This window comes from Aulonocara stuartgranti (genome assembly GCF_965226115.1).
Source record: "Aulonocara stuartgranti genome assembly, chromosome: 2".
Classification (NCBI taxonomy): Eukaryota; Metazoa; Chordata; class Actinopteri; order Cichliformes; family Cichlidae; genus Aulonocara; species Aulonocara stuartgranti.
The window spans coordinates 14,507,698-14,579,786 of record NC_138940.1 but is presented as its reverse complement, the minus strand read 5'-3'; the positions used below and the strand labels follow the sequence as shown (position 1 = coordinate 14,579,786).

General features: G+C 42.6%; 1 long non-coding RNA gene across 1 annotated transcript; it reads left to right on the top strand.

Moving 5' to 3' along the window:
- The first annotated feature begins 21,318 nt into the window (after positions 1-21,318).
- LOC309717630 lies at positions 21,319-41,895 on the top strand. The gene is made up of 3 exons (XR_014279766.1): positions 21,319-21,424; positions 40,867-41,150; positions 41,523-41,895. It is a non-coding gene; the product is annotated as an uncharacterized lncRNA (long non-coding RNA).
- The last annotated feature ends 30,194 nt before the right edge of the window (positions 41,896-72,089 follow it).

Genomic DNA, 72,089 nt, shown 5'->3' with positions numbered 1-72,089 from the left:
CTGATGACTAGTATTTCCTAAGGTGATTTGGTAGAAAAGCAGAGCCTGTCTAACAGCACTTGAAGATCAAATACAAAAATCTCTGTCAGAACCTTCCAAAAAGTGATGAAATCATGATGAAATGACGCAGGAAGGCAGTGGAAGTGATTAAACAGCCACAGACCCTAGGCGAGTTCTGCAGTATAGGCTGAGCCTCCCATGACAGAGAATAACATGAGCAGAACTCGGCTTCTTATTTAAAACAGCAGGCTAAGTATTGCCCATAAATGTCTTATTCCAATGCATACATTAAGAGTTCCCATGGAAGTCTAATATTCATGTTTAATGGAGCTTTGTCCTAGCACCAGGCTAGGGCTATCAGTTTATTGCAGCCATAAATCTGCTTGGCCTCTGACAGGTGACACTATTCTGTAACTCTGACCTGACTAACCTTTTACGAAGCCATCAACTGTTAGCAGAGTTTGCAGCTTGACCAGAACTTTTATCTGAATTGCATACATACAGTATTTATTTATTCTTAACATAGTTTCTGTAAAGCATTTAACACAGCCTTCAACCTATTTTTAAAGGCTCTTTCTTAAAGATGGATAGATAGAAGATAGATTAGGTTAAGTTTTCTACTGAACTGTAAGATCAGTTAACCCACTATTAGCTCAAACTTCCACTGCAAATGGCTGGAAGTTTGGGTTTCTGTTTTCCAGGTGGATGAATTGCATGCTGCTCTTCCTCTCCACCTGTGGAGTGGAGAACCTCCATCGCACATTTGGGCATCATCTACTCATCTGAGGGATGTGTATTTAGTCTTGGCTGTGACTCCACCAGGTAATCACATCATACTTGATGGTAAAGTGCCTCTCCTCATTTTTTCTGTCTCTCATACTTCCATGGATTCCACTCCACATCTGCAATCACCTCTGATATAATTATATCTGGCCTGTGAACTTTGAGTTTGACATGTCTGCTCTAAAGCTAACTTGATGGTTACTAATTCCCAGTTCCCCCCATTATAGTTCCTTTCAGCTAGAGTTCATAAAATATAAGCTGAGGTTAGATGCCCGTTAGGTGTAGAGCAATCTGACTGTAGTTTTACTCATTTCTAAATTACTGCTCAAAATTAGCAAAGCCAAGAAAGCACTGCAGCTGGTTTCTTGTGGACAGTGTGTAGGCCAGTCTAAGATGGCTTTGACTTTCTCTGGGTCAGTCTTCAGAGAAGAGACAGAGGCGCCAAAGGTTTCTTGAGAGAGAAACCGAAAAGGTTACATACTTTTTACATACAAACTTTGAATTACTTCCCATAGGATGTTTGTCAACATCCCTGGAGAAAATTATAATGTTGTCTAGATAGACAAACACAAAAAAGATTCAAAAAATGGCTGAAACACTGCTGGGGCGTTTGTGAGGCCAAGAGGCATGACCAGGTATTCAAAGTTGCCAAGGGGGTGTTGAAGGCTCTTTTCCATTCATCCCTCTCTCTAATACAAAAGTGATATGTTTTACGGAGGTGAGGTTTAGCTTAACCTCCTAAGACCCGAACTCTTCCACGGCATGCATTTTTAATTTCTCTTTGATATTTGGGCTGGTTGGGACCCAATGAATGTAAAAACAAAGAATTACCAGATTTTTTTTTACCAGATTTTTTGTTTCTGAGAAAAATGAGAGTGACATAAGAGGATATTCGTTTAAAATTTCAATAGAACAATAGCAGTATAATGTCCTCGTAAGTGGATATCAGGCCCTTGTAGAGCAAAATTTAGTATTTTGGTCTAAATAACCCAAAATGTGAAGTCCACATATGTGGACGCCAGGTCCTAGGAGGTTAATACAGGGGTTCAAAGGCAGAAGAGGACATTTATTATTCACAGTGATTGTGTTGACACCCCTGAAATCAATACATGGGTGGGGTGTTTTGTCTTTTTTGTCAACAAAACAGAACCCAACACCTACTGGTGATGAGGAGGGATGGTTGATGTCAGTGTCAAGGGACTCGTTTATATACTTTGCCATTTATTGGCGCTCAGGACCAAAGAGATTGTAAAGGTGGCTGGCGTCAAGAGGCTCTCCTGGGAGAAGATTGCAGTTCCACTTACAGTAACAGAGCTCAGAGCAAACTTTAGGTCCACTGCTTCACTTCTGAGTCCAGTTCAGATGGAACAGGTGAGGATTTACTATACTGTACTATTTTAAAGCAAGTAATAAATGGGGCGGGGTATTGATTTTGGTTTCTACAGGGAGTGCAGAATTATTAGGCAAGTTGTATTTTTGAGGAATAATTTTATTATTGAACATCAACCATGTTCGCAATGAATCCAAAAAACTCATTATTATCAAAGCTGAATGTTTTTGGAAGTAGTTTTTAGTTTGTTTTTAGTTTTAGCTATTTTAGGGGGATATCTGTGTGTAGGTGACTATTACTGTGCATAATTATTAGGCAACTTAACAAAAAACAAATATATACCCATTTCAATTATTTATTTTTACCAGTGACACCAATATAACATCTCCACATTCACAAATATACATTTCTGACATTCAAAAACAAAACAAAAACAAATCAGCGACCAATATAGCCACCTTTCTTTGCAAGGACACTCAAAAGCCTGCCATCCATGGATTCTGTCAGTGTTTTGATCTGTTCACCATCAACATTGCGTGCAGCAGCAACCACAGCCTCCCAGACACTGTTCAGAGAGGTGTACTGTTTTCCCTCCTTGTAAATCTCACATTTGATGATGGACCACAGGTTCTCAATGGGGTTCAGATCAGGTGAACAAGGTGGCCATGTCGTTAGTTTTTCTTCTTTTATACCCTTTCTTGCCAGCCACGCTGTGGAGTACTTGGACGCGTGTGATGGAGCATTGTCCTGCATGAAAATCATGTTTTTCTTGAAGGATGCAGACTTCTTCCTGTACCACTGCTTGAAGAAGGTGTCTTCCAGAAACTGGCAGTAGGACTGGGACTTGATCTTGACTCCATCCTCAACCCGAAAAGGCCACACAAGCTCATCTTTGATGATACCAGTCCAAACCAGTACTCCGCCTCCGCCTTGCTGAGTCGGACTGGAGCTCTCTGCCCTTTACCAATCCAGCCACGGGCCCATCCATCTGGCCCATCAAGACTCACTCTCATTTCATCAGTCCATAAAACCTTAGAAAAACCAGTCTTGAGATATTTCTTGGCCCAGTCTTGACGTTTCAGCTTGTGTGTCTTGTTCAGTGGTGGTCGTCTTTCAGCCTTTCTTACCTTGTCCATGTCTCTGAGTATTGCACACCTTGTGCTTTTGGCCAAACTGGTGGCAAGTGGCATCTTGGCAGCTGCACGCTTGACTTTTCTCAGTTCATGGGCAGTTATTTTGCACCTTGGTTTTTCCACACGCTTCTTGCGACCCTGTTGACTATTTTGAATGAAACGCTTGATTGTTCGATGATCACGCTTCAGAAGCTTTGCAATTTTGAGACTGCTGCATCCCTCTGCAAGATATCTCACTATTTTTGACTTTTCTGAGCCTGTCAAGTCCTTCTTTTGACCCATTTTGCCAAAGGAAAGGACGTTCCTAATAATTATGCACACCTGATATAGGGTGTTGATGTCATTAGACCACACCCCTTCTCATTACAGAGATGCACATCACCTAATATGCCTAATTGGTAGTAGGCTTTCGGGCCTATACAGCTTGGAGTAAGACAACATGCATGAAGAGGGTGATGTGGACAAAATACTCATTTGCCTAATAATTCTGCACTCCCTGTAGAACTGAGTCAGGAATTTCAGACACAAAAGACAGTTGAGCTCACAATCCTGGAGTGTAGGACAAAAATGAATCAAGGTGATGTCCACTGTCATACAGAAATTGCAAGACAAGAGCCCATCAAAGTATTCCCCAGTAAGGCAGGTGGCCTTTTTTGGACAGGATGTACTCTGCACCAATTTTGTTGTATTACTGTGGCACCAGTCTGGGTCAGATGGATCTGCAAAACCAACACTTATCAGGAGGTATCTCTGCTGGTAGACGAAAAAAAACAGCTGTAATTTACATTAAAAATATGAGAAAAATAACTTTATTGATAAATGAAAAGGAAATATGGTTTATACACAGAATCTGGTTTATGGAAATAATTAATTAATTATAGTGATATGTATATTTTTTTCTGGTAATGTAATTATTGACCACTTTAGTAAGGTCTCATCTGTTGAAGAGGTAAAACCATTCAGGCCCAGACAGCAGGCTGAAAGTAATTCTTTGCTGTCAGGAGCTGCTTCTCCACTCCCATGGGAAAACAGCAGTGGAGAGAGGAATCTCTGTCAGCCAGGAGGTGGAAATCTGCAGTGCAGAGAGACACAATGATTACCCAGCAACCTAGTCTGGGATTACATCAGCATTTGTGGGCGAGTCCTCAAAGTCCGTATCTCAAACGTGCTCCTTTCTTCTCCTGCCCGGTCCAGACACAGAGTGCATATAAATGTGTGAAAGAGGAGGGAAAAAGTGTCCACCAGTCTATACAGAGATTCTGATCAGCTTGTTGAGGAGAAGAAGCTGAAGGGAAAAACAGAACCTTGATGCCCATTTCAAAGGTCACAGGTCATCACATGATCAAACACACTGAGGAAGAGATACAAAGAAAAATGTGTGAATTAGAACTGAAGTGGAAGCAGAGCTGGATGCTAGTGTTGGGAGCAGTCGTAGCACAGATCACTTGTATGTTCCGTCCACAGCCTTTTGTTTTTAATTTACACATTCACTGAAATTTCAATTCCTTATTTTACCTTAATTCAGTTTACAGAAGTTGCTCAATTCAATTTTCAAATCAATTCAATTTTATTTATATAGCGCCAAATCACAACAACAGTCGCGTCAAGGCGCTTTATATTGTAAGGTAGATCCTACAAGAATACTTACAAAGAAAAAACCCAACAATCATATGACCCCCTATGAGCAAGCACTTTGGCGACAATAACCTTTGTCGCCAAGACCTTTTAACAGGAAGAAACCTCCGGCAGAACCAGGCTCAGGGAGTGGCGGCCATCTGCTGTGACCGGTTGGGGTGAGAGAAGGAAGACAAGATAAAGACATGCTGTGGAAGAGTGACAGAGATTAATAGAAGGTACGATTCAGTGCAGTGCAGTACTTCTGACTGACTGGTGTCATGGCAGGGTGTATGTCAACCAGATGTGGGCCAGGTCTGGCAATCATGCACTATTTATGTTCCTATTTTCCTATTTTAGTTAGAAGACACAAATGCCATGTTGCAATACTATACTGCTATGGTAGCATACGTTTCAAATGCAGGTTTAACAGATTTGTGACTTTACACTTTATCCAAAACCTAGTGAGGGTTTACTCATGTATGTCAACTGGGTGGCTGTAGCACATCATCTACTGATTGCAAGGTTAGTGGTTCGATCCCTGGTTCCACCACTCTGCACCTCCAGAGTCTGAATGCGTATGAATGTAGTTAGGAAGCACTCAGCTTGGAGAAAGTGTGTGACTGGGTGAATATGGCATGTTGTATAGAGCACTTTGAGTAATCTTAGAGAGTAGAAAAGTGCTATATAAGAATCAGTCTGAACAGAGTTTACTGTTGCACTATTATGTTCTGGCACATGTTGTTATTACATGCCTTGATTAAGGTACACATTAGGCTGACATCTGGGGCCAGAGCTGAAACTGTTCTGGGCCAGCACAGGACCACCAGTGTGTCTGCAACTGGCCTTGTGCTGGCCCATGTGTGGGCAACCTCTGGCAAACCCTTTTGGGCCACTAAAGGGCCGTCATTCTTTGCGGTAGGTGGACCATGTGTAAGCACATTGTGTGGGCCAGATCCGGGGCATAGTAATTTTGCTATGTGGGTTCAGGGCTACGTAATCCAGCCCTAACTATATGCTTTAGTAAAAAGGAACGTTTTAAGCCTAATCTTAAAAGTAGAGATAGTAGCTGTGTCCCAAAACATCGGCTGCATCCTTCGGAGGCCGCATTTGAAGGCCGATTACGTCACAGCCAGGCGACGAAGGCTGTCCCAATTCGTCGACTCCTTCAAATGCGGCCGACAAATGCGTCCTTCATTTCCCCGAATTTGAAGGATGGGTTGGGTGTGTCCTTTGTGGCCCACCATATCCCAGAATTCATAGCGCAGCCCAGCCAATTTCAGTTTCCAACAATGGCGGCCCCTACTAAGTTTTAAAATTACTCTTATCAATCTTTCTGGGTCGCAAAATAAACTTTTAACATATTTTCAGACGAGAAAGTAGCTGTATAAACTTCAAACATCTGCTTGGTTTATCAAGACATCGCATATTTGCATAACTGCGCCGACGTTTTCGGAGATGTCTGTTACCCACCCACTCGATAGCTAGCCAAGGGGGGGTGGGGTTCAATGGTCACTCGAGCTGGCGAGAGCAGAGGACTACTGGCTTCATCGTTTTCAGACCCCCGCTGTCTTTTGCTACTCAGGTTAAACATGATATATAAGTCACTTGGATAACTTAAAAATGTAGTTGTTTGGCTTTTTCCTGTGTTTTATTTGTTCCGGAGCAAATCGGCTTGGCTAAGATCAAAGTTATTAGATTATTAGATTAAATAAAACTTTATTAATCCAGCGGGTGGGTTCCTCCAGGATTTTCACACAGCTGAATAAATGTCAAACAGAAGACTGATTAAACAGAAGTGTGAGACAGTCGATAATTTATGGCAGTGTCCTGTTATATTTTAGATGGCAAGGAGCACACGGCTGACTTTATTCAACTCCACCGAGACAGCGGTGACGCAAATCTGAAGGCTAGACTGTCCCATTTCACAGCCTCGCACTTCCGGCCTTCTCAGTCTTCGGAGGACCCGGCATCCGAAGGATGCAGCCTACGTTTTGGGACACAGATAGTGTCTGTCTCCCGAATCCAAACTAGGAGCTGAAAACTGAAGGCTCTCCCTCCCACTCTACTTTTAAATACTCTAGGACAAGCGTATTCAAATGGCGGCCCGCGGGCCAAATGCGGCCCAGAAGCAACCTGCGAGTGGCCCTGCCTGTGGTCCTGGCAGAAACACAGAGAAAACGCAAAAAATTAATTCATTAATTAATTTTTTAAAAAATTACAAAAATTAAAAATTCCTACAGCGTAGTGTAGACTGTGAATGTAACACTCCTAGTAGCCTAGCAATATTTAACCCACAATCCACCGTGATGTAAACATATTAAACAATCATTGTAATATATGATGTGACAACAGCATGTCTTTCTCAGTCCTAAAGCGCAAAATGAAACTGACAATGAAAACTGTCGGTTTAACCCTGCCTGGACTGACAAATGCTTATTCATTTTACCGAGTTTAATAATCTTACAACCGGAGTTGTACTACCATGGTGCATAGCCCAAGAGAGAGCTGCAGCATCTTCCCTTTCTGCTTCTTGGCGAAGAAGAAAAGGCCTTTCACAGATTCTGAAACGGTGAAATACTGCATGCTGGCCGTGGTAGATGCGGTGAAAAGTGATGAATAAATTAAAGTAAGTGTGACATCTGCTATTAAAAACGTACCCCTGTAGGACAGTTCAAATATTCGTAGAGTTGAAATTCTGGTGTCAGACGAGTTTGAAATGCTGTTAGATGACCTGAAGAAAACTGATGTAATGTCTATAGCAGGAGATCACAGACAGAACTGATAATGCACAGTTGTGCGTATATGTCCGTTTTTTGGATGGGAAATTGCTCGGCTTACTACCGTTAGAGGGACACACAGCTGGCGAAATAATGTTTGAGAAGATTTCAGCTCTTTTTGAGGAAAATGGTTTGGATATGAAGCGTGTCTCCATCCATGGCAGGAAAAATGAGTGGTCAGCGAAATATTTATTTTAATTTGAAAGGGAATTATCAAAATGTTTTTTTGTTATTATTATTATTATTATTTCAAATGTGCAAAAAATAGTTTAGTTGTGGCCCCCTTTTTTTAAATGGACCTTTTGGTGTGCATTTGTGAGGTCACCAGATTTACAGGGGAAAAGGAATAAAAAAAATTACTTGTTTTTCAATACAGTTGTGTGGGTTTGAAATTGATCATGATCTGTTGCTTACTGGCTTCAAAAAAAATATCTGGCCCAGATAAATTCCTCGGTTTGAAAATCTGGCCCAACTAACTTTGTAGTTGAATAGCCATGCTCTAGGAACAACAAGTAAGCCTGCAGTGCGAGAGCAAAGTGCTCTAATGGGGTGATATGGTACCATAAGGTCATTAAGATAAGATGGGGCCTGATTAGTCAAGACCTTGTATGTGAGGAGCAGGAGTTTGAATTAGATTTTGGATTTAACAGGGAGCCAATGAAGGGAAGCCAATATATGTGAAATCTGCCACTTTCTAGTCCCTGTCAGTACTCTTGCTGCAGCATTTTGAATTAACTGAAGGCTTTTCAGGGAGTTTTTAGGACATCCTGATAATAATGAATTACAGTTGTCCAGCCTAAAAGTAATAAATGCAATAATGAAATAATGATACAATAAATTATCAACGATCCCTCACATTCTTCACCCCTCATTTCAATGGCTCCCCTCTGGGCGACGCCTCCGTTGCATTTCCTGCTGGACTGAGAGGAGGAGAGCCACCTTTGTCCCCAAAGCAACTCTGCTTTTTAACACCAGCAGATAAGACCATTTCCCACACCAGAAACATAAACTACTCTACACTCTTTTTATACTACCAACAATTTATTATTATTCTGTATATTCTGTGTATTTATTATCTCACTGTTATTGCCTGTTCTTATTGTCCTTATCTTCAATGTTATGCTGATCTATTGTATGTTAATTGCCCCTTGGGGATAAATCAAGTCTTTCTGATTCTGATTCTGAAATAATGATAATGAAGCATACATTAAGCACCATTAATTCTTCTATTCTCAAACATATTTCTGTAATCTCATCTCATGAAAGCATGTTATAAAGAGAATTTAGCTCAGCTATTTGTTTGTACTAATTGAAAATAGATGTAAACAGCCAAAAAAAATCAGACAATTGGGTTAAGTCGTACACTGTGTAGTAAGACGCAAACTAGAAGTTATCAGATAGCTACACAATACTGCTGTCGGTTTTCTCTGATAATTTGCGCTAATCAATCGGCAATCAAACCCAAAGATGCTTTCCTTGAATCCAGGCTCTGAACTCTGTGCTTTAACGTTCACTCTGTTCTTGAAACGTTTCTAGTAAAAATGGAAGACGACAAGCAGAGGATTCCTACTGCCACATACATTTAGCCCAGTAATGATTCAGTTCAAGCTCCTTTCTGTGCACAACTTCACCTCCCTGTGTCTTCTGAATGAAAAGGTCATTAGATATAACCAGACACAGAATTTGTAACATACTCTCTCTAAACAACTGCTGTCAAAGTGCCCTTGAGCAAGCACTAAAGGTCCATCTGCTCTGACAGGTTTGCTGAGTGTAGACAACAGTTGTGCATTCTGTTGTGCATTCAGCCATAAATGTACGATATATGAACATTTTTGTAACTTTTAATAAATAATGCTTACATGCAGACAGAAAGGAGATTGTGATGGGTAGCGGGTGCAGGACAGTTCTGAGTATGAATTTGAATTTGTACTAAAAGATTACTACTTTTTGTATTATTTCTACTTTCATATTCTGTGTCACCGGAAGGTTGCACCTTATCACTCAGTGAGCAATATCGATGTGGTTTCCTAATGTAAGATCATTTTTTATCTGACTCGTTGTCCTTTAGATAAATTGATCCTGTTTCCACAAAGTGTTTCAGACCTCCATGCTCTGCTTCCTTAGAAATCTTAAGTCAATGAACCAGTGAAAGCCCTTCCCTGCCTGAACAATTGGACACTCTGGTTTCAGAAGAGTTCTCCCATATCCTATATCCATTTACAATTTTTTTTTATATTCCTAAAAGTCTAAATATTATGTCCTCAATAATAATAGTAGAGTAACTAGCAAAACTTTCAACAATTTTCACCTAGTCAGATACACTAATTCTAACTTCCCTACCTTGACTACTCCAATCTTCACCTTTCTACCTGTGTCCCATTTAATTCACACACATGTATTCTGTTTTGCTTCTATTGGCTTATATTCCTTTTTTCTCCAGTGCATGGATCCATTGCTCCATGCTCCCTTCCAATTGCCCCCTACTCTCACTTAAGATCACAGCGTGACCTTATCTGATAGACCTCATCTGTCTATCTGTCCTCACCATTGCAAACAAGGATTGGCTCAGAGTTAAATCTTGATATAATCCGACTCGTGCTTTGAACCCATCTGTCACTCCGACTGCACTGTCTCCCAGTCCTAATCATGTTCTACATCACTGCTCTTGGCACCCTATTGTTGCTTTCTTTAGATCCACAAAGAGACCTTGCATGTACTTCTTGCCTTCTCTGGACTTCTCCATGAACACTCTCAAAGCAAACATCACAGCCGTAGTGCTCTTTTCTACTGTTAACTCATTGTGTCCTCTCTCTAATGTCTTCTTAAAAAAATCTAGCTTCCACAACTCTTTCCCATTTCTTTTGTTGTATGGCTAATTCACCAACTTTCCACCATCAGTCCTCCCCTCTATGTTCCTCAAAGAACTTCTTCTCACTTCTTGGCATATTCTCTTCATTTATTAGAACATTTTCTCCATCTCTATCCTTCATCAACCTGCTGCACATACTTTCAATCTCAAAATCTCTGCTTACCCAGTAAATACAAGTCCTTTTGTCTTAGTGTCCTACTTCACATACAAGTCCTCGCTGTATATCTAACATACAGTGGGGCAAAAAAGTATTTAGTCAGCCACCGATTGTGCAAGTTCCCCCACCTAAAATGATGACAGAGGTCAGTAATTTGCACCAGAGGTACACTTCAACTGTGAGAGACAGAATGTGAAAAAAAAATCCATGAATCCACATGGTAGGATTTGTAAAGAATTTATTCGTAAATTAGGGTGGAAAATAAGTATTTGGTCAATAACAAAAATACAACTCAATACTTTGTAACATAACCTTTGTTGGCAATAACAGAGGTCAAACGTTTACTATAGGTCTTTACCAGGTTTGCACACACAGTAGCTGGTATCTTGGCCCATTCCTCCATGCAGATCTTCTCGAGAGCAGTGATGTTTTGGGGCTGTCGCCGAGCAACACGGACTTTCAACTCCCGCCACAGATTTTCTATGGGGTTGAGGTCTGGAGACTGGCTAGGCCACTCCAGGACTTTCAAATGCTTCTTACGGAGCCACTCCTTTGTTGCCCGGGCGGTGTGTTTTGGATCATTGTCATGTTGGAAGACCCAGCCTCGTTTCATCTTCAAAGTTCTCACTGATGGAAGGAGGTTTTGGCTCAAAATCTCCCGATACATGGCCCCATTCATTCTGTCCTTAACACAGATCAGTCGTCCTGTCCCCTTGGCAGAAAAACAGCCCCATAGCATGATGTTTCCACCCCCATGCTTCACAGTAGGTATGGTGTTCTTGGGATGCAACTCAGTATTCTTCTTCCTCCAAACACGACGAGTTGAGTTTATACCAAAAAGTTCTACTTTGGTTTCATCTGACCACATGACATTCTCCCAATCCTCTGCTGTATCATCCATGTGCTCTCTGGCAAACTTCAGACGGGCCTGGACATGCACTGGCTTCAGCAGCGGAACACGTCTGGCATTGCGGGACTTGATTCCCTGCCATTGTAGTGTGTTACTGATGGTGACCTCTGTTACTTTGGTCCCAGCTCTCTGCAGGTCATTCACCAGGTCCCCCCGTGTGGTTCTGGGATCTTTGCTCACCGTTCTCATGATCATTTTGACCACACGGGATGAGATCTTGCGTGGAGCCCCAGATCGAGGGAGATTATCAGTGGTCTTGTATGTCTTCCATTTTCTGATGATTGCTCCCACTGTTGATTTTTTCACACCAAGCTGCTTGCCTATTGTAGATTCACTCTTCCCAGTCTGGTGCAGGTCTACAATACTTTTCCTGGTGTCCTTTGAAAGCTCTTTGGTCTTGGCCATGGCGGAGTTTGGAGTCTGACTGTTTGAGGCTGTGGACAGGTGTCTTTTATACAGATGATGAGTTCAAACAGGTGCCATTCATACAGGTAACGAGTGGGGGACAGAAAAGCTTCTTACAGAAGACGTTACAGGTCTGTGAGAGCCAGAGATTTTCCTTTTTTGAGGTGACCAAATACTTATTTTCCACCCTAATTTACGAATAAATTCCTTACAAATCCTACCATGTGAATTCATGGATTTTTTTCTCACATTCTGTCTCTCACAGTTGAAGTGTACCTCTGGTGCAAATTACTGACCTCTGTCATCATTTTAAGTGGGGGAACTTTCACAATCGGTGGCTGACTAAATACTTTTTTGCCCCACTGTACCAATATTCTCGTCTTTCTGCATCTCCCGAACTATCCCACCTATTCTTTGCAAGCCTCTTCCTTTCAATACTTTCCTGTACTTCCTAATTCCACTTTCAAGTTTCCTTGTCCTTTCTCCTCTGTCCTCTGAGGATACACCAAACACCTTCTTTGTAGTTTTCCTTTGTACTACAGCTGCACCTTTCTAGTTATCTGATAACTCTTCCCTACCAACCAGCACCTGTCTCAACTCCTCCCTAAATTCTGAGCAGTTTTTTAATCTTCCCACCATTTAATCCTTCTTAATAGCTCTACCTTGAGTGTGTCTTCTTCTTGATCTCAAAGCTCATCCTATGGACTACCATCTGATGGTGCCTAGCTAAATTGTCCCATGAAGAAGTTGCAGTCTCCTGTGTCTTTCAAACTGCACCATCTGAATAAGATAAAGTCACCACTGTGCACCTTTAATTTAGATCATCTTATGTTCTTCCCTCTTTTTCAAATATATGTTTACCACAACTATTTCTAGCATCTTTTTTTGTGAAAAATTTATTTTCTGTTTGTTTGTGACACTGCACTATCTTGTGCTGTTGTTGTGAGATCGAATGAGCCATCACTGAAATGAACCAGCTTACTGTATCTGTGGATATAACAGTTTATTTGATAGATCACCCATTACTACTCCATCCAACTTTTTCCTCCACATTAATTTGCTCTGCTTTAAATCTTCTGACGTTATTCACCAGCACCAGCAATATGGCAAACTAACAGCTGTTGTCAATCATGCACTGATACACCTTGTCAGCTTCTGCCAAACAACACACGCACCAAAATAGGCAGTTGAGAAGAAAAGGAGGGTTTCTTTTATTTTGGCATATGAGTAAACTGTATTTACTTTGAGCAAATAAAGACTTTATTAGGTATTCTACCTACATAAAATAAAAAGAATTAAGTCAGTATTTCTTTTGCTGTATAAAAGCTGAAGGCATATGATGACAATGAGGCTACCCAAACTCACCACAAAACACTAAAACACTTCTTCATGCCTGGAGGAAACTGCTAGGTGGGAAGAGTCTTTCAGAGCATCTTAGCATCAAAACATGTCATGCACAGCTGGAGACTTAGTGCTTCAGCTTTACATGTTATGACAATGACACACACACACACGCACACCATTGATTTCTGAAAACCCACTAAGACATTGTATATATCTATGCATGACTGAGTACACGACCATCCGTACTAATATTATTATGCAACAGAATGCGACAGATTTTTTTTTTTTTACATCTTGAGGGAGTCCTGGCTTGAATTTGGGGCTATTTTCTATTCTCCTTTCTTATTTGTTGCTTATATATAACATATTAACATCTACTACAGCAGTTATGCTTAAAGGTAAAAACTATGATAAATGTACTGATTTGTTAGCATATAAAAAAGCCACATTATGTTGTAACAAACAGTTTGTAAGCTGTTGGGGGTCTTCTAAAAACCTGGGACCGAACTGGGGTCTGTCTGTTGATAAAAAACTGACTTTTGTGAAAGGACTGTCAAAAATAACTTCTTTCCAAATATTATGACAGTTTTATCTTCAAAACTGCACTTGGGTCATCAGCAAAATGCCACACATTTGCAGGTTTCTTTATTTATCAGAAAGAGTTCTGGACAAATGTATTTTCTAAAACTGTCAGCTGCTTCCATCCACTCTGCTTTGCTTTTAGCTGGAATACCCTGCATTACCCACAGTCTAGGACATGAGAAGTTCAACCATTCTGTGTTGGAACTACAGTCATTCAAATTAGATGACTGTAATGTAGTTAAATGGTCACAGTAAATTCTGGAAAGCCACTGTTTTTAGTTTTTAGTAAAAAGGTCATGGCTTGAAAAGAATGCAGAGAAACTTTTTTAAGGTTTTTAAAAATGCTTCACCTCTCATCCAAGAGGTGCCTTCAGTTCTAAAACCTATTTGTGTCCTATTTCACTGCAGGGCAAGCTGCATGTGGCGAATAAAGCCTTGATTGATTGATTGGTTGATTGATTGAAGGACATGCAGTCACAGCTATGTATCAAAATGTTTCTATGAATGTGCCTTAAATTGCTGCTGAAGAATAAAATATCTGCTGTCAGGAAATGCTAATGGTAACCTAAAAATTAAATATTATGCTGCTGTGATCAGACAGGTCGTCTTCATATGCAGTGTTACTTTAGAAAATGTGGCAACAGCCGTGTACTGTGTTCCATTTCTGCCAGCTTTGCCCAGCCTTCTGTCAAACATCTTTGTGTGTTTCCAAACCTGATGCAACTGTAAACATGCAGCTTTGCATTTGTGATCTGTTGTACTATGAGAATTTTCAGATGTGTGAATGGATGTGAGAGAAAAGTGTGAGAGTGTGCTTGGTGGCCTTTGGTGGTCTGTGCTTGCTCAGCTCTCTTTACTCCCAGGCGAGGTGAAGCTGCAGTCAGCAAGGTCTACTCACCCTGAGGACAGTGAAGAGCCCAGTGAGAGATTCAACTAACACCACTGCAGCAAGAGAGGGGGATTTGTGGAAGAGAGCCACACAATCCTACGCACATAGATGCCTGTACTCACACACTCAGGGTCACTGGTTGTAACAATGTTGCACTAATGTAATCGGTAGAAAATGGGCTTCCAGCAGGCTTAGTGTCACATTTACTCCCAAAACATGAGCAAAATAAAATATCTCTAAACAAATTTAAATTAAGTCAAATGTGTTGTCTGTCTCTGGTATTAATATTATTTAGCATTAATAAAAATTTAGCTGTAAATGAATTTCAGTATATTTCACTTTATGTTACTTTTTGTTTTGTTTGTGAAACTCATTAAGCTAACAAAACACAAGAAATGGCAGATGGCTGCACTGGCTCATTTGAAGTGAAGTGGCAGAAAATGGATGAAAGGAAAGATGGATGGCATCTCAGTATACATTGTTCTCTGAAAAACTGTTGTTAATATATGTCATTATATAGTTGCAGTTATTTGTGTCTCATGTAGGATATTCTGTCTGCGGCATTGATGGTGCCTGTCTAAAAATGTGTATTTGGGTATTTTGCCTCGTGTCATTTTGAAGTAATGTCAATTGGACATAGTTTGATATTGCTGGTGGACAAATTGTCATCGCTTAGTGAAGGCTTTTTGTGTTTGTGACCTTGTTTGTTAAAGCATGGTTAAAGCTTGTAATAATCAGGCCAGTGGGAGTAGCTTTATTTTGAAGTGGATTTTTTAATATTCAGGTTAATGCTGCAATGCTGGACCTGTGTCACTATTGAACTGTGTAGCTATGAGCCATTAGCCATTAGTTTCACTTCTGTTAGCCTTTTGTGGAAATGTATTGTTAGCGTGCACAATGGTTAATAAATAAAGTTGTGTATAAATTTGTTTTTAATTTCAGTAACTTGTCCTGTTCATTTCTGGGTTAATCCTTTTGAAGAGAATATTGGAGAATTGGAGACTATCCCCTAAAAGAGCCAATCAACAGTCAAAATGGGAAATATTAGCCACTCGTGCTATATTGGCACATATTGACATTTAATAAGCTGCACAGTTTAGTTTCATCAATGTGTCATGGCAGGCATCTCTGTATTTACTATCAAAGCACAGCTATAAAACACTGTTCTTTGATTGCTTTTTTGGTGTGGGTGTAACCCCTATAGACATGGTTACTAGTATTTTCTTGTTTTTTACCTTGTATTATTATTTCCGACACCCCTTGAACACACTTTGATTTTCCGTAGTTCAGTGAATGCAACAGAAGCACGTTGCTGCATTAAGCTAGGCAAAATGGAGCAAGACACCCGAGAGCAATTAACAAGCTACACAAGGCCTTTATGTGTTTTACTCTCGACCAAAACCAGGCAGAGCGTGCATTTGTTTCTTGGGAATTCCGACTGGTTTTTTGTGATCCTGGATCTGAAGTGGTTCTGGATATGGATGGCGAGCCAGACCCTGTGAAACTCTTGGCGAATCCAAAAGCAGTGTGGCCAGCTGTTCTGGATGCAGGAGTAGAGCTACAGTCTGAATTACTTTGAATCGCAGGATTTCAGATAAGCAAGAGCAAAAACTGCTTACTTCATACGGATTGTTTCTCTGGGAAACTATTGAACTCCCGATATCCTGCTCATCAGGAGTCAGGTCTAAAGAGACTACTTATTTTATTTTGTTGTTATTTTCAAAAGAGCGCTCTTCTCTGTTGATCTTCTGTTAATTTTCTATGCTGTTTACATTGAGTTTGTCAGGGCTCTGTGTGCAGACGGATGGAGAGGAGGATCCAAATGCGAGACTCTGAGACTCTGGAATTGAATTGAGACTGAATTGAAACTCAAAAACCTCAGCTTTATTGCTGCTACGAAAACAAAATATGAAGTGAACATGGAATATGGAGAACCGAAACACACAGGCATAATCTGATGGTACGACGCAACACTGACACAGAGAAACACAGGACTTAAATACACAGACGGCAGTAATCAAGGGATGAGAGATAGGAGGGGAACACACCTGTGAGAAAATCTATGGAACGCCAGGACTGCCATAATGAATTAATTAAATACACCATTAAATAATTAATTAAATGTGTCAATAATTAATTAAAATTGGAATTAATTAATTAAATAAATAGTTATGACACATTTAATTAATTAATTATTGACACATTTAATTAACTCATTCACTGCCAGCCATTTTCAAATCAGGTAACTCCCCACTGCCAGGGTTTTTGAGCATTTTTACTCATTTTTGAAGAGCCACAGAAAACTGTGTGTTATGATCATATAAACGCTGAACCTACCAAAATGAAGAACAGACTCTCTTCTTTCATCCAGAAAAAAAGCTTGTTTCTACCATTTTCCATTCTTTAGTAATCAGCTGTAGAAGAGAGGTGGGTTCCACCAAAAATGCCTGTTTTGACCAAAAAAAGGGAGAAAACGAGCTTTTTGTGAAAAATACATTTCAAGCAGAAAAGTGCCTTTGACACTAATATTTCTTGCTTTGTGACGAGGTTGTATTCTAGCCCCTCCCATTGAAAAACGTAATTGACGTCTATAGACGTCAATGGCAGTCAACGTAAGTTTTTCAATTGACGTCTATAGACGTCAATGGCAGTGAATGAGTTAATTATTTATGTATTTCACATTTTAATTAATTATTGACACATTTAATTAATTAATTATTGAAACATTTAATTAATTATTTATGTATTTCATATTTTAATTAATTATTGACACATTTAATTAATTATTGACACATTTAATTAATTATTTAATGATATATTTATTTATTTCATTTTGGCAGTCCTGGCGCCTGGCTCTCATCATGAAATAATTTTATCTGTCAGCCTCACCCATCAAACTCAGGGGGCGGGGTTAACGCTGCCCATGCAGCTTCTCTAACATTTGATTGGTTGCCGTGCAAAGTAAGTCAAAACAGGTCGATCCTAGATAATCGATTGCTTGTGTAGACTTGGGGCAGCCAGGTATCCCAGAATGCAGATCAAATCACAGGCAGGCAGGTGTAGTTTTAAAATACCCCGTTTTTCTGTCACCAGCTACACTTTTAACAGTGTTTTAGCCGCAAATGTCGCGACGTATGTCTGGTCAGGTTGTCAACATAGAACATGTTTGCAAAAGTGCTCAGATGTTTTCAGAGATTTCACTAGCTCTGCTAACAATTAGCATGCAGAGCGCACCGAGGGGGTTACGTTAACCGGTTTGTTTACATATTCCACTCTCCGTGTTCCACATGTTGCATTCGCAGATTCTCATTTTCACCGAACGATCGTCTCTTTCTGCCTGGTCTTGTGTCTCTGTGCTTCTGTAACATAAAGAACGAGCTGACATTTTTCTCACGAAACCAGCGATCAGTTCAACAGACCCTCAATTTACCTGCATGCATCCTCCTCCTCATCTGTCAGCTGTTTAACACCATAATTGAGAGTATTTTCTCTTCTTATGTCAACACTCTCTCTCTCTCTCTTTTTTTTTTTTTTTTTTTTTGCTTTTTCGGTCATGTTATGTTTACCTGTCAAAGGCTTGTTACAAACTATGAAACACATTGTGCAGACTTCTCGATGTTAGAAGAAAACTAATACTGCTCATGAAGGAGACTAAAGGCAGGAAGGTGTCCTTTAAAACTAAACATGTTAATATGTCAGGGTTCCTGGGTCGGTGACCCAGTATTTTCAGTTCACGTTCACTGTTTATCTTCTGCCTGTTCCACTTCCTGTTTTATTGTGTTAGCCTTGGTTCATGTGCATTATGTTCCGTCCTCTTCCCGTTTATCATTAGTTCATTATGTTCAGCCGTGTACTCACCAGGTTCTAATCTCTCATCACTCAGCCTGTGTATTTATGTCCCTCAGTTCAACCAGTCCAATGTCGTGTCATTGATGTTATTGTGATGTTGTCTCTCCGTCTGTATGTTCAGTTAGTCAGTCAGTGCTTCAGTCAGTCGTCCAGCCAGCCATTTTCTCCCTTTGTTCTGTTCATCCACTCCTTATAATAAATCGTCACCTACCTGCGAGTCCTGCGTTTGGGTTCCTTCTTCCTCGCCTCCACCCAGCCGCTGACAGAATGACATGACCCGTGCCACGAAGACACGTTTGGAACCCAGCGGACTCGGACCTCTACGAGCGGCAGGAGGTAGCGCTCTCCTTGTGGGCGGAAAAGCTCAAGGAGAGACAGCGGCTCTTCGCGGAGCGAGAGCACGTCTTCGAGGGCACTCGCTTGGCTCTGGGCGGGCCTCGGAGACGCCGCGTTCCCCCACCTGCTGCCTCACCTGTACCGGAGCATTTGCCGTGGAGAGTGGACGTTCCACGCCGCGCTTCGGCCACTCCCTCTCTCGCCACTCCGCTCCTCGCTCCCACACCCGCCGCCTCATCCGCCGGACCTCCACCATCGCCGCGGCACAACGGCTACGCCTCCCACCTCGGCTCAACGGAGGCTACCGCGCCAGAGGCTCTGCTGTTTTCCCCGGCCGCTTCCGCTTCCCAGAGAAAGCGGCGCACACGCCGCCATAGAACGGACTACTTTCAGCCACTCCCGATGGTGAGCTCCAGTGACTGTTTTTCGCACTCACCATCTGATTATTCACTTAAAACGCACAATAAACCCATCTCTCATTCATGGGATGTTTCCCTCCTGGAGGATTCTGTGGACTGGGAAGATTTGTTCTGCTCTGCTCCCCCAAAGACTGTAAATAGTGGTGGCAGAAAAATCAGAACAATCTCCAATAAACCTGCCAGTAACACACACACCGTCACTATTTCCACACCCAGTATTCAGCCATTTCCCACCAGCACAGGGGCCCAGTCTACGCCCACACCAGTGCCAGCTCCCAGGAGGAGGGCAGCTGCGACCCGGTCTACCTCCACACCTGCTTCTGTTTCTCAGGTGGGGGTGACTGGTGTCCAGCCACCTTCCGTGCCCGTCCCAGCGCCCAGGTTGAGGGCAACCAGAACCCAGCTTGACCTCCCTGGAGGCTTGGAGGAGCTAACCGGTCCACCTGCTACTTCACCACTTCATCCACCTCCTGACCCAGCCTTTCACGCCCTCGCACTATCCCTAGTTAGATTAGCTGAACTGTCCCCTGCCCAGGCACCAGCCTTACGAGCCCAAGCCGTAATTTTATCTCCGTCACTAGCTCAATCTGTAGCTCAGCCAGCAGCCACGCCTGCCTCTGTTCCTCCCTTAGCATCTCCACTCCAGTCAGTTCCCTCACCTGCTGTTCAGCTTTCCCTCCAGTCAGTTCCCTCACCTGCTGTTCAGCTTTCCCTCCAGTCAGTTCCCTCACCTGCTGTCCAGTCTCCTCCTGTCCTCCAGTCACCTCCTGTAGCTCAGTCCCCTCCTGTCCTCCAGTCACCTCCTGTAGCTCAGTCCCCTCCTGTCCTCCAGTCACCTCCTGTAGCTCAGTCCCCTGTCCAGTCAGTCCAGTCGCCCCCTGTTTCCCAGTCGCCGGTCTACCATCCTGTTCAGTTCCCGGACCTGCAGCCACAGCACCCAGAGCCAGCTGTGAGCCTTCCTGCTTCTCAGCCAGGGGTTTCCGCACCCGCTGGCCCGGCCGCTCCTCAGCCAGGGGTTTCCGCACCCGCTGGCCCTGCCTGTCTCCAGCCAGAGGCCTCCGCGCCTGCTTCGCCTGATCAGGCCTCTGCCTCAGCTGCATCCACGCCCGGTCCGGCCTCTGCATCAGCTGCACCCACGCCCGGTCCGGCCTCTGCATCAGCTGCACCCACGCCCGGTCCGGCCTCTGCATCGCCTTCAACGTCGCCCGGTCTGGCGTCGGCCTCTGCTTCTGCTCCGCCTGGTCCGGCTCCAGAGTCTTCGTCCTCGTCTGGCCCAGCCTCAGAGTCTTGGTCCTCGTCTGGCCCAGCCTCAGAGTCTTCGTCCTCGTCTGGCCCAGCCTCAGAGTCTGCGTCCTCGTCTGGCCCAGCCTCAGAGTCTTCGGCTTTTGTTTCGCCTGCTGCAGCTCCAGCCTGTGCTTCGCCTGGTCCGGCCCCGTCGTCGCCTGGTCCTGCCTCGTCTGGTCCTGTGCCCACCAGGCCATGGCCAGCACGCCTAACACTGGAGAGCCGCCGCTGCCTTCCGCGCGGTCGGCCCCCTGAACTACTCCGTCGTCTCCTTCGCCGCCGCCGTTGCCTTCCGCACGGCCGGCCCCCGGACCGCCTTCGCCTGAGTGGCCGCCGTTGCCTTCCGCACGGCCGGCCCCCGGACCGCCTTCGCCTGAGTGGCCGCCGTTGCCTTCCGCACGGCCGGCCTCCCGAACTGTGTCCACGTCGCTGCCGTTTCCTTCCACGCGGTCGGCCCCTGGACCAGTGCTGTCGCCGTTGCCGTCCGCACGGTCGGCCCCCTGAACTGTCTCGTCTCGGCCACGGGCCGCGTGGACGCCCACCTGCACTGTCTCGTCTCGGCCACGGGCCACGGGGGCGCCCACCTGAACTGTCTCGGTGTGGACTCCGTCCCTCCGTCCTGGGCCCCCTCCGCCCGCCCTGTTCTGTTTTTTTTTTTTCTTTCTCTTTTGGCCGTCGGGTGCCGGCCTTTGGAGGGGGGGTACTGTCAGGGTTCCTGGGTCGGTGACCCAGTATTTTCAGTTCACGTTCACTGTTTATCTTCTGCCTGTTCCACTTCCTGTTTTATTGTGTTAGCCTTGGTCCATGTGCATTATGTTCCGTCCTCTTCCCGTTTATCATTAGTTCATTATGTTCAGCCGTGTACTCACCAGGTTCTAATCTCTCATCACTCAGCCTGTGTATTTATGTCCCTCAGTTCAACCAGTCCAATGTCGTGTCATTGATGTTATTGTGATGTTGTCTCTCCGTCTGTATGTTCAGTTAGTCAGTCAGTGCTTCAGTCAGTCGTCCAGCCAGCCATTTTCTCCCTTTGTTCTGTTCATCCACTCCTTATAATAAATCGTCACCTACCTGCGAGTCCTGCGTTTGGGTTCCTTCTTCCTCGCCTCCACCCAGCCGCTGACATAATAGGACCTCCCTATTTATATCATAGTTTATGATATAGCACATGTATTTCAGTAATAGCCTGCTGATTTCAGTGTGGTGAACAGTCGCACGGCTCACATAGGCGTTATCTGTGATACTCCTTAACTATAATTTATCCAAGTTAACTTCAGTTAACCATTCAGACAGTTCTTTTGCAATGAAAAACATAAACACCCATGCTGCCGGTAAACTTCCTCAGTGCCAGCTGTTAGCATTATAGCTGCTTATGCAGTAAACATGGTAACCACGGACTCTGAGCGGCTGGATCGCCGGAGGTCAGACAACAATTTTACATGTATGATCTTAAAACAGGACACAGCCACTATACGTGCTGGCCTCATATCAAATGTGAAGGCAGACTGAGTCTATGTTTGACGTTTGTTTATATCTAATCTTCCTTTTCAAACATTTAAACAGCAGCGAGTTTGCAGCTGAGGGAATACAAACTCAAATTGTCGGAACAGGTTTGCTCGTTTCTTGGATTCATTTGGTGATTTATTAAATGTATAACTGTTATTCTAATCTGCTGCTGAGTCTCTTACACTTTTCTTTATGCTGTATATTTTCACGTCTCTGGAATAGTTGGAAGTTAGATAGTCAGCTGGGAAACTTTGTGTTAACTCATGGAGCTGAGGATATCGTAGATATGCTGACCTCGCTGCGTGGTGTACAGAGCGAGGTCAGCATGATTAATATTCACAATAAAAATATTAGCCGAACATCATGGAAGTCTGTATGTGTTTCACAGTGTCGAACAACCTTTGTACAGTTAAAGCCAGCAGTTACTACATGACGGAAACACCAACGTTATCTCTTTTATGCGTTTATACACAGGTCGCGCTGATTACTGAACAAAAACCCAAAGATCAGATGTTAAACAGATTTATTTGCTCTCCTTTATTTGCCTCCTTAAACATGTTTTTAATGTTAGTTATAATTCAGAATTGGTGACTGAAACACGTAGGACACATAAGAACATCAGGAAATAAAACACCGATAAATATAACCTCAGTAAAAGAAGTCAGCGGGGGTTACTACAGCTGTGTACCGGGGCCTGCGCTTTGTCTGTGGGATTGCTTGCGAGGCGAGCGGGTCTATCCCACGCTTTGCCGTGAGACTGGGCAGACATCTCCGAAATCATCGAAGTACTTTTGCAAAGAGGCTGTATCTTGACAAACCGACCAGACACATGAAGATTAAACCACTACATTCTCGGCTAAAAAAATATTAAAACGGTCTTTGGTGACACACAAACAGGGTTTTTCAAAGTTCAGTTCTGTTAGCTTCCACATGCCGGTTGTTGTGTGCTAGAAACAATGGCCACCAGGCCAAAGCAATGGTTTTGACTCGATCAGCGTTAACCCCGCCCCCTGAGTTTGATGGGTGAGGCTGACAGATAAAATTATTTCATGATGAGAGCCAGGCGCCAGGACTGCCAAAATAAAATAAATAAATATATCATTAAATAATTAATTAAATGTGTCAATAATTAATTAAATAAATGTGTCAATAATTAATTAAAATGTGAAATACATAAATAATTAATTAAATGTGTCATAACTATTTATTTAATTAATTAATTCCAATTTTAATTAATTATTGACACATTTAATTAATTATTTAATGGTGTATTTAATTAATTCATTATGGCAGTCCTGGCGTTCCATAGAAATCACAGCTGACGAGACAGGGGAAACGTAAACTGAGCACACTCACATACGACACAGACCTTCACAATAAAACAGGAAACTCAGACACATGGAACCAGACAAGACATTGAACTAAACAGACAGATTCACAAACAGACGGGGTGACACCATAGACAGACAGATACAGACGCAGACCGAATATAACACGTAGAACTCAAACAATAATAATAATCATGATAATAAATTGGAAAATGATAATAATGAACTTAAAGCGCTGGGTCACCGACCCAGGACCATGACAGTACCCCCCCCCTCAAGGGCTGGCTCCAGACAGCCCAACAGAAACACAAAAACTGCCCAAACCCCCCCCCCCCAAAAAAAAAAAAAAAAAAAACAGAAAACGACCCGACCATGGTGGGCGGTGGGGTTCCAGGACGGAGAGACATAGTCCAAAAAGGCCCAGACGGACAAGTTCAGGGGGCCGACTTGGAGGCCGACAGCGCCGGAGGCCAAAACAGTTCAGTTCTGGGGGCCGACCGTGTGAAAGGCAGCGGCAGTGGGGCAGGTCCGGAGGCCGGCCACGCAGTAGGCAGTGGCGTGGAAACAGTTCTGGGGTCCGACCGTGCGGATGGCAACAGCAGCGTGGAAACAGTTCTGGGGGCCGACCGTGCGGACGGCAACAGCGGCGTGGAAACAGTTCTGGGGGCCGACCGTGCGGACGGCAACAGCGGCGTGGAAACAGTTCTGGGGGCCGACCGTGCTCACGACAGCGGTGGCGACAATGCAAGTCCGGAGGCCGGCCACGGTGGCGAAGATGCCCAACATGCGGCCTGGCAGATGACCGACGATGTTGAGGCGGCAGCTGGGGACCAGAAGGCTGCGTGGCCCCCGCAGTACCAGGTGAGAAGGAGGCTGGACCAGACGAGGCAGAAGCAGAGGCTGGACCAGGCGAGGCAGTAGCTGGACCAGGCGAGGCAGTAGCTGGACCAGGCGAAGCCGAAGCAGAGGCCGAACCAGGTGAAGCGGGTGAAGCTGAAGCAGATGCTGGACCGGGCGAAGCTAATGAGGATGCTGAAGCTAGACCAGGTGAAGCTGATGAGGATGCTGAAGCTGGACCAGACGAGGCTGAAGCGGAGGCTGGACCAGGCGAAGTTGAAGTGGATGGGGAGGCTGGACCAGGCGGCGGCGTGGGTGAAGCTGAAGCTGGACCAGGCGAAGCTGAGGCAGAGGCTGGACCAGGCGAAGCTGATGAAGATGATGAGGAGGCTGGACCGGGCGAAGTCGATGAAGCTGATGAGGAGGCTGGACCGGGCGACGGCGTGGGTGAAGCCGAAGCTGGACCAGGCGAGGGTGAAGCCGGAGCTGCAGCTGGTGAGGATGATGAGGCTGCAGCTGGCGAGGATGATGAGTCTTGGGGCTGGACGGGCTCCTCGGGCCCTCCAGCTGACGAGGCAGGAAGCTGGACGGGCTCCTCGGGCCCCCCAGTGAAAACCGTCTCAGAACCAGTAGGCACTGGAGCCCCTGGCACACACAGGACAGAACCAGCAGGTGCGGGGACCTCTGGCGGACCTCTGGCAGAGACAGAACAGAACCAGCAGGTGCGGGGACCTCTGGCAGGCACAGAACGGAACAAGCAGGCGCGCGGGCCTCTGGCAGGGACAGATCGGAACCAGTAGGCGCGCGGGCCTCTGGCAGGAGCAAAACAGAACCAGCAGGCACACGGGCCTCTGGCAGGGATGAAACCTGAGGCCAGATGGGCTCCTCGGGCCCTCCAGCTGGAGCAGATGCACGGCCAGAGGCAATAGGGACCCCTGACCGAGGGTGAAGATGAGTGGCTGATTTAGCAAATGACAAAGCTAATGATTCCTCCACTAACTGCGCTACTGACTGGGCTATGGACTGTAACAAGGTTTGGAGAAAGTCTGAATGTGGTAGAACCTGAGCTATGGACAGCGGGGGTGAAGACTGAACTTGAGATGAAAGTGATGGTGGTGGAGTGACTGGGCTACGGGTGGCTGCTGAGCAGGGGACACTGGACACTGAGCTACGGTCGGCTGCTGAGCAGGGGACACTGGACACTGAGCTGAAGGTGGCTGCTGAGCAGCTGGCTGAGCTGAAGGTGGCTGCTGATCAGCTGACTGAATAAACAGCCCCAGAATGAAGAGTTCCAGACAAAACAGTTCTAACTCCTGGGTCCGAAGGAACATCAGGAGCACAGTCTCTTGAACCAGGAGGAAAATACACGTTCTCAGAACTACTGTAAATGCCGGCAAAGCCACTTTACTTTGCACTTTTATTTTGAAGAGTACCTTAGCACTTCCTCTTTTATTGTGTCAGACTTCCTGTTCTGTTCTCGGTGAGGCGACGCAAACATGTTGCTTCAGAGTGAGTAAAAGCGTTTGTTTTTGAGGGTACTCATGCAAAACTATGTGTTTTATTTATCTGTCACATGCTATAACTTTGAAAGTTTACTCAATGTGGTTGAATTCGTTTTTTATTGTGTATGCATGTCATTTGTTTGTGGTGTGGAAAGACTGGCTAAGAGATGCGCATGGAGGAGGTTGGCTAGCTGATTCAGCATGATTAGCACCCTTGGAAGCAGAAAGAGGTTGGTTAATGATTGCAAACGATTGTTTATGTATTTAAGACACAGAAAGGTTGTTGTTAATTCATTTTATTAAATGCTGTAACATAAATAGTTTAAAAACTATTGATTTATGTCAATATCACTATTTGGGTTAATCAAAATAATTTTCTATAGTAAAATGCGAACATTTCTGCACTTTCTACTTGAATGTTTAATGGTATTTGTTTGTGCATCTTTATAGTTTTCACGGTGTGGTGCTGTGATGTGGAAATGCCGGGTGAGTCAGGCGGCACGATAATAATCCCTAACATTTTGTAGAACGCCTGTGCAGGCGTAAACTGGTTGCTTGCAGGCTCGTAGTAATCCTCCCGGGACCAGCTGGAGCGTTTTCTGTGAGACCGGGACGTCCGCGGGGAGGAAGCAGACGAGTGGGCTGTCAGCGAGGAACGGCAGCACGGAGGCCTTCCAAGCGCTAGCCGGGTCCCGTCAAAACGGCAGCTGCGCTTGCACAGGGAGTCCGCTGGATCCATTACTGGTCGCGTCATTCTGTCAGGGCTCTGTGTGCAGGCGGATGGAGAGGAGGATCCAAATGCGAGACTCTGAGACTCTGGAATTGAATTGAGACTGAATTGAAACTCAAAAACCTCAGCTTTATTGCTGGTACGAAAACAAAACATGAAGTGAACATGGACTATGGAGAACCGAAACACACAGGCATAATCTGATGGTACGACACGACACTGACACAGAGAAACACAGGGCTTAAATACACAGACGGCAGTAATCAAGGGATGAGAGACAGGAGGGGAACACACCTGGGAGAAATCACAGCTGACGAGACAGGGGAAACGTAAAGTGAGCACACTCACATACGACACAGACCTTCACAATAAAACAGGAAACTCAGACACATGGAACCAGACAAGACATTGAACTAAACAGACAGATTCACAAACAGACGGGGTGACACCATAGACAGACAGATACAGACGCAGACCGAATATAACACGTAGAACTCAAACAATAGTAATAATCATGATAATAAATTGGAAAATGATAATAATAAACTTAAAGCGCTGGGTCACCGACCCAGGACCATGACAGGGTATTGCACCACTTTAACAATGTAATAAATCTGCCGGCTGTTCAACACTCAATTCTCTCAAATTTATTTTACTCCTCTCGAATCTAGTCTATAAGTTTAACCCTACTATACTAAGCAGATGTTACATGTGTAAAACATGAATTAAAATAGGACCTGTTTAGTGCTATTGTGGAATGAGCAATTAAACTAATCATAACCACACTCGGGATCATACAGTTAATAAAGACAGTGTTGGGAAGGTTACTTTTAAAATGTATTCCACTACAGAATACATGGCCCAAAATGTAGTTTTTAACGTAATCTATTAAATTTCAATTTAACTTATTCTGAATACATTGGATTACTTAGTATATTGTCATGCTTTTTACAACCACGTGAATGTGCTATTGCTGTGGAATTTATTTCTATTACTAAAGACTTCTCGCCACCAAGCTAACATTCGTAGCTGGCATTAGCTGAGGTTAGTTCATAGACTCCTTTCAGAACTGCACATAATTATTTGCACCTAGCAGGTTGTTAATCCTATCCATCAAATCTAACAGTCTGCAGTCTATGAACTAACCTCAGCTAAAGCCAGCTACCAATGTTAGCTCAGTGGCGAGTAGCCTTCAGTAATAGTAATAAATCACACAGCAATAGTGCATCGAACATACTAAAATGGCACATAAGGTAGCTACCACAATTAAAACAAGGTAGTTGCAGTAGGTAGGCTAACATTAGTTTTTAGAAAATAACTTACTTCCAGATGTTTCTTTAGGTTGGAGGTGGAGTCTTTTGACGCTGAGAGCAGCTTGGTTGCTGGCAAACAGTTTGCATTGCACGGTCAGATTTTGCTCCTCCCTTTCTTCTTTAAATTTCCAAGTAAGAAATGCATTCCTGCCCGTGCACTGCTGGCTCTGTTGTGCTGGCTCCGGGTTCATTGTGTAACTGACGCCACCAACATTAACAGGACGCTTACATTAGAGCCTCTTTTGTGTGATTTGTTTTGGTTTCCGGCAATGGTGGAAATACCAAAATTAAAGAGGAGACAGAGAGGGGATAGCCTAACATATGAAACAGGAAAAGACAGTAATTTTTTTTAAATTATTATTTTCATGATCATCATTACAATTACAATTTATTCCAAAATGTCAGTAACTGTAATGAGATCAAATTAAGTATGATTTATGATAGTAGCCCTACAGATCTCACCTGATTCGTGAACAACAAATTCTGTATATGTTGGTAAATACGGGGCCCCGTTTGTAACGTGAAACATGCTGAAATTAAAGGCAACATTTTTCCACATTTAGCTCAAAACCTTATAAAAACATGTTTTTTCAGAGTCTTTCTTAAAAAAAAATTCAATTCAATTCAATTTTATTTATATAGCGCCAAATCACAACAACAGTTGCCTCAAGGTACAGTAGATCTTACAATAATAGATACAGAGAAAAACCCGACAATCATATGACCCCCTATGAGCAAGCACTTTGGCAACAGTGGGAAGGAAAAACTTCCTTTTAACAGGAAGAAACCTCTGGCAGAACCAGGCTCAGGGAGGGGTGACCATCTGCTGCGACCGGTTGGGGTGAGAGAAGGAAGACTGGATAAAAGACATGCTGTGTAAGAGAGACAGAGATTAATAGAAGATATGATTCATTGCAGATAGGTCTATTAACACATAGTGAGTGAGAAAGGTGACCAGACAGGAAAAGCTCAATGCATCATGGGAATCCCCCGGCAGCCTATGACTGTTGCAGCATAACTAAAGGGGGATTCAGGGTCACCAGCCCTAACTATATGCTTTGGTAAAAAAAGAAAAGTTCTTTACAACATTTAGTAAAATATTTGTAACCTATTTATATTTAAAACACAATTTTAAATATTAAATCTAAATGTTAAATCTACATATTATATTTAAATCTAAATGTTAAATCTAAATATTACAGGAAACAAAATATTTAGCTAATACTTAGCTTGTATGGATCAACGGAAATACCAAAACAAAGGCTTTACGAATCCTGCGGCGCGAAAGTGTGCTGGTGGTCAGGTTGTGTCTGCTCTCCCCTGACTGTCCCTTCTCTGGCCATGCTGGTAAACTGAAGCAGCTCATGGCGGTGAGAAGCTGAAAACATCGGAAGATCCGTTTTGTTGGCCATCCAAAGATTCAGCAGTAGTGCACCCTCAGCAGCTGCAATCTCCACTTCACAATCGTCGCACCCCATGGCCGACAAAACGGATCTTCAGATGTTGAGCTGTACAAGCTAAGCGAATAAATTTGCATGTTAGCTAAATATTTAGTTTCCTGCAACATTTAGATTTAACATTTAACATTTAGATTTAAATATAATATTTAGATTTAACATTTAGATTTAGATTAAATATAATATTTAGATTTAACATTTAACATTTAAATGTAACATTTAAAATTGTGTTTTAAATATAAAAAGTTACAAATATTTTACTAAATGTTTTGAAAAATGACTCAAAAAAACATTTTGGTAAGGTTTGAGCTAAATGTTGAAAAATATTGCCGTTAATTTCAGCATGTTTGTCTTTACAAACGGCACCCCATAGTTAAATGTACTGATTCTAATATAGCGCTTTTCTACTTTCCCGGCGCACTCAAAGCGCTTTATACAACATGCCACATTCACACAAGAACTTTCTACTATACTTTAAGTGTTTTCTAGCTAACATTCACATGGATGCATCTGAGTGTTAGTATGCCCAAGGGTATTTGGCATGTAAATATGGGGGAGCCAAGGGATCGGACCACCAATCCAAGTAAATTTGAAGTAAACTTATGAAGATGTGGCCAAATTTGGTTTTCACATTCCTATGATTTATTAGCTTGTTGCCACTTAAAAATTGCATTCTCATAGATTCTTAACTCGTGGCCTTGAGTTATTAAATTTGTGGCACCGCACAACAAACAAAAAACCTCCCCACTGGGATGGTGCCTAATATGCCAGATTACCAGCCCAGCCCTGGCTACAGTAATGCTGATGCTAAAGAGCCTTTTCCAGCTGCGTTATGACCTTACACTATACCTGTCAATGAAGGTGGAAAACACCAACATTATACAACCCACCAGCCTTTGTATTTCAGAAGAATGGAGTGTGTACCAAACAGCAGGTCATATCTTTTTCCCAGCTGTTTTAATATTAAGCCATGAAGGTTCTGATATAGCTGAGCCTTTTTTGTGCTGTATTTGCTCTGCAGTACTGCTTAAAATGTCCCTCAAATCTGTAGCACTTACAACTAGAGATGGACCGATCCGATATTACGTATTGGTATCGGTCCGATACTGACCTAAATTACTGGATCGGATATCGGAGAAAAATAAAAAATGTAATCCGATCCATTAAATATCACGAAAGCACCTCACAAAACTTGCAACACGCCGTAACTCGCCTCAGAACGTTAGCACGTCGGAGCAGCTGCTGTGGCATGCGGGACCTGTCGGTGGTCTGGATAGCATTTGGAGCTTCGCTAGCAACCCGGCATTTCATCTCCGACAAAGTTATCCCCGAGAGAAGTAAAGCAAGTGTGTAAGTCCATCTCTGAATGTTTGTAAAGCATTCCTACGTTAAGCTTAACAAACGATATATGGAGCGACTGCCTCTTCTTGCTGCTACTTCAATCATGAAACTGCTTAATGATCAGCTGATCAGCTTTTCTGTCGCGAGTCTGTCTCTCTTGTTTGTTTTTGGCCCACTTTGCACCAGAAAGAGGAAACCAGTGGATAAACAACAGCATTCCGTTTAAGCTTGATAAGCTGTTGTTAGAATTTATTTAATATTACTTTCTACAGCAGGATCTTTTTTTACGTAGCTGACCCTGGTAACTGGGCCGATACGGCATTAACAGGGAAAAGGGGAGCACAAAGACACACTTTTCTTTCTTATTTTCATTTAAAATGTCTAGCTTTTAATAAATAATTATCTGACACCCAAAGTTTTAATTTGATGTAAAATGAATAGAAGTCCATTAATATATATAGTAACTATTAAGTCTAATATATATACCCTAGTAAGCTATAGTACTTTTTCCTTTGGGAAGGTACCATCTGTGCAGTCTGCAATTTTGTTGAAGAAAGATGTTGAATTTAATATTTTAATATATTGAAAAATAATTGATTTCTCTGCATTTTTTTTACACTGCATCAAATTAAGGTTGATTACGTCGATTAAGCATCATGAGATGGAGCGTGAGGGGTGGTTCCCTATTTTTTATTTATTTATTTTTGTTGTTGCTGGGAGTTGGAACCCTATTAGTTAGGTTGCTTAATATTTACGCTAAGTACTCTTTAAAATACCAGAATAGGGAGGATGGTGTAGGTTTATTAGATTGATCAGTATTGCTGAACTATGAAATATTTTTTTTGCATACAGGTATAACAGAATAGCTTTAGTGTAGTTGTTTTAAACTTGAGTATGAACTTATACAAAATGCAGCAAGATATTTAAAAAAAACAGTTTTGTTGATTAAAAAACACTATATCGGATTCATATCGGTATCGGCAGATATCCAAATTTATGATATCGGTATCGGTATCGGACATAAAAAAGTGGTATCGTGCCATCTCTACTTACAACATGCACATTTATTATTTAAGACAGAAAAAACATTTTGCTTTCTTCCTCTCCTGTCCTGAAAAACCCTCACTTTCATTCATGCTGTCTGCATTTGATCATCTAATCAATGTCCCGGTGGGAATTTTGCAAGAACATTGCTCTGGGATAATTATTGTTCTTACTTTAAAGTTTCAACTGTCCAAAGATAAAATAGAAGCAGTTGGATTGAGATAGGTGCTCTGTAGTTTGAGCCGTAACAGACAAGCAACCATGATGATGAGATGATTATTGATGCGTGTGATGTTGATGGACTCTGGACCTCTACTGTGAGACACAAGCTATAAGCTAGATGACAGTGGCTGGCTGAGAGTGAAATGGCTATCATCCTGTTAGTAAAGTGATGGCTCACCCATGCCGTCTGACAGAAAGTATTATTTCAGTTCAGTTCAATACAGTTTTATTTATTTAAACACCAATTCACTACAACAGTTGCCTCAAGGTGCTTTATATTGTAAGACCTTACAATATTAGAAAGAAGCCCCAACAATCACACTATGAGCAAGCACTGGCGACAGTGGGAAGGAAAAACTTCCTTTTAACTGGCAGACCATGCTCAGGCAGGGGTGTGACCAGTTGGGGGAGAGGGAATAGGATTATGCAAGAAAGTAATTAAAAAAAGATAAAAAGTGAATAATAGACACCAGAAACCAGCTCCTATGCCAAAGCATATGAGTTTTAGTATACAGGCCTGAATTTAATGATAACGTACAAATACTGAACAGCTCTTTTTCACCAGCTATAATTAAATATTAGACAGAGGCCACATCATTGTCCCAAGACACGATATTCAGCTGGGTGACTGCTGACCAGTGCTGGGACTAACGCATTATTAGGTAACGCGTTACAGTAACTACGTTACTATTGTAGTAACGAGTACGGTAACTAGTTATTATGCCAAAATCAGGAACGCGTTAATCATTACTGGGATTTAGATAGCGTCGTTATTTGTTACTTCGTGTGGCGGCTATCGCAGAGCTTCCACTTAGTTAGTAACATTAGCAAGTGGTGGAGGCCAGCAGGTGGATGAGGGAAAGGGGAGGCAGGAGGAGGAGAGACCTGAAGCGGATGCCGTCCGAGTGTCAGGTGAACTGAACTTCAGGTAAGAAGTTATGACCTGCAGTCTATCTGGGTCAGATATAAACCAAGTTTAGGTGGAGTTTATTATTGTTGTGCTGACTTTTTCGTACTGGGTACTCGCTAGCATAATGTTCAGAAGGTTAATTATTAAAAAACGGAATCGTCTCGTATTCAGAGAAAATATTTCGTATTGAAGTGAAAAGGAACACAGTTTGTCCCGTACTTCAGCTACAATGGAAAAAGACACAAAGCTGGAGTTATTCTGTGTCTTCTTCTCTCATTCTCTCCCCCCCTCTCCTGTTGCTACTTCAATCATGTGTAGAATGTTTAGCTGATTTAGAGTTTAGAAATGTGTTAACATAGAATGTAGAACTATTGTAGAGACACTGATACTGCCCTTAATATAATAAAGGGCTCATTCTGTTGTGAACTTAGGAGTAGATTGTAGGAGACCCCTTCCCCACTGAGTGGAAATTCCCCAGAGGATGTTTGGGTGGGGGTCTCAACATTTGTAACTGGATAACTGTGGTCTGGAAGGGAGATGGGTTTTATGACCTCTAGGGAGTTACCTACACCCACAGTGTTTTAACGGTTACGCACACACATACACACGCACACTCACTCATGTGCACTCACACATACACACAGGTATGTGTACACAGTCACACACGAGCACTCACATAGACACGTGGGAACGCGCACATGTAGGCATTCATGTGCTCGTGCACATAGACACAGACAGAGTTTGCAGCACACCGTAGGGGGTTTTATGATGGAGTCGCTTCTATAAAGCTGGCTGTAACTAACAAAGATGAAGATTTTTTGCAGAGGGACACCAGCCTCGTCTTCCCTTCTAGAAGTGCATGCTTAAATGAAGATGAATAAAGATGAATAAAGGTTTTGTGAAATGACTACTGAGTTCCGGTGGCGTCTCTGGAAGTTTCGACGAATAAAAGAACCGGAGTATCACTGATTTCTCAACACATGAAACTGATCAATGATCAGCTGATCGGCTTTTCTCTCTTGTTTGTTTATCGCCCACTTTGCGCCAGAAAGAAGAAATCAGCGGATGTCGCGTTAAACAAGAGCAACACGTTTAAGCTTGGTCAGCTGTTGTTAGAATTTATTTAATATTAATTTCTAGTATCAACTGATGTTTGCTGGAGCCACAGCTGTAAAAACTGCTGGTCATGATATCGGTTTGGATATGTGGTGAGAGGCAAACATGAAGATGATACCAGGAGATGTCCTCTCTGAATCATCAGAGCTGAACAGGTGATGGAGAAACAGGTTTACCTTTTAGGTGACATGAATGAGTTGAAGGGAAGTTATGAACTGTTTCTGAGAGGCAAATAACACCAGGATCCTTTTCTAAGTAGCTGACAGCTGGTAACTGTGCAGGGGCAGGTCTAGCAAAGTTTTGCCAGGGGGGCAGGTAGGGCATTAACAGGGAAAGGAGGGCACAAAGAAATACAGTGGGGCAAAAAAGTATTTAGTCAGCCACCGATTGTGCAAGTTCCCCCACTTAAAATGATGACAGAGGTCAGTAATTTGCACCAGAGGTACACTTCAACTGTGAGAGACAGAATGTGAAAAAAAATTCCATGAATCCACATGGTAGGATTTGCAAAGAATTTATTCGTAAATTAGGGTGGAAAATAAGTATTTGGTCACCTCAAACAAGGAAAATCTCTGGCTCTCACAGACCTGTAACGTCTTCTGTAAGAAGCTTTTCTGTCCCCCACTCGTTACCTGTATGAATGGCACCTGTTTGAACTCATCATCTGTATAAAAGACACCTGTCCACAGCCTCAAACAGTCAGACTCCAAACTCCGCCATGGCCAAGACCAAAGAGCTTTCGAAGGACACCAGGAAAAGTATTGTAGACCTGCACCAGACTGGGAAGAGTGAATCTACAATAGGCAAGCAGCTTGGTGTGAAAAAATCAACTGTGGGAGCAATCATCAGAAAATGGAAGACATACAAGACCACTGATAATCTCCCTCGATCTGGGGCTCCACGCAAGATCTCATCCCGTGGGGTCAAAATTATCATGAGAACAGTGAGCAAAGATCCCAGAACCACACGGGGGGACCTGGTGAATGACCTGCAGAGAGCTGGGACCAAAGTAACAAAGGTCACCATCAGTAACACACTGCAACGGCAGGGAATCAAATCCCGCAGTGCCAGACGTGTTCCGCTGCTGAAGCCAGTGCATGTCCAGGCCCGTCTGAAGTTTGCCAGAGAGCACATGGATGATACAGCAGAGGATTGGGAGAATGTCATGTGGTCAGATGAAACCAAAGTAGAACTTTTTGGTATAAACTCAACTCGTCGTGTTTGGAGGAAGAAGAATACTGAGTTGCATCCCAAGAACACCATACCTACTGTGAAGCATGGGGGTGGAAACATCATGCTATGGGGCTGTTTTTCTGCCAAGGGGACAGGACGACTGATCCGTGTTAAGGACAGAATGAATGGGGCCATGTATCGTGAGATTTTAAGCCAAAACCTCCTTCTGTTAGATTTGTATTGTTGATTGTTATTTATGCTTAGAAATATTTACTTATATATGCTTAGAGTTTTGTAATTAGTTGTAGATTGGTAGAGGTTTTGATCCTTGATAGTCTTCAAACTTTGTGTGTATTAGACAGCACTCTGGGAGCATGAGATGTCGTACCGTGTCTTATTGTTTTATGGTAGGATTAACGTAGTTGCGTCTGTTCTAGTCTAAGTGCTCTTTGTTTAGATGAACTGCAGGACTTCCTCACCGTGTTTTCTAGGGTGAACCATCTAGGGTGAGGGGGAGGCTACCCTCTTCCTGACCAAGGATGTTTGACCCTTTGATCAGCAGTACACACACACACACACACACACACACACACACACACACACACACACACCCCCACAGGCAAGGTACTCTTTGTGTGTATGTAGACGTCATATGTTAATGAACCTATGCATATTCATGTAACCACAATAAAAGGAGTGCTATGGGGAGCCTGGCTGAGAGTCTGATGGAGGTCAAGTGGTGGGACGACGCTTGGCTCCAGCCAGATCTCCCTCATGCATGAGTAAACATGAAGAACCTTGCCTACTTGTGTCTTGCTTTGCAGTGTAATTATATTGTCTTCAACGTTCCAGCGGATGGGTTCAAGCTACAAACCTATCACCTTCCATCAGTGAGAACTTTGAAGATGAAACGAGGCTGGGTCTTCCAACATGACAATGATCCAAAACACACCGCCCAGGCAACAAAGGAGTTGCTCCGTAAGAAGCATTTGAAAGTCCTGGAGTGGCCTAGCCAGTCTCCAGACCTCAACCCCATAGAAAATCTGTGGCGGGAGTTGAAAGTCCGTGTTGCTCGGCGACAGCCCCAAAACATCACTGATCTCGAGAAGATCTACATGGAGGAATGGGCCAAAATACCAGCTACTGTGTGTGCAAACCTGGTAAAGACCTATAGTAAACGTTTGACCTCTGTTATTGCCAACAAAGGTTATGTTACAAAGTATTGAGTTGTATTTTTGTTATTGACCAAATACTTATTTTCCACCCTGATTTACGAATAAATTCTTTACAAATCCTACCATGTGGATTCATGGATTTTTTTTTCACATTCTGTCTCTCACAGTTGAAGTGTACCTCTGGTGCAAATTACTGTCCTCTGTCATCATTTTAAATTCAAATTTCAAATTCAAATTCAAATTTTATTTGTCACGTACACAGTCATACACAGTACGATATGTAGTGAAATGCTTGGACAACTGCTCGTGACCTAAAGAAAACAAAAAAAGGAAAAGGCTATGAATAAGATAGGAAATAAATATGAAAAATTAAAAAGGGTAAATTTAACTAGGAAGGAATAGAATATAAATTAAGGTTAAAAATGAAATAACTGTACAACACAAATTAGAATGAAGGGTAAATTTAACTGGGAAGAATAAGATAAAGATAAATATATAAATTAAAGTTGAAAATAAAATAACTGTACAACAAAATACACAATACACAATATAGAACTATATAAGAATGTATGAAGAAATCTAAATATAAATAAATATATACACAATAACAGCAGCTGTACAAGTATTAACCGGAAATGAAGAATATAGTTACCAGTGTTGTGCAAAACCAAAGTCCAGAAAGTCCAGTGTGTGTGTAAGAACTGTATGTGTGGGTCAGTACTGTGTGGTGGTGTGATTGAGAGACCGTATCGCCTGCGGGAAGAAGCTCCTCCTCAGTCTCTCTGTGTTGGTCTTCAGGGAGCGGAATCGCTTTCCTGATCTCAACAGAGAGAACAGTCGGTTGTTGGGATGGCTGAGGTCCTTCACGATCTTCCTGGCCTTGGTCCAGCACCGCCTGCTGTAGATTGAGTGCAGGTCAGGGAGCTCGGAGCGGATGGTGCGCTCAGCTGACCGCACAACCCTCTGTAGAGCTCGTCTGTCCTGCATGGTGCTGTTCCCGAACCAGGTTAAGATGTTTCCCGCCAGGATGCTCTCTATGGTGCACGAGTAAAAGTTCCTGAGCACCTTGGAGGGCAGTTGGAAGTCTCTCAAGCGTCTGAGGTGGTAGAGACGCTGTCGGGCCTTTTTCACCACGGTGTTGATGTGACAGGACCATGACAGGTCCTGCGTGATGTGAACTCCGAGGTATTTGAAGCTGTCCACTCTCTCCACTGGGCACTCGTTGATGACGGGGGTCTGGTAGTTCCTCTCCTGCTTAGTGCTGAAGTCCACTATGAGCTCCTTTGTCTTACTGACGTTTAGAAGGAGGTTGTTCCTCTGGCACCAGTTCTCCAGATTCCTAATCTCCTTCAGGTAGGCCGTCTCGTTGTTATCAGAGATCAGGCCCACCACGACGGTGTCGTCAGCAAACTTGATGATGGTGGTGGAGCTGGTAGTGGCCACACAGTCATATGTGTACAAAGAGTACAGCAGGGGGCTCAGAACACACCCCTGGGGGGCTCCAGTGCTGAGAGTGGTGGAGGCTGAGACATGTCCGCCCATCCTTACTGCCTGTGGTCTGCCAGTTAGGAAGTTGGAGATCCACTGACACATAGAACTTGCAGTGGGAGAACTTGCACAATCGGTGGCTGACTAAATACTTTTTTGCCCCACTGTACTTTTCTTTCTTATTCTCATTTAAAATGTCTAGCTTTTAATAAAAAAATTATCTTACAACCAAAGTTTGTATCTGATGTAAAATGTATAGAAATCATACATATACCAACAAGACAGTGTACATCACTGTCACAACAGCGTCTGTTTTCATTCAAAGGCTATTCCTATAATACCTGGTGAGCTAGTCAAAATGCCCAGCCCGATTTTCTGTCACAGTCCAGCCCTGTATGCAGCTCATCTGCAGTCTGGTGTTAACTACATCTTCCTACTCGGAAGGCAGAATTTCCAAGTTCTGAGTACAATCGAAAGCACCACGACTGCAGTTTTTGTGTTGGATGTAGAAAGCGCACATGACGCTGTGACATAGGCTAGAATCATGGCGGCGGTCAACGATGGTCCAGGGGTGGGATTTCTCTTCTGGAAATATGCACATTATTTTTTCCTTTCTATTGGTAGGTGGCACAGTACTGTTTTGACACATGAATACAGTGATGACAGAAACTCAGTAAATGATTATATACCAGTCAGCAACAACATTAAAAACCAACTACCTAATATTGTGCACTTATCCCTTATGTCAGCGGTCCCCAACCCCCGGGCCTCGGACCGGTACCGGTCCGTGAGTCCTTTAGTACCGGGTCGCGAGAGTTGAGGCTCAGGTGTGAAATGTATGATTTTCAGGGTTTTTATTGGTTTTCAGCGTTATTTTGTTATCGTTTTTATCATTAACTCGGTTTTCCTGGGTCTTTTCACGTGTGTTATGAATAAATCTTTTTTTCTGTGAAAATATTGTCGGGCATAAACCGGTCCGTGGCGCAAAAAAGGTTGGAGACCGCTGCCTTATGTGACCATAGGGTTGCCAACTCCCTAAAAAATAAATAAGGGACACCTCGTGGCCAGGGCCGGGCAACCCAGTTGTCTTCACCCTTCCCAGTGTGGTGAATTTTCTAGCTCTTTTTTTGTGTGTGAAATTATTTTTTTTAACCATGTGACTTGAATTTGATTTAAGTAGATGCATATTCTATTCTTTGTGATATGAACACGTGTGAAACAAACGATCATTTAGCCATTTATTTTTAGCTCAAAATGACAACATTAACACTTTACTGTCTCTTTCTTAAACAGAAGCCTGTCATGCTTAACTTTTGAGAATATAAGTAAATCTTTCTTTAAAAGAACTCTGTCCTGCTTAACTTAAAATAATAGAAAACAATAGAAAGAAAAATATTCTTGTAACTGTGCACATTTAGTGCATTTAGTAAAATTGGCTTCAGTTGAGGTATTATTTCAGCTTTTCTAATGCTAATCAGCTGCTCCTGTTTGTAAACCCGCTTGTTCCCATGATTAAGCATCATAACTCATCATCATTATTCATCTATCTATTACTTTTATGTATTAGTCATCAATTTGTTGTAATCATCTATCCTTGCGGTTGTTTATTACACAAAATAAGTTATATTATCACACTTCTGGCCGCATAGCGCTGATATTCACTGCACATGCCCATATTAACTTTTTCCAGCCAGGTGTTTTCCTTTTCCCATTCTTCCCTTTCTCTGAGGGGAACAAACATTTCTGCTCTAACGCTGGGCTTACACTGTGCGGTTTTAGGCCCATTTTGAGCCAATTTTTGAGTCGTGCGACCGTTTTGGTGATCGGCCCGATTTTGGCCTTCATTGTGCATCGTGTAGTATACGTGGGGTAACGAGAAGTGATTAACACCTCGAGCAGCTCCCGATCATCAATCGCTTGTGAGGGTGTCACTGCAGCCGCTCACACTGCTCACGCGCAAACACGTAAACGTCGGTGAAAAAGACCGAATAGCACAGCAGTGCAGCGTGTGCACTATCCACAAGCGATGGAGGCACAACTTGTAGAACTTTGGAAAGCCCATCCAAGCCTTTTCGATGTGGCATCACAAAATCATCACGACCACAACAACCGTGAAAATAGTTGAATTTGCATTGCTGCTCAATCACAGCTGCCTGATCAGTGTTTTTCATTAGCAATTTAGAAAAGTTGATGGTGGTGGTGTGTCTGTGTGAGTGAAAGAGAGAGGGAGAGCGAGCGACAGATTTTCTGCTATAACCTTCATTTTATGGACGCACAGGGTGAGCTCTCAGGTCGCATCAGAGCATCGTGACCTACGAGCTTCTAACCCCTGCAAGTCAATCGTGCAGTTTGAGCAGGAGCTGAATAACGTGACTGAAAAAAAATCGCACAGTGTTTGCTCAGCTTTAGGTGTACTGTCGTCCGAGACTTGCACCGCAGTGTCGGCGTTTGTTACCCTGTTGGCCAGGCTTGTTGTTGTGGTCATCTGTTGTCTTCCGGTATTTTCTCCGTAAGCGACCTTTCCTCGACCAATGAGATGAGCGGTAATCTGAATTGTCATACTCGAATTGTCATAAGTGTGCTGTCAGCTCATTGGTCACAAAGCAGGAGAGGGGCTGGGAATTATGTTTTCAAACAAAGCGTTAATTCCATTAACATTTATAGACTACTTTTGATTCTCACTGTATTACGGGACAAAGTGCGTCCCTTATTAGCTCAATACGGGACGTGTACTTTTGTTTCTAAATACGGGACGATTCCGTTTTTTAAGGGACGGTTGGCAACCCTATGTGACGAAGACAGTTATGTGTGATGGGCCACATTATATAGCAGAGACCATTGCTATGGTTGCGTGTCACTTTGATCTCACTTTGTGAACGTGGCTTGCTTGATGCAACTACAAAAAGTGTATTTACAAGTGACTATGAGAGTATAAAATACATACAACGCTTATGCTGCTACACACATACACTCAAACACAGTTGATCTGGGGCAAGTGTGCTTTGTCTTGGCAGGGGTTCCAAGCGATCCAAACAGGCAGTGGCGTGTCCAGCGGGGTGGCCTGGGGGGGCACAGGCCACCCCCCCAACCAGACTGGCCACCCCAGGTGCCACCCCAAAGGCAAAACAATAAAATTCAATCAAATATCAAATGTCAGATTATGTTTTCACGGTGAAGCTCAGATATCCGAGTGTAAGTGAATGCAGCATCGGCTTCTGCGCTATGCGCATCACGTTAGCAAAGGTAGGAGAGCCAAGCACGAAAGACGGCACTGCAGGAAACAATTTTTCAGTGAAAGAAAATGAGGACAGAATAAATGTCCCGGTAAGTAATATTAAATTTGTTGAGTTTAGTAAACTTTGGTGAAATTAGAATACCAAGGAAAAAATAACACTTAAAGAATTATTGCAGCCGTCGAATATTTCAGACAGTTTGCTACTGAGGGCAGCTAACATAAGAGTTATGCGTTATAAGATATAATCTAAGTCGTAACATTGCTGTATGGAGCTGCAGATTTGGTTGCAGGTTAACATAGCTGGACTGGCCATCGGGCATACCGGGCATATGCCCGGTGACTTATTTTTTATTTATTTTTGTAAGGGCATGAACAATGAGAGGTGGTGGATTGGCCAGATGTAGGTCGATGTGTAAAAATAACTCAGTTGTTTGGTGGTGGCTATGGCGGGGCTTCCACAGAGGCCAGCAGGTGGATGAGGGAAGGGGAGGCAGGAGGAGAGCCCCGAGGTGGCCGCCAGTCCGAGTGTCAGGTGAACTGAACTCCAGGTAAGAAGTTATGACCTGCAGTCTATCTGGGTCAGATATAAACCAAGTTTAGGTGGAGTTTATTTTCGTTGTGCTGACTTTTTACCCTCAGTTGCAATAACTCATACTGCGTTCTAGCCAGCTTGACGGAGTTTACATACAGCTGGGTGGGTGCTATGATGTTACTGATAGTGAACTTTATTTTATTCATAAGGTTAGTTAGTAGAGTTGCCAACGGCTCCTTAAAAAAATGGAATGGTCCCTCAATCAGAGAAAATATTACATGTTTCGTATTGAGCTGAGAAGAGACGCAGTTTGTCCCGGACTTTCGCTATAGTGAAAAAAAGACACAAAGCTGGAGTTATTCTGTCGTTACGCTGCACAGCTGCCTCTTCTTCTCTCATTCTCTCCCCCTGCCTCTCCTGTTGCTACTTCAATCATGAAACTGATCAATGATCAGCTGATCAGCTTTTCTCTCTTGTTTATTTATCGCCCACTTTGTGCCAGAAACAGGAAACCAGCGGATGTCGCGCTAAACAGCAGCAGCACGTTTAAGCTTGATCAGCTGTTGTTAGAATTTATTTAATATTAATTTCTAGTATCAGCTGATGTTTGCTGGAGCCACAGCTGTAAAGCTGCTGGTCATGATATCGGTTTGGATGTGTGATGAGAGGGAAACATGAGCATGAAACCAGGAGATGTCCTTACTGAATCATCAGAGCTGAACAGGTCATGGAGAAACAGGTTTACCTTTTAGGTGACATGAATGAGTTGAAGGGAAGTTATGAACTGTTTCTGAGAGACAAATAACACCAGGATCCTTTTTCTAAGTAGCTGACAGCTGGTAACTGTGCAGGGGTGGATCTAGGAAAGTGTTGCCAGGGGGCCAGGTAGGGCATTAACAGGGAGAGGTGGGGCACAAAGAAATACTTTTCTTTCTTATTCTCATTTAAAATATCTAGCTTTTATTAAATAATTATCTAAATCTTACAACCAAAGTTTTTATCTGACGTAAAATGTATAGAAATCATATATATACCAACAAGACAGTGTACATCACTGTCACAACAGCATTTGTTTTCATTCAAAGGCTTTATGGCTTTAATACCTGGTGGGCCGGTCTGTAGTCAAAATGCCCGATTTTCTGTCCCAGTCCAGCCCTGCAGGTTAATACTGGCAGTGTCACCATGCCAGCTGACTGTATTTCATCATCAGCCAGTGTTGTTCTTTATCAATATTACCAAAGTTTACCATAAGGCAGCAGAGAAAGTATTTACTTGCTTTCAGGTTTGTCAGGGGTTGACATTAGTTCAAACACAGATAAGAGAAATGAGACAACTGCAGACCGACTCAGAGAGTAATTAGAAGACGTGCACACGGGTGTGAATGTCTCTGAGAAGACACACACACTGAGCGCAGGCTTGGTTCTTTATTTATAGTGAAAGTAAGTTACATAGTACTTCCTCTTTTAACTGTAAAGGGAGAGGTCAGGCATTATCTCAGCTTATCTGACCTTCCACACATACTGAAAATAACAATGCAGAAGTATATCATGCTTATCTGACATCACACACTAAGGTAAGGAATGCATTATGTTCTCTTTAACAATAAGCTTGGTTATGTGAAAATATATGAACACACAAAATATAAGGCATACTTGGTTAGAATATAAGGCACACTTGATTATATTGTATTATAGAGATTTGGTTATAATGTATAATGTAGAAAATCTCTAACAAGGTTTTATTCAAATGTTAGTCTTTTCAGTTGTTTCCCCACTTTTTTCCTGTTTCAAAATCAAACACCAGTTTGTGAGAAGATTATCTTCTTTTTTTAATAGGCAGATAAAGTTTTACATTGGAACTGGCTAATTTGTCAATTGTTTGTTACAAATGTTCGTATTTTAATATTCAAAAATGTTTTTGCCCAAAACATATGTGCACTACATGTCAGTAAAAATACTATGCAAATATTGCTGTCCTTGAATGCTGAGTAAACATTGACAAAGCACTGATTGTATCTCTGGTACTTTACCAACGCAGTATCTAAAAACTTTGCACCGTAGTGGTTAAAATCTCATTCTAATAAGAGTTAAAAGCGCATTCGGTTATTAGGTTTATAGGGTTATTGAATTATGGTTAACGGTTGGTAAAAAAGTTTTTAAAACATTATCTGCCAATTACATCTGCCACCCTTCTCCAAATCTGTGCCCCTACCTGGCCCCCCCAACAAAAATTTTCTAGACACGCCACTGCAAACAGGTACTAAAATGTGACATCATGAGACTGCATGCGACTGATTGGCTGGTCAGTGGCGTCACTCAATGAGTCATGAGAGCTTCTTGTTCACGAAAATGAAAATGGTGTCCTGCCTTAATTCCTGAGATTCTGTTCTGCTGGGTTGGGCCATTGGAATCACGAAAGAGCATAAATGAATTCTGTATATTTACAAATCCTGTTTGCTTCCCTTAATGAGCTCAGCTAAAACTATACTTTTCATAAGAACACTGAACTCGAGAGCATATAATGCTTACTTGAGAGCTGGCAAGCTGTCACTTTCTTTTCAAACCCTCAGGAACACAGAACCCCCCCCCCATCCCACCCCCGTCCCCCCGTCCTGCCTTCAGTTCAGACCTTTCACTCAGTGGAAATATTATAAAACTATTACATTATAAAATAAAAAGTACAACAAAGGAGACTCTGAGTGACTGAAGGAAGCATAGCATTTCAGCTTCAAAATGACAGCAGCTGGTCTCTTCAGTTTTAGCGTTTTAAGTAAAGGTGATGTAATCCAGTAGGGTAATGTACTCAAATCCCAACATGGTGTAGGCATCAGCTTATGTCAACCAGTTATTTCACCTACTAAAACAACAAGTCTCATTCTTCTTCAGCCACACAGGCTTTATATCCGTCCTGTATACCAACTGTCAGGTAAGTCAAGATCAGCTTTACTTTGACTTGACTGCTGATAAACTGAATGGGAATTACTTACAGGCTTCTTGAAAAGTACTTCTTGAAACATTAATAAAAGCAAAATTTTCTCTTAGACTGCATAAACTGCTAGCTACATAACAGATGATCTCTCATATATCATTCATATATAGATTCTTTTGTAAATTTAAAGAAATTTACAATCTGTGATGTTGTTTTATGTGTGTGTGCAGGGCTGGACTGGGACAAAAGCCATAAAGCCTTTGAATGAAAACAAACACTGTTGTGACAGTGATGTACTCTGTCGTGGTGGTATATGTCTGATTTCTATAGATTTTACATCAGATAAAAACTTTGGTTGTAAGATTCAGATAATTATTCATTAAAAGCCAGATATTTTAAATGAGAATAAGAAAGAAAAGTATTTCTTTGCGCCCCCCTTTCTCTGTTAATGCCCTACCTGCCCCCCTGGCAAAACTTTGCTAGACCCGCCCCTGCACAGTTACCAGCTGTCAGCTACTTAGAAAAGGATCCTGGTGTTATTTGTCTCTTAGAAACAGTTCATACCTTCCCTTCAACTCATTCATGTCACCTAAAAGGTAAACCTGTTTCTTCATCACCTGTGTGACAAAGTGGCTAGGACAGAATTCATTTACCATTTGTCACTTGCGTGTATTGTTATTCTGTGTTCTGTTATTTACAGTCAGCCATAATGCTTTAATTTAGACATTGCTGGTGTAACTTCTCTTAACACACAATATCCCGGGTTTTGTTTGTGGTAGCAGTAGTTACATTCTTTACATCCATGCATGTGTTTTAAAGCAAACACTACTAACCATCAGATCATCTGAATTCTCTTCTGTTTACAGGCACATGTCTAGTAATTTATGTTTCTTTATGTTGCTTTGGTTATACTTACCATGGTGTCCATGTTGTGCTTGCAGGTCCTATATGTGAGACAGGTGTATGGGAAGGGCCGCCCACTACTTCCTGTTTATATAGGGTCATGAGGTCAATGATTGGATCACTGGGTGTAACCAAATGGAGGGTTTGTTTTCTTTAAAGTAGCCTTTTGAGTTATATTGTATGCAGTGTTTTACTTTACAAACCATTTAGTTGGAGTAAATGAGTTTGTCAGTTTCATGCATGACTTTATTCCTGTTCTTTATTTAGAATTGTATAATTTGGTTTGACCTATTTTGTTCAATGGTAGGGACTAACGAGGTCAGGTGTGGGCAAAGTCTTGTATAAAGCCAGTGGGATTTTTGCATGCCTGATTGATTGTTTTATGGTAAAAGGGAGATGCTAGCAATAAAGTATGTTTAAAAAGAACTTCAATTGTCTGCTAATGCTATTTACTTATCACCTTCCTTGCTGCTTAAGTTATGCTACTTCACAACCTGTTCAGCTCTGATGATTCAGTAAGGACATCTCCTGGTTTCATCTTCATGTTTGCCTCTCACCACATATCCAAACCGATATCATGACCAGCAGTTTTTACAGATGTGGCTCCAGCAAGCATCAGTTGATACTAGAAACTAATATTAAACAAATTCGAACAACAGCTGACCAAGCTTAAACGTGCTGCTGTTGTTTAACGCAACATCCGCTTATTTCCTCTTTCTGCCGCAAAGTGGGCGATAAACAAACAAGAGCGACGGGACTTGCGTCAGAAAAGCCGATCAGCTGATCATTGATCAGTTTCATGATTGAAGTTGCAACGGGAGAGGGGGGGGGAATGAGAAAAAAGAGGCAGCTGACAGCGTAAAGGCGCTGAATAACTCCAGCTTTGTGTCTTTTTCCATTGTAGCTGAAGTACGGGACAAACTGTGTTCCTTTTCACCTCAATATAAAATGCGTAATATTTTCTCTTAATACAGGACGATTCCGTTTTTAATGGGACGGTTGGCAACTCTACTAACTAACCTTAGGAATAAAATAAAGTTCACTATCAGTAACATCATAGCATCCGCCCAGCTGTGTAGAAACTCCGTCATGCTAGCTATTACACAGTACAAGTTATTGTAACTGACTGTAAAAAGTGAGCACAGCGAAAATAAACTACACCTAAACTTGGTTTATATCTGACCCAGATAGACTGCAGGTCATAACTTCTTACCTGAAGTTCAGTTCACCTGACACTCGGACCGGCGGCCACCTCAGGTCTCTCCTCCTCGTGCCTCCCCTTTCCGTCATCCACCTGCTGGCCTCCGTGGAAGCTCCGCCATAGCCACCACCAAATAACTGAGTTATTTTTACACATTGGCCATCCACCAGCTTTTATTGTTTATACCCTTACAAAAAACAAAAACAAAAAACACACATTGGCCCATAAAAACGAAAAATCACCCTCGGTCCACCAGGCAAATGCCCGGTAGGCCCGACGGCCAGTCCAGCTCTGTGTGTGTGTAGAGATAGAGAGAGAGAAAGAAAGCGACACCGCGGCTGGAGTCTCTTCAAAATGGCTACAGAAAAGGAAATACAGAGATACTGTGTCTCAGTTTCGGCAGCAACTATCCAAACTGAGTCTGTGTGTGTGTGTGTGTGTGTGTGTGTGTGTGTGTGTGCGTGTGTGTGTGTGTGTGTGTAACCCATCCATTCCCCCTAATATGTGATTAATGATAAGTGATGCCAGAGGCATTATCCTGATCATGACAGAGCAACACGACACCTCTGTCCTCCAAATGAGCTCCAACTAGTATGTCTGTGTTAGTGTGTGTGTGTGTATGCAGAGAGCTATAGCAATGAAGGGATAGGAGAGGAACAGGGGTGAAGAAGTGGCAAAAAGATGGACTGACAGCAACAGAGTGATGCAGAGGAAAACAGAGAAATGATATAAAGGCACTGCTAAAAGAAAAGAAGGTTAAATTAAGAAGCGTGAGGAGTTAAAACGATAAGCAGCATACTGAGACAAATCTTCACCAGATTTCAGCTAAAGAGCTCCCTGTTTGTTAAAAGTATGTGACTGTTTTTTTTTTGCTTTTTGGTTCTTTTGTTTTTTGTTTTTTTTTTTGGGGGGGGGGGGGGGGGGGGGTGTTTGTTTGGTTTTTTTTGCTTTAACCCTTAATTGTATACCTCAGGTATTATCCTCCCCCAATCCATTTCATCCAACCAACACTCCATTCTTCAACCTCTTTTGTATAAAAAAAAATCTGGAAAAATAGCTGAAATAATTTTTCATACTATCATTCAAACAACAAACATATATCAAACTCTGACCAAGACAGAAAGTGTTTGTGGCATGTATAAATCAAGTTTCGTAAGGCCCTGGAAAAGACAAAGATAAGAAAAAGTTGCTGAAGTCTACAGAATGATTTCTAAAGACTTTTTCTGACTGTGGAGTAGTAATGCGCGAATCATGAACGAATCGTTCAATACTCGAGAATCACTTTACTGACTCATGAATCATGATTCACAAGCCCAACTGACTCATCCCTGTTGCTGTTAGCAGCAATGTATCTAGCTTATAATTAAAATTGTGGAGAAAAACACAACATCCAGTATCTTAACAAAAAAATTTCTGCTCTGAACTGGAAGAAAAAACCTTGAATAGAAGCTCACATCAAGAAAATAGCTCCTCGGTTCACAGTAGCATCGCTCTGCTAACATGCTAACAACACATTTGAGCTACTCACCCCCTCCATTCCTGTGCTGAATCCTAAGCGTAAGTGAATCACTCAGGACTCGCTCACCCCCTCCCTCCTGTGCTGAATCCGAGAGCGAACGAATCACTCACTCACTCACTCACTCACTCACTCACCCCCTCCCTTCTGTGCTGAATCTTAAGTGAATCACTCAGGACTCACTAACCCCCTCCCTCCTGTGCTGAATCACAGAGCGAACGAATCACTCACTCACTCACCCCCTCCCTCCTGGCTCACAGCTTCTTCTTCTTCTTGGTTGGTAACCAATGTTAAGGCGCATTACCGCCCCCTGGCTCACAGCTCAGTGGACATTTAGATGAGAAAATATATATTTAACACATTTAAGGAAAATACTAATAAAATAAAAATAAACAAAATAAATGTTTATTAAGCAATTTTGATAGGAAATTGCTTAATTTTAGAAATGTTTTTGCTCTTTTTTTGCTCTATAAAATAGTTTGGGTGTTTTTTAGAATTATTCATCTTTGCAGTAGGATTTACATGAAAAGACAAACAAATTAAGTTTGAGTGAAAATGTAAATTTTTTGCACTCTCTGGTCAACTGACTCAGTGAATCAAATGACTCAAAAAATCCGATTCACTTTGGTGAGTGACTCATTAAAACTCGATTCAGTAAAAAGAATCAAATTTACCATCACTACTGTGGAGACAGTGGTGGAGTGCAAACAAGAAATAGAAAAAATACCATTTTTAGCATGGCGAGCCAGACAGCATGGTTTATGGTGGATAAGGCCATCCTATAATTAATGAGATGGCCTATCTGACCTATCAGCACAAATAACAAGTTGCAGATCATGTAAATGTTCATAGTGTGTTTTCCATTTGATGTCATAGACTGCTAAAATATTGCACATTAAATGTATATCTTTAACTACAATTTTGAACATGATAAAATCAGTTTCTTTACAGGTCCTATATAAAAACTGGACATATCCACTGCTGCATTTATGCATGCTAACAAGGTTGGGTAGCATGGTTGGTATCTCACAACAGTCCATATTATTTGTCAGACTCATTAAAAGATAAAAGATAAGATCTCAAAGAAACACAGTCAATGACTTCAGTTCAGTGGACTCCACTTTAGCAGTTTCCGATAGCTCTGTGTGTCATCAGGGAGATGTCAGCACATCTGTCAATTAAAGTGGCCACACATCTCATCCCATTGTTCAAAACGATGGCCAAACTTGAAACCTAGTTCAACTCTGTGTGGAGCCAGCCTCAGCTGATTCCCACATTCTGGGACTTCAGTCATGGCATTAAAAAAAACAATAAATGCTAACGTTTTTATTGGCCAAGTATATGCGCAAACACAGGAACCAGGGCACCCCTAATGAGAAGTGGGCTACTGGAACAAGAAGGCATCGGTGGGCAAGACACGAAAATAGGGCATTGTTGGAATGCTACTACACAAGTAACCCTGGTGGAAGGGGATACATGAATAGGATAACCAGCACCGGTAATCATTAGTTCTGCAGTTTTAATCCATACTTGCATTTTATTTGCCCCAAAAACAGTTATGTACAAAATGAAGGACAACATGGCAGGTCCGTGCAAAGACAGAGCAAAAAAAAGTACGAGGAAAAAATCAAAGGAGTGAAAGGGTATACCCATACAAGCATACAGAGTGGACTGAAGACGTTAGCGTGCTGCCCAACTTGCATTACGCACATATTTATAATTATATGGTTCTAAGTGTGAATGCATACACTCACAAAATGTTTAGTAACTTCAGAGCCATGCAACAGGCCCAGGTCCAGTTTACTTTGGTGATTTGGACTATTCCATTTCACAGCTGTTGTTACATTTTTTTTCTTTATCTCCTGTACAGATCAATACAATCTATTTGTCTTTTCAGGTTGTAGTATTACACAACATTTTCAGATCCAATAGAAATAAAATAAGTGTTTCGTAATTCATTCAATTTATTGTCTTCATTTATAACTGGCATTACTGTTTCATTCTATTATAGAATCTTACAAGAAAGAGGCAAAATTGCATTCTATTATGCTTTATTAGCTGCTTCGGTGAAAAACAAATCAACAATGCAAAAAACCCAAAAATCATTTTCAAAACAACATACTGGAAAACAGTTATTCATCACTTGACTGCCGCAAAGCCACAGTAAACAAAGCAGCATAGCGCAACAAATTCAATTCAAATCAATATAAGACTTATTTGTAACCTACATCAACAATTATGTTATGATAAATTACGTAATAACTACAACAGAAGACTTGGAGCAGACTAACATGTGAGCTGGAGTGATCTGGAACGTTGTATTTGGTCTTTGAATGGTTGCAATCCAGGCCATCTGTCGGCTCTTTGTTACTTCGGAAACATGGCTTGAACAATTTCTCTTCCACGACGGAATCCGATTAAAACCGATCTCTTTACCCGTCGGTTTCCCATGGCTGTCATGCGACCGGCTATTGCAGTTAATAATACAACAGCTTCTTGCCATTCTTTGTGTTTCTTTTTATTGCTGTGTGACTGTTTTCTTGTGAAAGCCTGCGTGGCATAGTACCACTTGCCACTCTTACCTACAATCCTTTGTGGTTTTACCCCAGAAATGACGTCACATTTTCAATCTGTATTCTGAGTTCCCAGGGGAAGAATAAGGGGATGAGAGGTGTGATGGACGTCATTGAGTCTGGACTGGGGGGGTTAGGGGAGAGGGTGGAGGGTCAGAAGCCATCTATGTCCACTGTGAACGACCCTCAGTTGGTGTCATAGGCCACCAACTGTCTGTCATCCATTATCTAGTTCTGAGATCCATTCCCAGACGCCTTGAGAGTCTGTCCATCTCAAAGCTACAGTAGAATGTATTCAACTCGTCTGCCAGGACCAAGTGTGTTCAACAGGGGGTGGGGGGCATCTGTAGCTGGTGATGTCCTGCAGACCCTTCCAGACTGATGCAGGGTTGTTGGCTGAGAGCCGTTCTTTCACCTTCTGAGAGTAGATCCTTTTACATATTTACACTATGCCCAGCTGGCTGTGCATTGTGCTTCCGGCACGCCAGAGTGTCCCTTATTTGATAGTTTAAAAGTTGGCAACTCTACATACAAGGCATGCAGGTTTCCAAAGAAGTTCTGAAGTTTTTCAGTTTTGACTTCAGTATTATAATGTGTCACAACGTGGCGAGTTACACACAGTAGGTCGGTGTGCCCGTGTGGCGTGCTGGCTAGACCCAAACGCGGCTAGGCTAGCGGTGGGTTGGAACAGACACGCAGTTATTCTAGTAACGATCAGTGCACGAAGCGTGGCTTCGGAACTGTCGTTACAGACAGACAGCGAGCGGAGCCGGGATGAAAAAGAGGATCGAAGGGAAAAATACTCACTGTTGCTGAATCAGGCAGAGACTGACGTCGGCAGAGTTTCGGAGCTCCTAACATGAAGAGAATGATGTCTGAGCGGCGAACAGGTGGGTGGTGTCTCTCTTTTAAACCCGACCCCGTGATCAGCTGATCACCGGCTGACATCATGCACAGGATATCAGTTATGAGGTTAAACTATTAAATAGGAAGTCTGAAAGTTATAAACAGGAAAAACTTGGACTTGATGTTTGAAAGTGAAACAGCATGTTTGAGCTACGTGGAACCAGCCACAGATTAGAGTGAAAAAGAGCGCTGTTTACAGAAGAGAATGTGGCAAACAGAGGGGAAGACACACAGAGCTAATGTGAATGTCTTGTTGTGACTAGCAGCTATTTCTTTGTCTAGTTATCAGGTAGTAATTAGTGAGCAGTGTTGGGTAATTATTAGGGCCTCTGGCTGACAAATGAAGCACGGCTGTCACCTGGATGAGATTTATACTGACAACCAGAGCCCATGTGGGTGTGTGTACTTCAGTGAGGTTGTATTTAAAACCTTCTATGTGACAAGATTTTATAAAATAACAGCATTTATACACAGTCAGGACCTTTCTGCTTGGCCCCAATCTTTCAAATAAGAAAAGGAGAGAACATAACTGCAGCCATTTGTGATCATTTGAGTGAGAGCATTTTGGAAGTAAAAGGACATTTTTTGTGAAGGGAATAGAAGTTGTTATGAGGCCAATGTGTCTGTTAAAAAGTAAGAAACAAGTTCTAAACAAGCATTGAACAAGCTTTTATTGAGTGAAGAAGCAGTTGTTAAGTGAGAACACTTTCTTCATTTATCTTGTTTACTGTTTCAGTTTTTTCACAGTTACTATTTTGAGTATTATTTAAAATGTATAAAAGTAATGCTGAACACTATCTAACATTAATTAAATATTACAGATAATAGTATTTTCATATTATGCAGTGTAAAAATATCTGCTTCTGCTCTCTTGAACTTACCATAAATACACTATATTGCCAAAACAGTACAGGTTCATCTATCTCTACACTCATAATTTTGGCCGACCCCTTGCAGCTATAACAGCTTTGACTCTGCTGGGAAAGCTTTCCACGATGTTTACAAACATGTTCATGAGAATTTTTGACTGTTCTTCCAGAAGCACACTTGTGAGGTCAGACACTGATGTTGGATGAAAAGGCTTGGCTCACAGTCTCTGCTTCAATTCATTCCAAAGGTGTTCTTTCAGGTTGAGCACAGGACTCTGTGCAGGCCAGTCAAGTTTTTCTACACCAAATTCATTCATGTCTTCATGGACCTTGGTTTGTGCACTGGTGTGCAGCCACATTTGAACAGGAAGGCGTAATCCCCAAACTGTTCCCACAAAGTTGGGAGCTTGAAATTGTCCAAAATGTCTCGGTATGCTGAAGCAATAAGAGTTTGTTTCACTGGAACTAAAGGACTGACCCTGCTCTGTGATTCTACATGTCCTACAAGTTTGTGGCTGAGTTGCTGTTGTTCCCAATCAATCACTTCCATTTCCCGACTGGACTTGTTGCACAGGGGCCATCATATTATATGAATGTTATGTTGAGTTCTGCTGGAAAAGGCTTTGACCTGCTAAGTGCTATACTTGAATTACAAGTATATTTAGGTTTGAGTTTTATTTTAATTTTATTTTAAATAATTTAGGTAAACTTGAGTTTTTGTTTTATCTTATTTTTAATAGAGCCAGCTACACAGGCTATACTGGTCTCTGAAGTAGTCTTAGCATTAACCCTCAACAAATGTGTTTTGGAAAAAGAAAAAAAAACAAACAAGAATTGTAACAAGGATAGAAAGAGAGGCCATATTTCCTTCATATAAACTTCTCTGCATTGGGTCTCTGTTTAATTCAGAATTCAATTTAAAATGTTTGTCACATATATATTACTGAGTGATTTAAAGATCATGTTATACAAATCGAACACTTCACTCTATGCAGCCTTATTTGTAATTCCCAGAGTTTCCAAAAAAAGAATGGGATGCAGGAGCTTCCAGCTATCAAGCTCCTCTCCTGTGAAACCACCCATTTTGGATTCAGGAGAAAGATTATAAAGATTAAGCTTTGTTACAAAATCAGTTTTACCCTGGTTCTTTTATTCCTCGTGCATCCAGAGATGGCACCGGACTCAGTAGTCATTTTCACAAAATCTTTATTCATCTTTACTCATCTTTTACTCATCTTCATTTACTCATCTTCATTTATCTTTACTCTTCTTCATTTATCCTCATTTAAGCATGCACTTCTAGAAGGGAAGATGAGGCCGGTGTCCCTCTCCAAATCTTCACCCCTTTGTTAGTTACAGCCAGCTTTATAGAAGCGACCCCATCATAAAACCCCCTACGGTGTGCTGCAAACTCTGTCTGTGTCTATGAGCACGAGCACATGAATGCCTACATGTGCGCGTTCCCACGTGTCTATGTGAGTGCTCGTGTGTGACTGTGTACGCATACCTGTGTATATGTGTGAGTGCACATGAGTGAGTGTGCGTGTGTATGTGTGTGCGTGACAGTTAAAAAACTGTGGGTGTAGGTAACTCCCTAGAGGTCATAAAACCCCTCTCCCTTCCAGACCACAGTTACAAATGTTGAGACCCCCACCCATACATCCTCTGGAGAATTTCCACTCAGTGGGGGAGAGGCCTCCTACAATCTACTCCTAAGTTCACGACACAGTGAGGCCTTTATTACTTAAAGGGCAGTGTCTCTACAATAGTTCTACATTATATTTTAACACATTTCTAAACTCTAAAATCAGCTAAACATTCTACAAATCCCCCTTTTTATCTGCCCTATGGCAGATAAAACTAAACTAAATCTCTCACCAGAATGTTTTCATACTGTGACTCCCCATTTCCCAAAAGTGGCATCATGGTGTCTGCCTTTGTATCAGATTCTCCCACAGCACAATTGATGAGTCTTACAAGGAAAGCTCTGATACAAGGCACACAACAACACCCACATGTCACTAATACTGCAATAAAACAAACAAAGTAACCATAATTGACATAATGAAACCTTTCCATTGCCCAAAGACAGAGGTCATCCACGCTTCCAGCGGGTCATCTAATCCCGTATACTCATACATCTGTAGGCCTTCCAGAACTCGGGTCACAGAGTTGTCAGGAACTGTGTTATTTGGAATGAAAGTACAATAGATATCCCCAAACATCGCGCAAGCATACATATCTAACGCCATCCGATTTTGTACTGCCATTAAAGATGTTGGACTGAACTGTTCAGCAAGCCCTTGCATTTAATGACAGATCAAATGTATATGAGATTGTGGACCCTTTAACGTAGTCCAACGCTATACCGACATAATAATCAAAACACTCATCTGATTTACCTGTTTCACTACGTTTGGTTTGCTTCACCGTGGCCTGTGATGGTGGAGTCGCTGGAATGGATTCAGGTCTGTCTCTGGGCAATTCACTTATAAGAAAAAGATTTAACACTAATTCATGAGTTACAGCGTGGAGGCTCACTAGGTTTTTCCTCTGGTGGAACTCCCATCCTTCTTTCAGGCCCTCAAGCTAAAGTAACAGTAAACATGCAACATTCCCAGTGATGTGAATTTTGGCTAGCACCAGAGAATGAGCAATTCGTCCTTCAGCAGTCCAACCTATGACAGCCAAAATGCTTGAGCATGATGCCAGCCAGTAAAAGTCGCCCACACTGATATGACTGACATGAACAGAATGTTCTCCTATTATGGGCTTGTGCAGCACAGTTTCACAGTTGGAATTGGGCATCCATCAACAGCACAGACATTATTAAGAAATTCTGCAGCATGAAATCTAAACACTGAGGCATTTCAGGGCCTGCCCTGCAGACCTAAAGTGTGGGGTGATTTTTTTTTTTTTGTAGAAAAACCAGATTCATTTGTGTGCAGATTCATCTAGATAGTGTGGCAAACATATCTGCATCCTTCCTGTATCAACGGAGAATGTCTGAGAGTCTATAGCAGGGGTAGGCAACCTTTCTGATGATGAGTGCCATCTAAAATTTCCTCAGAAGTCAATGTGCCATATAATTGTGTTAGTAATAAATTTTATAACGCTCTATATTAACAATTACAAACTAAATAGAACAATTTTATAGAATTATATTTGTTCGCAGATGTTGGCAGCTATCAGCGAATAGTTATCAGCTATTTTGAAACAAAAAAGGACACTTTTTCTCCATAACAAGAACTCCATAACAGCAAATGAACTGTACAAAAGAAAATGGAAATGCTATTTAAGGTCTCCTCACAACAATGATAAGAAAAATAAACTGGGCCAATATGGCATGATTGTTAATACAGGGATACACATGTTAATCTGATCTTTGGTCTCCCACTCAGAGACACAGTTCTCTGACTGTCCAGCATTCAGACGGCTACCTGAGGACACTCATGTGAGAGAAAATCTGCTCACACAGATTTGTAGAGCCAAATACTGTCAATAAGGCCACTGCAGTGTTCTGAAGTCAGTTAAACTTGTCAGGTAATGATGTCCAGCAGGTAAAAATGCAAGCTCCATGAACACGCACAACTATGGATTCCAGCTGCGTTCGTAGTTCTGCAAACTTCGACCCCCACAGAGTCGAGCTTTTCAGTTCAATCAGCTGCATTTCGATGTCCTCTGTGTCCAGGCAGTTAATGTGAGACAAACCCAGGTGCTCATTAAAGCTTTCTGGTTTGATCAAAAAAGAAAACATTGGTCCATACATCTGAAAATCCCGAAAACACATTGTGAATTCTGTCTACAGATGTATCCTGTATTTCTGCGGTGCTGATGCTGCACTGAGAGGACAGCTCCTGAAACATTTGAAGTGTTGGAATGTGGAAATTTCAGCATGGCTTAAAAGAACTGCCAGCTCGCAATGTCCCTCTTACCAGAAGGCGAAGTTATTTTTAGCCAATTACAAGTTGAATCTGGTAGTTAAGATACCATGATTAATCCTTTAAGACCTACCATAGAACCAAGTCCGCCAGAGCTTATATTATAATTTTACATGCTGCAGTGCAATTTTTGGGAGTATGTCAAGTTGCTATACATCAATACAACCATAATAGCCCAAATTTTAATAACATGTATGCATTAAGTGCATAGTAATTAAATACATTGCAAAAAAAGTGCAATAAACTACAAAAAAAAATTGAAAATCATTTTCGTTTTAACATATATTTAACATATATTTTAACATATATTTCTAGTTAAAGAAATTTAAGAGGTTTATCCCTCAAAACTGTAAATACAAAAAAGTTGCATAAAATAGTTTACCACCACAGGAAATTTATTTTGAGTGTCTTCATAGTTTCATTTTTGAAATACACCAATTTTTATATACTGCAGGAAAAACTAAAATAAATATTATAGTGCAAATTTGCAAAAAAACAGCATATGCATCAAAATAAACTATTTCCAGCAGTGCAATTGGAGTTCTAAGCATCCCAGCAACTATTCAGAAAAGCATAAAGTCAAACATAACTTTTAAAAACACCAGTATATGCTTATAAAGCCCTGAAGGTAAAAAAAAACCACATTTCTGCGGAAATAATAATAATAATAATAATAATAATAATAATGGATACTTTATTGATCCCCATGGGGAAATTACTTGTTTTTCTCTGCATTTGACCCATTCACTCAGTGAAGCAGTGGGCAGCCCACTAAGCAGGCGCCCGGGGAGCAGTGTGTAGGGATGGTACCTTGCTCAGGGGTACCTCAGGGTAGCCGTTAAGTGGATTCGAACCGCCGACCTTCCGATCATGGGGCGACCACTTTACCTACTGAGCTATCGGTTCCGGGCAGGTAATTGGGGACATTCAAGTGGTTTTTATGCAGTTTTTGCAAAGCTATATGTGGAAGGAAACCGTGACCTAGGGCAAGCTGATGGCATAAGATGTAAGTACAACTCCTCCGGTTTCATATGGAAAAAAATTTATTGCCCTAGCTTACGTGGTTCCGGTTCTACAGGGATTTTAAAATAGTTACGCAAAATGGGCCGTGCCCGCTCAGACCAGTTTTAAAGGGTTAAAAAGCGGCACAACTAATGGGTCTATGCGAACTAATTTGCAATGTGCACTGCTGGCCGGCCATTTATTTTTTAATGCATCTTCTCACATTAATTCACTGCGTGTCGTGCCCAGAGCTGGACTGTGAAAAAAAATCAACCGAGGCATTTTGACTACAGACCGGCTCACCAGGTATTGGATATATAGGTATAGGAAAAGCCATAAAGCCTTTGAATGAAAACAGACGCTGTCGTGACAGTGATGTACACTGTCTTGTTGGTATATGTATGATTTCTATACATTTTACATCAGATAAAAATTTTGGTTGTAAGATTCAGATAATTATTTATTAAAAGCTAGACATTTTAAATGAGAATAAGAAAGAAAAGTATTTCTTTGTACCCCCCTTTCCCTGTTAATGCCCTACCTGGCCCCCTGGCAAAACTTTGGTAGACCCGCCCCTGCACAGTTACCAGCTGTCAGCTACTTAGAAAAGGATCCTGGTGTTATTTGCCTCTCAGAAACAGTTCATAACTTCCCTTCAACTCATTCATGTCACCTAAAAGGTAAACCTGTTTCTCAATCACCTGATTAGCCCTGATGATTCAGTAAGGACATCTCCTGGTTTCATCTTCCCCTCTCACCACATATCCTATCATATCTCACCCACTCATCCACATATCACATATCATGACCAGCAGCGTTTACTGTGGTTCCAGCAAACATCAGCTGATACTAGATATTATTAAATGGTAAATGGACTAATTCTTATATAGCGCTTTTCTACTCTCCCGGAGTACTCAAAGCACTTTATACAACATGCCTCATTCAACCATTAACACAAGCACTTCTAAACATTCATAAACATTCACACTCCAATGAATGCATCGGAGAGCAATTTGGGGTTAATATTTGGCATGCAGACTGGGGAAGCCAGGAATCAAACCACCAACCTTCCAATCAGTAGCTGACCTGCTCTACTGCCTGAGCCATAGCCACCCCCATAAATTCTAACAACAGCTGATCAATCTTAAACATGCTGCTGTTGTTTAGTGCGACATCCGCTGATTTCCTCTTTCTGCCGCAAAGTGGGAGATAAACAAACAAGAGAGATGGGACTTGCGACAGAAAAGCTGATCAGCTGATCATTGATCAGTTTCATGATTGAAGTTGCAACAGAAGAGGGAGGGGGAGGGAATGAGAAAAAAGAGGCAGCTGACAGCGTAAAGACGCTGAATAACTCCAGCTTTGTGTCTTTTTCCATTGTAGCTGAAGTACGGAATAAACTGTGTTCCTTTTCACCTCAATACAAAACGCGTAATATTTTCTCTTAATACGGGACGATTCCGTTTTTAATAGGATGGTTGGCAACTCTACTAACTAACCTTAGGAATAAAATAAAGTTCACTATCAGTAACATCATAGCATCCGCCCAGCAGTATATAAACTCCGTCATGCTAGCTATTACGCAGTATGAGTTATTGTAACTTACAGTAAAAAGTCATCACAACCAAAATAAACTACACCTAAACTTGGTTTATATCTGACCCAGATAGACTGCAGGTCATAACTTCTTACCTGAAGTTCAGTTCACCGCCTTGGGTCTCTCCTCCTCCTGCATCCCCTTTCCCTCATCCACCTGCTGGCCTCTGTGGAAGCTCCGCAATAGCCACTACCAAACAACTGAGTTATTTTTACACATCTGCCAGCATCTGGCCAATCCACCATCCCAGTATGCCCGATGCCCAGTCCAGCTATGGCCGTGCCATCAGCTAACCTTTCGCGTGCCAGCTGTGGCACACATGCCCAGGGTTGCCGACCCCTGATCTATAGAGAGACAGGGACACTGTTAATGTAAACGTGTTATAGTGTTTGATAGTGTCTCCAGGATGGTGGAAAGCTTTTCATGTTTCATGATGGAATAAGCTTTTTTTTTTTTATTAATGGCAGGATTGCCAGGCCTCACCATGTCAACGACAGGCCAAAAATATTGTTCTTGTTAAGTTTCTTATACTTTCCTTTTAATGGGTTGAAAAAAGAGTTCTCTAAGACACAAACTGCTGAAGTAAGACAAGTTATCATTACACACGAACATATTTTTTAGTGTTTTTCAAATTCAAATTTTATTTGTCACACACACACAACCATACACAGTATGACATGGGGGTGAAATGCTTGTAGCTGTACAATGCCCGACCATTAAATGACACTTAAGAATTTACAGTAAAGAATGTGCAAATAGCAGAAGAGATTATAAAGATTATAAATTATAGGAATTATACGATTATAGGAAATGTGTGGTGGTGCGTGTGGTGATGTGTGTGAGAGTCCAGTCTTATAGTGACGTGTGTGGGAGAGTCCAGTCCTACACCTGGTTCAGGGCCCGAATAGCCTGGGGGAAGAAGCTCCTCCTCATTCTCTCTGTTTTGGCCTTAAGGGAGCGGAAGCGCTTCCCAGACCTCAACAGTGAGAAGAGTCCATTGTTGGGATGGGAGAGGTCCATCATAACCTTCCTAGCTTTGGACTTGCACTGCTTGGTGTAGATGGACAGCAGGTCAGGGAGCACTGATTGAATGATGCGTTCGGCTGAGCGCACCACTCTTTGCAGATCTCGTCTGTCCTGGTTGGTGCTGTTCCCAAACCAGGTGCAGATGTTTCCCGTCAGGATGCTCTCGATGGTGCAGGAGTAGAAGTTCTTGAGCACCTTCAGTGGCAGATGGAAGTCTCTAAGTCTTCTGAGGAAGAAGAGACGCTGACGGGCTTTCTTAACCAGGGTGTTGATGTGGCAGGACCATGACAGGTCCTGAGTGATGTGGACACCCAGGTATCGGAAACTGTCCACTCTCTCCACTTGCGTGCCATTGATGATGAGGGGTTTGTAATTCCTCACCTGCTCTGTAGTGAAGTCCACGATCCTTAGTCTTGCTGATGTTTAGGAGGAGGTTATTCTCCTGGCACCAGGTCTCCAGGTTCCTAATCTCCTCCAGGTAGGCCATCAATGTTGATGCGGAGATCAGGCCCACAACAGCAGTGTCGTCAGCAAACTTGACAATGGAGGTGGTGTCTGATGTGGCTACACAGTCATAAGTGTACAGTGAGTACAGCAGGGGGCTTAAAACAAAGCCCTGAGGCACTCCAGTGCTGAGTGAGATGGAGGGAGAGACTTGTTTTCCCACCCTCACTGATTGTCTGTGAGGGTGGGGTGTCTGTCTGTGAGGAAGTTGAGGATCCACTGACACAGTTCGAGCTGAGTCCTAGATCCCTCAACCTGGTGAAAAGCTTAGAGGGAATTATTGTGTTGAATGTTGAACTGTAGTCCACGAACAGCATCCTAACATAATTCCCTCTGCCAGTGTCTAGGTGACTCAGTGATGTGTGGAGCAGGTGAGATATGGCATCGTCTTTGGAACGATTAGTCCGGTAAGCAAACTGGAGTCGATGGTGGCAGGAAGTGAATAAGTGATGTGATCTCTCATCAGTCTTTCAAAGCACTTCATCACAATTGAAGTCAGTGCTACTGGACGGTAGTCATTGTGGCAAGTGGGCTGTTGTTTCTTTGGAACAGGAACAATAATGGACTGTTTGAAGCACGTGGGAACCACAGCTTGGGCCAGGGAGAGGTTGAAGATCTCCGTGAACATCGGTGCTAGCTGGTCAGCGCAGGCTCTCAGAACCTGGACAGGGATTGCATCTGGTCCCGCTGCCTTCCTGGTGTTCACCCTTCTGAAGGTGTTCCTCACGGCATGCTCTGTGATGATGAATGCATTTTCTTCACTGGTGCACTCCGAGCGCGTGCAGCCGTTTGTTGTTTTAATTGCTGCGGCGTCGAAGCGAACATAAAACGTGTTCAGCTCATCAGCCAGTGAAGCATCGGCATTCATCATTGAAGAAGCTGGTCGTTTATAGTCCATTATAGTCCGCAGTCCTTCCCACAGGCTCCTAGAGTCGCACTGTCATAGCTGTGACTCTAGTTTTTCCCTGTAGCTCCGCTTTGCCTTTCTGACCGTGCTGCGCATTTGGTAGGACGCAGCCTTGTAGGGGCTGAGCCTTGTAACAGTTCTTGAACGGGGTGTAGCAGTGGTCTAATGTCCTAGTGCCCGGGTGGGGCAGTTGATGTGCTGGTGAAGGTTGTGAAATGTCCATTTGAGATTCACTCTGTTAAAATCTCCCATAACAGTGAGTGCGGCATCTTGGTGAAGTGTTTGTTGATGTGTGAGAGCCTCATGTAGCTCACATAAGGCAGTGTCCGAGTCCGCGTGAGGCGGAATGTAAACAGTGCAGGCAATGACCGCAGTGAATTCCCGAGGGAGATAGAAAGGGATCAAAAGTTCCAGATTGGGCGAGCAAGAGTGTGTGAGTGGGGAGATGTTTGTGTTGTCGCACCATCTGTTGTTCACCATCAAACACACTCCACCACCTCTTTTCTTCCCCGACTCCATTGTCCTGTCCATGCGGTAAACCGAAAAGAACCCCTTCAGTTCAGTTCCTCTGGTCAGTAACTACATGAATATACAGTGGGGGGGAACTATTTAGTCAGCCACCAGTTTTGCAAGTTCTTCCACTTAAAAAGATGAGAGTAATTTTCATCGCAGGTATATCTCAACGATGGCAGACAAAATGAGAAAAAAAATCCAGAAAATCACATTGTCTGATTTTTAAAGAATTTATTTGCAAATTATGGTGAAAAAAAAATATTTGGCCACCTACAAACAAGCAAGATTTCTGGCTCTCACAGACCTGTAAATTCTGTGAGAGCGGATGGTACCTGGGGTACAGAGTACGCTTGGGGAGTGTGATTGTGTGTACAGTATTTATGTCTGTCTTCACGTTGGGTGAGTGCTGAGTAATTGCATATGAGAGCATGAGGGTGGGAATGGATGTTTGTATCTGTGTGTGCCTGTTTGTCTGTGTCTATATGTCAGGTTGGGTATCAGACGCCACCTCTCTAGGGACATCTCAGGCCCTCCAAGGTATGGAGGCCTATCTCCCCCCACCACTTCCCCCTGCCAGTGGCAGATGCTCTCAGACATCAGTGCGTTGGTGGTTCTTTGTTTCCGGGGATGGGCGTCCAGGTACGCACCGGCTCACTCCTGGTGGCTGTTTGTCTGGGCCTGGAGCCTGGGGCTCACTCGGGCCCCTTTGGGGGTGGGGTGCCCTCGGCCTCTCGGCCTGGGGCTCGGTCACTCTGGCACAGCTGGCTGCCAGCGGAGCTCACGGGCATGTCACTGCAACCCCCCCCCCCCCCCCCCCCCCCCGGCTTCTGCTCTGCGGCTGCTGAGTGACCCCTCACCTGGGGCTCTCCTCAGCTCTTTCCAGGAGAGTGGCACGGTTGCCCCTCCGAGGGTCTTCCTTGGTCTCTTGTGCTCTGAGGGCCTCTGGATGTCTGGAGCCTGGATCTCCTCCATACCTGCTTCATGCCCTGGAGGACGGGGCTATGGCCCCCCCCCCCACACCCTCTAGCAGATCATTACATGAAGGAACCTTTTAAATACAAGCGCGCTCATGCTCACAGGTGTACACACGGGTGCTCACACACACAAACGACACCCTTTTTGGCTCCTACCTCAAACCACACTGTGGCGCTGTTGATCCTATGTGCTGCACAATAATATTCAATATTTAATATTTACTGTTATATTCACATAGATCATCACGATGATGTTGTTTATTATATTGCTCTCTTTTTTGGGGGGTTGTTTTCTCTTTTTTCTTTCTCAACAGGTGATCCAGGTGATTGATATATGTATTTTTTGTCTGTTTGTTTTGTTGGTTTTTGTTTTTTACCCTTTATCACCATTCCTCTTCCCCGCTGTTTTTCTTTCCCTCTTTCTTTCTCCGTTTTCTTTACCCCAGTCATGTCTGTCCCTTGTGTAGCAAGTGAAATTAAAATAAAATAAACAATAAAAGCAAAGATGAATCAAATAGACCATTACGGCAAGGCCGGGATGGTCAGTAAGTAAATCCGTTGGGCATCTTTCTTTGCCTTTAGACAATAATTCTGATGGCAAAAGAACCAAACGGTACAGGCGAAAAAAATAAAATAAAACAAAAGGAACAATAAATAAGAGATTGGGAAATATATTTGAATCTGTCGTACACAAAATGCTATGATTCACATAAATAAAAATAAAATAAAATGCATGATGGATGAAACTTTACATTACCTTATCAAGGCAGTCAACCCCTTCTTCGTTCTTTTTGTAGCCCTGGATCATAAGGGGCTTCCCTCTGTGGTGCTGACAGCGGGATCTTTGTGTAGCGTGCTCATCTGCATGACATTTCTATTGTTCTTGTGTGTGTGTCAGTGAAAGCACATTTTGCTGAGAGTGCCTCACTTCCAGTGTTGAGAAGGTTACTTTTAAAATGTATTCGATTACAGAATACAGAATACATGCCCTAAAATGTATTCTGTAACGTATTCCATTACGTTACTCAATGAGAGTAATGTATTCTGAATACTTTGGATTACTTAACATATTATCATGCATTTTACAACTACGTGAATGTACTATTGCTATGTGATTTATTACTATTACTGGAGGTAAAGGGACCTCTGGCTAATACGTCGGGTTCGTGTCGGGCTCGTAGCCGAAAAATAGCTTTACTTTGTTGTGTGCTTGCGAGAGACAGAGAGAGGCCTTGAAAGGCTGCTGCAACGGAACTTATTGTTTAGGAGGAAAACACGAACAAAGCGTACAGTCGAGTCTTAATAGCTTACTTACAACTGGGCTCGTCAGGCACTTTTCTTGGCTACAGTGGTTATTATTACATTTACATGCTTCCAGCTCCCGTTTTTGCTCGATGACAACTAGAACTTTTCGACTCTCCTTTTTCTACCACCTCGTGCTCACAGACACATAACGAGTATGGCAGTCCATTCTCCCTGCAGCACGGACTACACTGCCCATGAGGCTACATTCTTTAGAGCTATAACTGTAGCATTCTGCCTATTAGCTTAGCACAACAATGACAAAAAGGCGCTCTCTCACCCAGGAAACACGCAGAGCGAGAGCGTCACCCTGTAACCATGGCAACCGTAACGCTGTCGCCTGGAACTACTGTCAAACAAAACCGAAACAGTCCTGACCCGCCACAATATGAAACAGGAAAGTACCCCCGTGTAATCCATTTATTTCAACAAAGTAACTGTATTCTAAATACCACCTTTTTAAACGGTACCTGTAGCGGAATACAGTTACTCATATTTTGTATTTTAAATACATAACCGCGGTACATGTATTCCATTACTCCCCAACACTGCTCACTTCCTCTGGTCAATACCTGTGCAGGGGGAAGTTCAGGCTTGCCCTGGTTTTTTTCATCCCTGCCAGTACTGGGTTTCCCCATGTATACCTTCATATTCCAGGCATACAGTGGGGCAAAAAAGTATTTAGTCAGCCACCGATTGTGCAAGTTCCCCCACCTAAAATGATGACAGAGGTCAGTAATTTGCACCAGAGGTACACTTCAACTGTGAGAGACAGAATGTGAAAAAAAAAGCCATGAATCCACATGGTAGGATTTGTAAAGAATTTTTTCGTAAATCAGGGTGGAAAATAAGTATTTGGTCAATAACAAAAATACAACTCAATACTTTGTAACATAACCTTTGTTGGCAATAACAGAGGTCAAACGTTTACTATAGGTCTTTACCAGGTTTGCACACACAGTAGCTGGTATTTTGGCCCATTCCTCCATGCAGATCTTCTTGAGAGCAGTGATGTTTTGGGGCTGTCGCCGAGCAACACGGACTTTCAACTCCCGCCACAGATTTTCTATGGGGTTGAGGTCTGGAGACTGGCTAGGCCACTCCAGGACTTTCAAATGCTTCTTACGGAGCCACTCCTTTGTTGCCCGGGCGGTGTGTTTTGGATTATTGTCATGTTGGAAGACCCAGCCTCGTTTCATCTTCAAAGTTCTCACTGATGGAAGGAGGTTTTGGCTCAAAATCTCACGATACATGGCCCCATTCATTCTGTCCTTAACACGGATCAGTCGTCCTGTCCCCTTGGCAGAAAAACAGCCCCATAGCATGATGTTTCCACCCCCATGCTTCACAGTAGGTATGGTGTTCTTGGGATGCAACTCAGTATTCTTCTTCCTCCAAACACGACGAGTTGAGTTTATACCAAAAGTTCTACTTTGGTTTCATCTGACCACATGACAGTCTCCCAATCCTCTGCTGTGTGTGCTCATCCATGTGCTCTCTGGCAAACTTCAGACGGGCCTGGACATGCACTGGCTTCAGCAGCGGAACACGTCTGGCACTGCGGGATTTGATTCCCTGCCGTTGTAGTGTGTTACTGATGGTGACCTTTGTTACTTTGGTCCCAGCTCTCTGCAGGTCATTCACCAGGTCCCCCTGTGTGGTTCTGGGATCTTTGCTCACCGTTCTCATGATCATTTTGACCCTACAGGATGAGATCTTGCGTGGAGCCCCAGATCGAGGGAGATTATCAGTGGTCTTGTATGTCTTCCATTTTCTGATGATTGCTCCCACAGTTGATTTTTTCACACCAAGCTGCTTGCCTATTGTAGATTCACTCTTCCCAGTCTGGTGCAGGTCTACAATACTTTTCCTGGTGTCCTTCGAAAGCTCTTTGGTCTTGGCCATGGCGGAGTTTGGAGTCTGACTGTTTGAGGCTGTGGGCAGGTGTCTTTTATACAGATGATGAGTTCAAACAGGTGCCATTCATACAGGTAACGAGTGAGGGACAGAAAAGCTTCTTACAGAAGACGTTACAGGTCTGTGAGAGCCAGAGATTTTCCTTGTTTGAGGTGACCAAATACTTATTTTCCACCCTAATTTACGAATAAATTCTTTACAAATCCTACCATGTGAATTCATGGATTTTTCTTTCACATTCTGTCTCTCACAGTTGAAGTGTACCTCTGGTGCAAATTACTGACCTCTGTCATCATCTTAGGTGGGGGAACTTGCACAATCGGTGGCTGACTAAATACTTTTTTGCCCCACTGTAGCTGCTCCTTGCATCACATGCTGTCGAGATGTTTATTCCACATTTCCCTGGTTTGCTTGGAATGTACACCTTGAAGGAACAGCGACCTCTGAAAGGAACCAGGCACTTATCAACTGTCACCTCAGGGCCTGGATTGTACATATGTGGTAGGTGCTCCAGCCACCTGTCCCAGATGTTCCTCATGGCAGCCAGTTTGTCATTTCTCCAGCGAACAGGTCTTGTATCTCTGTTATCAAATTGAATAATTCTTGAAAGGACATGAAACTGTTGTAAGGACATAGTTACCCGGAATATAGGTCGGCCAGACTCTGCATCCCACAGACTTTTTGTAGCCTCAATGTTTGAGCAATATACTCCTGCTAAAATCAACAGGCCTATGTAGGCTTGGAGGTCTAGCAGGTCGATTTCTCTCCAGGTGTCCCCAAACACACTTTTTCCTTCTAGGTTTGTCATTTCCAGTATAATTCCCTCAATTGACTCTGGTAAAACGAACTTGAAGCTGGACTTGATGTCATCCACATAAGTTATTGGATACCGTGTTGGCCCTGGCGTCATATTTATGACTTCCACTCTCGCTCTACTTCCTCTGACCTGGGGGGATAAAGACCAGAGCAAGTGTCCACTCTTGGACTGGAATGTCTCCTCAGGTGCCTGTTCTTCAGGTGCCGCTCCCTCTCCATCTGTACACTGGTCAGTCTCCTCAAAGTCTGCATCAAAATCTGTGTTGTCCTCCACTTCTGACACATCCTCCTTTATCTCTGGTTCAATTTCAGTGCCCTCTTCATCATGTCCAAAAACCTGGACCAGAACCTCTTTGACAGATAACCGCTTGGTCAGTTGCCTGCTCATTGTGCTCAGAGAAAATGGAGTGCAAGGCAAACATCAAGCTATATATATATATATATATATGGGGTCTGTGTGAAGATGATACATTAGTCTGGAAGGTGTGGTTCAGGTAGGGGATAGGCACATTCAGTGCCTTTCAGTGGGTCATTAAGAGGGAGTAGTCAGTGGGTCGTTCAGTGGGTCGTTCATTGGGTCATTCAGTCAGTGAGTGAGTGGATACCCATTCATTTCCTATGGTGGTCACCTTTGACCAGGAACACCATTGATTAAAACACTGGCAATCAGATGTAAAACACAATATTTATGAGTGTTTTAAATTCTAAATCAGTCACATTTGACCCGAACACGACAGGAAGGCTAGAGGAGATCTGCATGGAGGAATGGGCCAAAATACCAGCAACAGTATGTGAAAACCTTGTGAAGACTTACAGAACTTACAGACTTACAGAACAGACCCCTGTCATTGCCAACAAAGTATATACCCTTTGTATTAAGATGAAAATACTTATTTTCCAACATAATTTGCAAATAAATTCTTCTAAATAAAAATCAGTCAATGTGATTTTCTGGATTTTTTTTCTTCCTTTTGTCTCTCATAACTGAGGTATACCTATGATGAAAATTACAGGTGTGAGAACCTGCACAATTGGTGGATGACTAAATACTTTTTTGCTCCACTGTGCTCCACTGTATCTTGAGATTTTGTGAAAAGGCAAAAGAAAGGATTTATTTTCTATCTGCATCATATAAATACAAGACAGGCTTCTTCTGGGTGCACCAGATTCTCCAGCCCCAAAATACAACATGGTGATGTTTTAGAAGAGGAAAATGCATGCCTTGGCACATGGACCTCAAAGATGGAATGGCTGTTGAATTTCTGTGGGTTAAAGTAAGAACACGTGATAGTTTCAAACCCTGGCTCCCTGGCTCCAATACTGTGGAACGGTTTACCCTCCTCACTACGCACCATGGTGGCCTCTTTTAAAAAACACCTTAAAACTCATCTGTTTAGACAGGCATTTGGGTAATGTTAATGCGTAATATGTTGTTTTATCTCATATTTATATTGTACTATTGCTTGTTTGATATGCTTTTATATTTCCTCTATGTTGCTATATTGTTTGTTTGACATGTCTTCATGTGAAGCACTTTGTAACAGCGTTTTTGTCTTAAAAAGTGCTATATAAATAAATTTTACTTACTTACTTACTTACTAGTTTTTCTACACAGGATCAGTCTCTTCCTGCTGTTCAGCAATATTCTGTAATTTTTGCTCAAACTGTGTCAGTTTTTTAGCTTCTCCTGCACAGTCCCCCACCCAGTGTGGAACACATTGCTTTTCTTGCAGCGAAAGGGAAAACGAGCCAGCAAAGGGGTTAAAGCGATAATCCCACCCCCACAAAGCGCCTGAATAACGTCATATTTTACTACATAAGCCAGCAAATCCAAACCCGACTCTACACAATTAACATCAGCTACCAAAGCCGGCAAATAGAAGTGACACAAAAAAGGAGCTTTACACCATAAAGTACTACAGAGATAGATTTGTGGCTTGAACTGAGCTCAATACTAATTAATCATCCTGCAGACTCTAAGACTAATCTAAATACAATGGCTAAGCTAGTTCTAATTCCAGTGTTGCTAGAATACAGTAAGTGACAGCACAAGTATAGTTGCTGATGTCTTGTTCATGAAGGCTGAAGCAGAGTATGTTGAGAGGGTAGCAGCACTTATTGGCTTCATATCCACATCGCAGGTGACCCTGTGCTCTTTGTTGAGCAACGAATCAGAGACCAGCATGGTAGTGATAAATAACTGTTAAAAAACTGTGTCTATATTTGATTGTTTGTAGTTGTATTTGATTATCAAGAACAAATACAAGTAAAAATAATCCACATACATTTGGAAATACACACTCACACACACAAATAAAAAACAACTATGTCAAATTATGTTGACTTGACAGGGCGTGAGACGTTTTCTATGCTATACTGTAAGTGTGTCTATTAGCAAAGACGTGTATAAAGTGCTTTTGCATCTCTTGATGTCAGATGATTGATTGACTGAGCAATAAGTGGAGAGTGAAGAAAGAGGTGAATCACTGGAGAAGTGTGTCTAAGGAGGAAAAAAGAAGTGATTGATAATAAGCCAGATAAAGGGAGAGTAGACAGGGAGAATGAGAAAGTAAGAGAGTGAGCAAGAGAATGGCGGTAGTGATTGATTGACAAGCTAAAAGTCAGGAGACGGCATGGCATGAGAAAAAAAATGATTGGAAAGACAGAGAGGAGAGTGATTGAGTGGAAGGATGGTACATTAAAAGGATGAAAGACAGTGAGATGGGGGTACTGGAGATGGGATGGCTCTGAGGGAATGTAAAAGGTGTGTGTGTCATAGGACAGTAGAAAGGTATGGTTTTATTAAGCTGTGATTGATTGCACTTGAGGTTTACCAAACATTCCAAATGTCATCAAACATCCAAACTTTATTCAATATCTCCGCTGCGTAGAGAAGCCTTTATTTTTAAATTCTAATTCTGCATGTTTGATCATATTTTTAATAAGATATCTGGATTTTATTTCTTTTTATTTTTCGCTTTGGTGTTAAAAAAAAACAGTCACTCTACATTCAGAATTGTTTATCAATTAGTTACAACAATCAGACTGCTCAATGGTGAAGTGAATTATATACAAACATTTCATTATGCTGTGATGTTACCTTTACAACACCCAGGTAAACCAGAAGAACCACAGCCCTTCCCAACTGCAGCAGTTTTAACTCATACACCCCACCACAGAACAGTTCAGGAAAAGCCCCCAAATTTCAAGAGTCCAAGGCTTTTACCCAACCACTAAACTCTGTACATCCCAATCTGTTACTAACATTCTGTTGCCAGAACGAGGAGGAGGTGCCAGGCTGTTGTGTGCTGCTCAACCCACAAACACATCTTCCGTACAAATGTCGCACTATTTTAGAGAAAATAAACAGGCAATGGTACAAGACTTATTGCCAAGAAGCATCTTGACAAAAAATATATAATCGACCTGTGGCGTGGGTGTGGTCTCTGGCCAGCTGCAGAGGAGGGGTGACGCAGTGAGCTCCCGGGGCGGCACAGGGGCGGGATGAGCAGGTGTGCTGGGATCTGAACGTGATTGTGACTCTTTATGTTCACAGTGACAGTCGGAGCGGGAGGAGAGCAGACTTGACAGCAGAGAGCGGGAGTGTCTGTGTCCAAGTGAAAGACGAAAAGCACAGTTACAAATAAAAGTTCTGCTGTCATCACATTCGTGTCCAGCATATGCTTAACGGGTCAAACGTCACACGACCAAACTAAACTGTACTTATTTTTTGTATCTTCTCAGAAAATTAAGCACGTTGTTCTACCTTTAGTGGTACATCAGCTTGTGTCTGGTGTGGCATCCTGCAGTACTGTTGATAAGTAACATCGTTTAGGTGTTTGAGAGGGATCACAAGTAACTGCCCATAGGTTGAGAGTACAGCTGCCTCAGCATCTGGGTGAGCACTTTTGTTCACAAAGCAACTATAGGTCGTTCAATGTTATCAGAATGATTGTGTAATTGTGTCTCAAAGCTTTGCAAACAATGCCAAAACTCTAGCTCTGTTCTGTTTTTCTATACTCAGTGTAGAGTATAGAGTGGTCAATATTCAGAGTAGGGTGACACACTGAGTACTCTTTACAGCCCTGCATGTTCTTGTCCACAACAATATTGCTATTTTACTGAAATAGAGCAAAACTAAACTGTACTTAATGCATTGAAAGAAATGCAATAGGCCTGTTGTTGAATTTACATATAGACACTTCACATATCTGACATGACTAATTTAATTTGTCATTTTAAACATAATTTAGGCTTGTAATTTACAAGTATTGTTGAAAAAATTTTCAAATCTTAAGTCTGTTTATTGAGGTACCATTTGTTTGCCGGTATATATATATTGTTGTTGGCATGCTACTACACAAGTAACTCTGGCAGAATCTTCAATACCCAACATCCACAATGACGGTGAAACAGCAAGTAGCTCAGTGTTCCAACACTCGAAAGAAGGGACTGCTCTCACAGCTAGAGATTAGTGCCTCTGTGCTGTCTTTCAGTCCAGCTTTGTCCAGCCACTGGTAGGATTTCTGGATATCAGCCACCTCCTCTATCTGCCGGTGGTACATACCGTGCAGGGACCTGTCCTTCCATGATGGTTCCTCGCCTTCCTCCACTTTCTTGGGTTTCTGCTGCCTGAGATATTCACTGAGCACGCTGTCAGTTGGGGCCATCTTCGTGATGTATTCGTGGATGTTCCTTGTCTCATCCTGGACTGTGGTGCTGACACTCACCAGTCCCCGGCCCCCTTCCTTCCGCTTAGCGTACAGCCTCAGGGTGCTGGAATTGAGGTGAAGCCCTCCATGCATGGTAAGGAGCTTTCTTGTCTTGATGTCAGTGGCTTCTATCTCCTCCTTTGGCCAGCCTATTACCCCAGCAGGGTACCTGATCACGGGCAGGGCGTACGTGTTGATGGCCCGGATCTTGTTCTTACCATTCAGCTGACTCCTCAGGACTTGCCTGACCCTCTGCAGGTACTTGGTGGTTGCAGCTTTCCTAGCGGCCTCTTCATGGTTCCCATTCGCCTGCGGGATCCCCAGGTACTTGTAACTGTCCTCTATGTCTGCAATGTTGCCTTCTGGTAGTTTGATCCTCTCCGTTTTGA